The sequence below is a fragment of the Pygocentrus nattereri genome, chromosome 9 (genome assembly GCF_015220715.1).
Source record: "Pygocentrus nattereri isolate fPygNat1 chromosome 9, fPygNat1.pri, whole genome shotgun sequence".
In the NCBI taxonomy this organism is placed as follows: Eukaryota; Metazoa; Chordata; class Actinopteri; order Characiformes; family Serrasalmidae; genus Pygocentrus; species Pygocentrus nattereri.
The window spans coordinates 28,810,077-28,882,165 of NC_051219.1; the positions used below are offsets into that span (position 1 = coordinate 28,810,077).

At 37.5% G+C, this 72,089-nt stretch overlaps 2 protein-coding genes across 2 annotated transcripts; one reads left to right on the forward strand and one right to left on the reverse strand.

Moving 5' to 3' along the window:
- Window positions 1-7,284: 7,284 nt before the first annotated feature.
- Window positions 7,285-19,212, reverse strand: slc6a1a (solute carrier family 6 member 1a). Its single transcript, XM_017698281.2, has 15 exons — window positions 18,744-19,212; window positions 17,432-17,783; window positions 17,137-17,268; window positions 15,602-15,702; window positions 15,390-15,499; window positions 15,105-15,237; window positions 14,465-14,599; window positions 13,921-14,024; window positions 13,426-13,550; window positions 12,637-12,749; window positions 11,733-11,864; window positions 11,238-11,340; window positions 10,808-10,908; window positions 9,335-9,502; window positions 7,285-8,400 (listed from the first exon to the last, which is right to left on the reverse strand). The coding sequence occupies exons 2-15, from the start codon at window positions 17,670-17,672 to the stop codon at window positions 8,104-8,106; spliced, it is 1,995 nt and encodes a 664-aa protein (XP_017553770.1). The 5' UTR covers window positions 17,673-17,783; window positions 18,744-19,212; the 3' UTR covers window positions 7,285-8,103.
- Window positions 19,213-55,164: 35,952 nt separating this feature from the next.
- tnnc1a (troponin C type 1a (slow)) lies at window positions 55,165-65,026 on the forward strand. The gene is made up of 6 exons (XM_017698282.1): window positions 55,165-55,188; window positions 57,684-57,714; window positions 58,152-58,298; window positions 60,863-60,977; window positions 61,065-61,201; window positions 64,387-65,026. Exons 1-6 carry the CDS (start codon window positions 55,165-55,167, stop codon window positions 64,416-64,418), a joined length of 486 nt encoding a protein of 161 aa, XP_017553771.1. The 3' UTR covers window positions 64,419-65,026.
- The last annotated feature ends 7,063 nt before the right edge of the window (window positions 65,027-72,089 follow it).

Genomic DNA, 72,089 nt, shown 5'->3' on the forward strand with positions numbered 1-72,089 from the left:
ATATTGTCACGGTTGGCTCCTCCCAGTCCTGTCCATGTGCTCATGTTTTGGTTTTGTAACTCCGCCCCTGATTGTTATCACCTGTCCCTCATTGTTCCGTGTATTTAAGCCCTGTGTTTGCCCCTTCCGTTGGCCAGTCTTTGTATCTTTGTATCCCTGTATCGGTCTTTGTTTAAGGTTGTTTGCTGGTCGCTCTGGTTTTTGTCATGTCTACTTCCCGTTCCGTCCGCATCGGCTATATGAACCTGGACTGTTCTGACCACGACCCTGGATTTGCCCCTAATAAATCTCGCTTATCTCCGCGTATGCGTCCGCCTCCTCGCTCCCCCTTACACATATTCTAGTCATTCATGAGGAAATTCTGTATTTGAAAAGATCAAATAAAATAAATCTATTCAGTGTACAATATTAAGAAAAAAACATTTCATAGAGATAGAACACAGAAGCTATTAGTTTAGGTTGCCCTCAGTAAATATTACACGAGTCTAATTATTAGAAAGGCAGTCAGACAGCACTGTATGAAGTAATCTGCAACACGTGTATATTCAACTGCAAAAACATTAACATTATAAATTATTACAGCTGACTAATTTTTGATAATTAATTTAACCATCCCATGGCCTACTTCAAAAAAAAAAAAAAAAAAAAAAAAAAAAAAAAAAAATATATATATATATATATATATATATATATATGTATATATGACACATGATTATCATTAAAATCCTCAAATTAGGAAAAGTAAATGAAGTTTTATAAAATCACCACATCACACACTTTGCTAAACAAGAACATTACAATACTGATACATGTCTGTCCTGTGTACATTTCTTGGCAGAATGTCACAGTGTCCACTGCCCTGTAAAGAACTGGTGACCTGTCCAGGGTGTATTCTGCCTTCCACCCGATGGCAGCTTGGATAGGCTCCAGCACCCCCCACGACCCAAAAGGACAAGCGGCTTAGAAGATGTGTGTATTTGTGTCACAACGTCCACTGAAATACGAGGTCATGAAGTGACCTAAAAAGCTACTACTATCTATGAAAAAGAATTTTAGCTAATCCAAGTCACCCACAGTTTCTTGATATTAGAAATTCAAAAAAAATAAAAATACTGTCAATACTGTTTAAAAAAGTAGAAATGAGAAATTTTTAATTTCAAAAGAAAAAATAAATTTTTTAACAAAAATGTACATTTTAGTTGTCTGTTTTTTTTATTCAATTTTTAAAAAAATTATTTTTCCTGAGACTTTTAGGGAGAAAATTAAATGAATTAAAATTTAACATCATAATTCTGTGTTTTATAAATAAAAAAATACATTGTGGTCACATTCCAATTTTATTTTTAAGCAATTTAGTAAGAAATAAATTTAAACAGAGAAGAACATAGAACCCCATGTTAAAATGTAATTAATTCCAGTAACATTTTCTGCATTAAAAGCATATAAAAACGTAATGGCCACTTTAGTTATTCATCATTCAGGTAACCAAATATAGTTGACAGCTAGTATCAGTTAAACTAGACACACTCAGGCTTGACTGCTTCTAGCCTTGCTGTATCTAAACATCACTTAAATGGAACCTTTCCAGCCATATGAAATCACATTATATGACATTTTGATTGAGGTGTGAAACACTTTCATTGTGACAAATATGCAAATGTAAAGAGAGCATATACTTCTTCACAGCACTGTAATATAACACAAATGTCAGAATGATGTTTGTTGTTTTATGAAAAAACCTGGTTTGTACAAGTAGGATAAGCAAAGAGGGTCACATTCTTTTGTGCTAAATTTTTCAAGAGTGTAGGATGTAAGATAAGGCTTGTTTGACAGACCTTTCATGTTTTTCTAAGAGCTGACACTGATGTCTCCCTGCGGTCTGCCATCCCCCAAACCCAACCTAACCAGAACAGAAATCTTTGTTATGTCATAAAAAGAGGTGAGGAAAACAGGGGCCAACAGTCACACATGTCTGTCCTCAACATATAAGTGCATCTTAAATAGAAATGATGTTTATTTAATCAGATCTCCTACATAAAGCACAGCATACCATTTACAGTTCATATATATATATATATATATATATATATATATATATGTGTGTGTGTGTGTGTGTGTGTGTGTGTGTGTGTGTGTGTGTGTATATCGCTGTTGTCAGATCAAAACCTTGTATCTCCAAAATGGTAACTTTACAGGAGAAGGAAAAAGCCTACTTTACTTTTAATGTAAGTCAATAGAATCAGACTTTTTTATAGATATTATAGATTTTTAGATAGATAGATAGATAGATAGATAGATAGATAGATCAGCATTACTATGTACAGTGTTAATTAAAAAATACACAGACTGTTGCCGAGTGACATCTATATTACAGAATGCATCAACCTTACAGACTGAAACTACAACAGACCTTAACAATGTGCCTTTAAAGCCTGCTTCAGTGTTAAATAAATCACATGAATTGGTTAAAATGAACTTAATAAGACTGAGTGAATTGCAAAGTCAAATAATGGCTGTAATTAGGTTTGCTGGCAGAAGCTGTATTCATATTGTGATTGTGATTCATAGTGGGGTTATGCAAGGCAGTGACTGGGCCATTCCTGCAGCCCTAATGCCAGCACACACTTACACAATTACACTGTAATTGCTCACTCACAGCACATGAAGCGTGTGCCGTGTCACATACAAGCATGCGTTTGCGTTTGTTAGTCATATAGTGTGCCTGTTTTCGCTACTTAGATGTGATGCTGTCTCTCTCTTTCTCTCTCTCTCTTTCTCTCTCTCTCTCTCTCTCTTTCTTTCTCTCCCTCTATCTCCATCTCCTTTCTTTCTCCTTTCTTCCTTTTTTCTATTTCTCTCTTTCTCTCTGTTTCTCTCTCTCTTTCCTCTTTCTCTATCTCTACTTTTTCTCTCTTTCATCTTTTGTTTTTTCTTTTCTTTTCTCCCTCTTTTTTTCTCTCTATCTCTTTTCTTCTTTTCTCTCGCTGTTCTTTCTGTCCCTCTTTTTTCTGTTTTTTCCCTCTCTCTGTCCCCGTCTTCTCTCTCTGTACTTCTCCTCTCTTTTTTGTCCTTTTTTCTTTCACTTTCTTTCAACTCCTTCTCTCCCTCTTCTCGTTCCCCCACCCCCTTCTCTTTCTCTCTTTCTCCATCTCTCTGTCTGGTTACCAGCGGCAACCATACAGAGAGGTGAAGAGTGCAGGTGTGTCTGAAATACAAATCTTGTTGTGTGTGTGTGTGTATGTGCGTGCGTTTGTGTGTGTGTGTGTGCGTGTGTGTGAGTGTATAGTAATCTATTTTAAGACTCTTGCATTTCCAGAATTGTGTACGTGTGTGCATGTTTTTTCTGTTTTCAGAGATTCTGTTGTATTAACAGAAATAACAGCATTTTCTGTGAATAATAACAGAAAGGCTCTATTATGTTGTTTGGGGAAGAACATTAATGTAATATGAATAATACATATAAAATGTAATATGTATGTCACTCAAAGTCAAGGTTGCAGGAACGAGCTGAAGACAAGTATCATATGTACATGACAGCTGATGTCGCAATAACACAACTCCAACTTCAACACCATACAACACTTAAGCAAAATAAAGACTCCTGAACATTGTGTATAATGTGTTGCAATAACTGACTTAGCTCAGCTTTTTTATTATTTACTTGATGTATTGATTAATCTTTGTTTCAATCAGTCTGTAAAGCATTTCACAGCCCAGTTTGTTTAATGAATTGTATTCTGTATGTTTCTGCTTAATTCCAGTTTGTTTAGTCGTCACAGCTGTTTGTTTAGAGGCAACACAGGCACAGAATTTGATGTAATCCTGGTATCACTCTCTTACTCAGAATCTGATCAAGCAGCCTGCTTATCTTTCAGAAGTAATGAAATGTATTAATGTTCTGTTTATGAATGTGCTTATTTGTTATCACAAATAACAGCACAGGTAGAATGCTTCTCAACCAGATTTTGCTGTTGGAAAACCATTTATAAAATGTATAGGTCCAGTCCTAAAATCTGATTAGCTGAACCGCATTCAATGCCGTTGGAAAATCCACACAACTATGACTTAATGGAATAATCTTTGACTGTCATGCTGCTCCCATGGACCATTGGTGATGAAATAATTATTGATGAAATAAAAACCCATGTTTTGTTCAAACTGAGAGGCTGGCAACTATATTCTTAACTAAAACTAGGCTGGTCAGCTAGCTAACAGGCTAAAAGAAAGACAACAGCCAGAAACAACTCCATCATTAATATCACAGGCTTGAATTATATTACTTACAGTATGATTAACTGTAAAACAACAATATAAAAGTATTACAATGTCACTTGAATGGAATACATGCTTCAAATGTTTGTGTTTCAGTCAGAAGTCATGTCAAACCCAGGCTGAATCCCAAACGGCTCTGTACTCCCTAAATAGCTATGAAAGTTTAGAAATTCTAGTCTCTACAGCCAAATAGTGCATCGTTTATTGAGTAGGGATGTAACTGAGTCTGAAATTACTATTTCTTAGCTGGATTTTGCACTGTTGGGCTGCAGGATCCAGTATTTAAATTCCTATGTAGTGCACTATGTAGGGAGCAGGGAACAACCTGAGACTGAGCTCCAGCATGAGAAGAGGGGAGCTGCTGGATTGGTGCCACAATAAACTCTTAATGGTAATTTAGTGACCAAAAAGTACTTATTAAGCGAAGATTTTGCATCTAACAGTGCTGTGCTCATTGTAATATGACTAAAGCAAAAAAAATAAATTATGAAATGACCACAATATACAGCGATAGGCGACCAAATGTTCTGCTCAATCAACAGTCCATGGCTGCTTGGCAACGATACCACACTCTAAAGGAACTACATGCTTGCTTATGTCAATTTTTATGACTAATAACTGAAATAATTTTCTGAAAAATGCTGTATTTTATGATATTTTATGTTGGCTGACATTTTATAAAAGCAGGAAGCCACCTGAGACTGTGCCTTACTGCGATTGCATCACAGGGAAGGGAGTTTTCCACTTCACATTCTGCCTAAGAACAACCTTCCCGTGATTGTTGTAATGCACAGCCTTTTGTGGCTTACTGCTTTAATCAGCACCAATTATTATCATTATCAATATCTCTGCACCTCAATCACAACCTACAAGTGAATTCCTGCATATTACTCACTAAATATTTTTGCATTCAGAACATTAAGACAATTTGAGCCCATTACTGATCAATACACAGATAAACTACTAAACAACTGCCATTATGTACATTACTATTCTGGACACATCTAAATATTTCTCGTTTTTACAGCTTTCTATTGTCCTTCTAGTTATTTGAAAGCTGTGAACATAAATGAATACATTTAAGGATTTAACTGCAAAAAGTGGCTTTGTGTCACTGAAAACATTCAAAAGGTTTGAGCAGCAGACTCCTTCATGCTTATTCTAGTCAAAATGCCAATGATCATATCCATCAAACATAAAACTGAATATTTTCAATAATCTTTATTTGTACATTTTCTTAATAACATGACAATCGTGCTTTATCATATGACACCATTTAAATACATATCCTGTGTATATTATGTTGTAGGCAGTTTAACAGTTAAAAATATACAAAACAATATTATTTCTTACTAGACATAAATTCTATTTGTTATAATCATTTTTATAATCATTGTCACTTCTCATCATTTCCATGATATATGTGCTTCGGTTTCTGAGATCAAAATATTATTGCAGAAAACAGCAACTCTTTTTCAAATGTTTCAACATTGAGACAATAACTTCAAATGTAATACAGACATTCACAGTTACATGTTTTACACGACACAGTTTTACAACAAAGTTTCCAGAGAAAACTGTGGTAAAGTAAGTAACTTTTGTACAAATTTCACAGGACATAGCCGTTTCACATTTCATAGGTGCTTTTCTCCTCGGAGTAAACATGTTTCGAATGACCAAATACGTTTCACAGGTAGCTGCCATAGATCTGCAAACTATCGATTTATCGTCCTAAACACGCCGCGAGAATGCTCTGCGGACCCAAAATGGAAATTGTATAGAGCATATCTTGTAACAGTTTTTGAATTGAGATTGAAAGTCTTGTGCTTTAAATTTGTTACAGTACACAATTTGTTTACAGGCTAATTACTCTGAAATGTGCTTTTCCAAACAACATTTCGTATTGTAAACCAGGAGTGACAGACTGGGTTCCTTCCAGGTCACAGCTCTGCAGACTTTAGCATTCCTCTCTAAATTCACATGATTCAACTCATCAGCTAATAAGCAAGGCTGTAAGAGGAAAAACATAAATCTCTGTACAATCTTGTTTTGTGTTGGGCGCCTTGCATTTCATGTGCCCTGCATGACTGTGGTTTGTGCGTATGGCAAAAAAGTTCAACTTTAAACAGTCAAATACCCTACATCATGAGCTTTTTTTCTGTGCTGACCAATCTGATCAAAGGTAAGGCAGGCCTTCGGTGGCAGTTAGAAGGCGCAGATTAGTGGCTGCAGTTTTTCACAGTTTTTGACATAAACATAAAAGAAGTTTTTTAGTTTGCTTGTTGCTGCGAGGAGCACCACATTTGCTAGTACCAGTTAAACTTTCTGGCTGTACACATCAAACAGTAGCTCACTGACGGTTACAACATTGTTGTTGATTAGCAGCATTCAGAAAAAGAAAGTGTGTGCTAAACTAAATATTTTGTAGTCTACTGCTACTGGCTAATGATAATGCAGAGTAAGCATTTGTCTCAAGGGTGGCCTTCCCTTGACTCTTTAAATGGCCAAAACCCACAGGCAGGTCCAAAGTTTCACTAAACACTTCTATAACCTCAGAATAACTCAGCCAGTTTGCCTTGTAGTCCATGTATTTACTGAATACCGAGCCCTAGAATGTAAGCCTGGGATTTTAGCTGGTTAACTTATCTCTACGGAGCTGTGGCCTGGAGGAAACCAAGTCTCACACCCTTGTTGTAAACTGTCAGAATATAAAATATTAGCGGCGCTTTCTTTTTTTCTCCATTCTGATCACAGATATGGTCTAGCATTTTGGCACATGAATGAATTACACCTGCACAGTCATGCACTCTGTTTAGCATCAATCTGTTTGGTCCTCAGTCATTGAATTATGAGCTCAAACGCTCCTTTTCTCTCCTTTGCGGCAATCTGGAGATTCAGCTGTGCTTTGCCTTCCACTCATATTCCTGATAAGAAGCACAGAAGCGTAAACAGGACTGATATGACAGCACTGGTCGACAGGCGGATGCTGACACTAAAAAAAAAACCCTGTGATTTTGTTTTTCCTTTTTTTTTTCTTTTCAAGTTCCATACTGTTGTACCCTGTCCTCTGTAACCTATACACTGCATGGCATAGATACGTTTTTGCTTTAGTCTATAATTTTGGTCCTCGATCACAACATTAAGTGTACAAAACATCCTAAAAAGAATTCTAAAAATGATTTTCGATCACGTACAAGTAGTTTTCTCTTTTTTTTTCTTCCAGCAAAGAAAATAAAATAGTAACAGTCTCTCTAACAAAAATATCGAAACAACAGATAGTGGGTCACCCAAGGGCTCTCCTAATTCAGATTTCTTTGTGCTTTAAACTTGAAAGTAATAACACCCCACTTTCAAAGTAGCGGCATGGGGTTTGCTTGCCAGATGTTTGTTTTGGATTAGCAACCAATGACCCGATATATATGTAATCTCTTGCATTTTCTCTTTGATATTTTACGCCTTCTGTGTGCTTCTGAGCAACACAAACTCTTTTATACCTCACTGATATAGCTTATGCATCACTGCGCTGTGCTTTTAATTGAACTCACAGTATTAACACATTAGAGACAGATTCACTCGCATACAGTATAATGGATTTTTTTTCTTTTTTGGATTTTTTTTTCTCTTTTGACACCAACACGCTTTGCTTTTACATTTAGAACATCTACCCACGAGTGTGGTAGGTTTTATAAATGCGAAAGTCAAACTGTCACACATATATATTTTTGAAGATTGAATTAGATCATGTTTGGCCCCTGGAGGTAGATGATTCTATTATTGTATAAACATGGAAGTCCTCTGTATTGTTCATCTTTGATTGCTCTCAGCTAGGGTTTAGACGTTGGCGTCTGCATTGCCGGGGTTGGCCGGGACGGCGTTATCAACCTGCTGCTGCTGTGGTTGTGGTTGCTGTGGTTGCTGCGGTTGCTGCTGTTGGGGTTGTTGAGCTTGCTGCGGTTGCTGCGGTTGCTGCTGTACCTGCTGCTGCTGCGCTGGTTGTGCCGGTTGTGCTGGTTGCGCAGGTTGCGCAGGTTGCGCAGGTTGCGCAGGTTGCTGCTGCTGCTGCTGTTGTTCAGGTCCATTCTCCTGGGCCTTCACCACATTCGGAGGCTGCAGCATTATCCTGATCCGCTGCAAGAATACATTAGATGTCAGTGAGTGTGGATCATGTAACTCTCCCTAACTCACCCTAAGACTACCATTCTACAACCTGCCAATGAACTGAACCATTTTACTATTACCGTAAAAGGCCCATCATCTATTTGGATTGACTGGCACATTCAAAGAAATGTTCTGTGCAGAGCAGATTGTTAAGTTCCAACTGGAATTCTCTGGGATGTAGGGAAATATAAGCGTTTATACTTTGGAAGGCTACAGTGATACATTTGCTTGCTCACAGCAAAGAATAGTACAATGTTTAATCACTTTCCTCAGCTTCTACTCCAATAACTCTACTACAGACTGTCTGCAGAAACACCAATCCTTTTCACTTTAGGGTAAATGGGCAGGGCTAAACTGCTGCAGGCTAAATGGGAGATCAAATGCATTGCAAAAATGAAATTGTGGCACCCATCTTAAATCTAGTCGATATGTCAATTGTTCCTCATTATGAGACTGTTGTATTGCAAAAATGTGATTATTCAACTTACTTCTAGATGTTTTTACTTGATTTTTATCATTTTATCTACAGAAATCTTATTGTATTGGCAGGCAATTTCGCTTGTTTCAAGACATTATCTGAGACAATTTCATAAGATAAAATCTTTTTATATTATTATAAATAGATATAATGTTCTTGTCACATATTCTTAAAATCTCATAATGAGAGACTTGTGAACTGATTTCACTTGCCAAGATAGCAGTTTTTAGTTTAGTCTACCTATGAAGATTGTATGGACTGGATATTGAATTGTCAACAGTATCAATGGTACATCAGACTCTCTTACTTCAAAAGGAAATTTGGTTTTCCACTCTATATCATCTAGATTATCTGAACGAGATCTCAGTTTTACTGCTGTTGCACTGCACAGAGACTGGACTCAGAGGACAAATTGAGCATTGTTACCTCCTTATACGTTCCCTTCATGGTAAGGAACATGTAGACCATGTAGCCTGGAATGAGGATCATAGAGGACAAGGCCATGAGCCAGCCCACACCCTGTCCCCATGCTGGAAACACATAGTTGTTCATGGTGAGGGGAACCATTTGGACCGCGCTGAAGAGGAACACTCCCTGAAGGAGAGGAGACGACATCATGGATTTAGAATATGGTCGATAAGCTCATTTACACAATGCCTTTATGCAGCTCAGGAGCAAAAATGGCAGAATAGCTGGAAAAGATTGGAAAAAAATGAACTGCACTGAGAAGCCCCGGGTGCTTGCTGTGTTTATTTACGCTCTCTGCATTGAAACAGCAGTGGGTTAATGCAGTAGAAACAATCCTTCAAAAAAGGAGTGAATTCTAAGGCTTCGCCTCAAATTCGATCAGGGATGCCTCCAAAACAGGTAAATCTGATGCAATTTAAAAGCTAATTTGTAGGAATGCCCAGAAATCAATTCTATAAAAAGTGAAAGGTAAGGTTAGAGGCTAAGGGAAGAGTGTTAGATTAGATTTCAGTTCTCATTTACAACAGTGGAGTCCAGTTTTCAACATTTTGTCTCATTCTAAGCCTTTTAGCTGTGTTTACATGAACATTTTATACAGTTAACTGTTTAAAAGCTGATTAAATGGTCAAAAAAATCTCCAGCAGTTATTTTTAATGTCTTATTTATGATGAATATAAAACATGATACAGGCCTAAAAATTCACAATCACATTCACACTTGATTGGGTAAGTTAGCTAAACTTTGTAAAGGACCTGTACCACAATAAAAGCTGTTCAGATTGTTCACCTTTCATAAATGTAAGTTTGCATGAATGGAGTTCCCTCTGTTGTGCTCGTCATTTTTTTCATCCAGTAAGCAGTTGAACATTCACAAAAATGTTTTATTGTGTTTAAAATATTAACTGATTAATTTATTAAATGATTTTCATTCTATGAACAGAATAATGGTCACTTGGATAATAATAATAATAATGATAATAATAATAATAATAAAACATTTTATACAAAAACCTCTTACACTACCGGCATGGACCAGAAGAAAGTCCTCTTCTGACTGTGCATCAATCTAGAACTTTTGCTATTGTTATTGCTGTATATGTTGTAATATTACCAAAATGGACATGTTGGAAATAGATTATTGTCAAAGTGACTTTTAAAAACACATTTTGATTAACCATGGATGTTATGAATAGGTCTCTAACTAACTTATTTTTTAAATGCTCATGGACCTAGCTTGTAACTCACTTGCTCATGTTTGGCAGGCTGAGGGTCTCCACAAAGGGTCGCTATTACTTCTCAAATAGCTTGACACTATCTTTGTGCATTGGGTTTGTGCCTATATGTGTTTTTCTCAGCATATTCCTTCCCTCCAGAACAGTCCACGAGATTGTGATCAGGCATGTGCAACAAAAAAAGAAATAAAAATACTTACAGCCACAATCAAAGGAGTGAAGAAGACCCAGCAGAGTTTCCACCATATGCAGGGCTTGTATCCAATCATCTCCTGGATGTTATCATAGAACTTATTCACACCTAAATCAGCATGAAATCAGATAGGACACTTGAGCGGCCACATTTAGCTGTAAGCCAGAATGCCTGAAGACATTCTGACTGAAAAGTTGAGCTGTTACACAACAGATCTTAATCATTCTCTAGAACATATTTGCTTACATGCCTACTGCAGTTCCAATTCAGAAATGTAACTACTCTTCAGTACACATTTGTTGATAGATTTTATGGACTGTATGTTCTTTATCTCCTAATGTTAACGCATGATTACCAGTATGGCAATAACATGGGAAAGTTTTGTAGCTGACTGTTTACACAAGTAAAACCTTCCAAGTCCCTCATGTAATTATTACCATAGAACCAGGAGATAGAGATGCACTCAAAGAAAACCAGGAAAAGAAGACACATTCCACTGGCAGAGTAGTAATCGAAGAGTTTAAAGACGTAGAGGCCACCCTGAAAAAGTTAAGAAGACATGCCAATAAATATAGTACACTTTATACATCAGTTGTTTAGACAACATAGACTAGGACTTCATTGCACTCTCACAGTGGATTCTCCATTAAGAGTCCTGTTAATCTACACTCAAACCAAAGACTGATCTTTACTTGACCATTTTCTACACTTTTTCTAACAATTACAGTTTCACAGACTGTTTCTGTTGCCTTAAGCTTGTTATATTCAAATGACTTCTGTTCTGGCTGCCCTGTATTGTGCCTCATTCAATAAGCACTCTGGGATGAAACATTTAATTTATGTATACAATGTCTGCCCAATATACTACAAGTCTACCAAATTTGACACTTCAGTTTATATTCTTTCATGACATCAGATGGTCATTTGTTTACCTGTGTGATATTGGACAGGCCAATAATGTAGGACACAATGCACACACATGCAATGAAGATCTCCCGTCTTTTCCTCAGAACCCTCGGGAACTCATCCACCAGAGCAGTGATGAAGCCCTCCACAGTGCAAAACTGAAGACAATTTTGACAATGGTTAGAAAATTTCAAATAATTAGAGTACTCAATGGTCATCTAGTTACTCAATGGAAAAGTAATGCCCAGTGGGGAAACTGTCATGGCCTTTTATGCCACGAGAAAAGATCTGTGATGTCTGTATTTTTTGTTTTGTTTTATTTAATACAATCATCATGTATATTGTACTTAAACTCTGCAAGTATTATAGAAATACTCTAATTTCATTTTAAAATTTTGGTAAACAAAAGAGTAGATACAGACAAGTGAGCTCTCACACTAGCTAGGACTGGAGAAGCTGTACTGTAAACCTAAAGTGTCATTTTAACCACTTAAATAGGATATGACAGCGGAATCAACCAAGCATACTTCTGATTTTCCATGCCTTAGTATCATTGATAAAAATGCTGCTGATTAATTGACACTTTCTTTTCCTCACCTCAAGCCTTACAGAGAAGGAGATCTGGCATCGAGTGCATATTCTCAAAGCCCGCAAAGATAAAAATAGCATGAGAAGCATGGTATGCAAAAGTTGTACGAAGAAGTCAAAGAAATAAAAGCACCATCGAAAGCTCTGACAAGACCCAAGGCTCTGTAGTCTAATTGAGGTAATGCAAAGAGACAACATAAACCCTTGTCATGCGATGTCTGGCCACTAGGGGAGCCGGAGCAGCCGCATTCTGCAAACCTGCATGGCTGATCAGAGATCCGCTGTTTGTTTACACCTGTTTTCTAGGTCAGATCTTGAATTTGTAATGCTGAATATTCTCACCTGGCTGTCAATTCCCAGCATCAGCAGCATAGAGAAGAAGAGGATAGCCCACAGTGGTGAGATGGGTAACTGCGTCACTGCTTCTGGGTAAGCTAAGAAGGCCAGGCCGGGTCCTGAGGATGAAAATAATTGAAGTCTGAATAAAATGGCGAGACTTGCTAGTTTGCTGGTTAGAATTATTAATGACATTTTAACACAACAGGCCCTAATAAACAGCACTGTAATCGTTATCTAATACTTTGTTAAAGGCTGTTAATAGTGATGTAACAGTTGCATATGCATTAGTAAATGGTATCATTTGAATTGTTACCCATTTATTGAGACAGTTTGGTAATAATTGCTAGGGCTAGTGATTTTATTTAGATTTAGTACTCGTAAATTATAAATTGCATATCTTAAAATATTAAATATTTACTTATTTACATTTACAAACTTTTCATCATACTTATGAATGTATCGTGTGTTACTTTGAGATACAAAAATGTTTTCTTAATACTGAGATGATCATTATTAAATGATTAATAAATATGGTTTTAAACATGTATAGTCATTAATTGGACTCCTAATATAAAGTTGTAACTTTATAATTACATTACTTTATACTTTATTACACTGAAATAAAATAATTTTAATTCACAAATTGAATAAAACAAATTATTTAACTTTATTGTAAGATTTTATTAAGGTTTTCATCTCTGCTTCTAACGAAAGAGAAAATTACAGTGGTTACTGCTTACATTAGGTGATGTTTGGTTATGTAATGACAGCACTATAGAATTTATGCATTACCTGACGCAGCTACATCAGCTATGGGTCTCTTTGTCACATTAGCCATGAAGCCCACAATAGAAAAAATGACAAAACCAGCAAACATACTGGTCGTGGAGTTTATACAGCACACAATGATGGAGTCTCTGCACAAAAGAAGGACAAAGATGGACATTAGATGTTTCATAACTGACCTGATGTTCAGTACAAAAACAACTGAAGAATTAATTATGTAAGCAGTGGGTACCCAGATGAGAACTCAGTGGTTTAATTACATGGAAATTCAAGGCAAACATGGGTTTTGTTTATTCATATCCTCATACATTAGCCAGTTGATGGGTCTTTAATTACAGTCAACAATGCTGGGCACAATTAAGGCAAGTGTTAGTAGCTAGTGGCAAGAATTAAGTCAAAAGAGCCTGCAAAGGACTCAAAACTACTCAAACGTAATCTGTCAGTCTATAGTGACCAGATGCAGCTGTATTTGGGAATCTCAATTGATTAGATTGACTGTACCTGTAAACATTGTTATTGAAAGGGTTGTAGCTGCCAAGTGCAATCAGAGACCCCAGACCCAAACCATATGAGAAAAAAATCTGAGTAGCAGCATCCAGCCACACCTGAGGAGAGAAGAAATGAGGACAGAAGAGAAACAATGACAGTAGAAGAGAGTAGAAGAAAAGGGGAGAGATGAGATGATGGTAGCAGAGAGAAGGGAGGAAAAGGGGATGAAGAGAAGAGAAGAGAAGAAATTAGGACATAATAGAAGAGAAGAGAAGAGAAGAGAAGACAAGAAAGTAGAAGAGAAGAGAAGAAATTAGGACATAATAGAAGAGAAGAGAAGAGAAGAGAAGACAAGAAAGTAGAAGAGAAGAGAAGAAATTAGGACATAATAGAAGAGAAGAGAAGAGAAGAGAAGAGAAGAGAAGAGAAGAGAAGAGAAGAGAAGAGAAGAGAAGCAAATGCTTAGATGCATTCATCACATTTGTTTAACTGTTGGTTTGTTTGCTCTTTGTTTAGGTGATGATTTGTTTACTCTGTTTGTTTACTGTGAAATTACCTCTGACTCTTTGAGCTTCTCAAAATCAGGTGTGATATAGAACATGATTCCATCTGTCGCCCCAGGCAGAGTAACCCCACGGATGAACAGAATGAATAACATGAAGTAGGGGTAGGTGGCAGAGAAGTAAACAACCTAGAAAGCAAAATATATATATATATATATTTGTGTCAGGATGACTGTTTGTTCTATCACAGATGCTTTGAAGTGTGGAACTATATGACATATTGAATTTATTTAGCTCAAATGTGTACATCATTTCCACATGAAACATATGTACATATGTAATGTTACATCAACACAACTATTGTCAAAAGTAGGGCAAATTGTGTTCATATAATATGTCAATGTGCAATGATATCTAGGAGATATTTATATATGGTTTACCTATGGAATTTGATTGAGAGCTATCAGCATGTTTAATTTTTTAAAACTATTTCTGTACAGCATTTTAAGTGGTTGGCAACTAGATGATGATATGCACCTGTCAGTCAAATTAGGCAAGGAAAGTATCTATGCTGTCTTCAAATCAACCACATGCAGAAGAAACAAGACAGATAGTCTGGTAGACGTGGTATTAATTTATGTCATCATTACAACTCATTACAACAAATTCTTGAAAATCAGAGAAAGCTCTTACCTTTCCAGTCCAGCTAACACCTTTCCAGATGCAGAAGTACACAAGGACCCAAGCAATGGCAAGAGTTATTGCTAATGGAGCCCGGATCTGGCCAGGTTTCTCCAAACCATCAGTGATGTCATGTACGTTGCGCCTGATTTAATGTACAGCAACATCCATTCATCCAAGAGTCATCCAAAGAGATGTTTATTCAAGAAACATGCAATTTTCGTAATTTAAATGGTCTTTCAAACTATATAAAAACAAGCTCTTTGATATATAAAAGATTGTTTTGCAAGATCTTACTCCCAGAACTCCATCACTGCACTAGTGAGGTTGGTGGTGTCTGCAATGCTGTAGTTTGTAAAACATCTTTCCGTGTTCCATGGATTGTTGCATGATTTCCATGGAAGGTCCTGCAATAAGGGGATTAACATGCTGTTGTCTTTGCTTTTACCCATAAAAAACTGATGGTGGTTTCTGACAAGAATGGCACTTGTGGTGGACAGATTACTTACAGTTGTAAATGAGTTGTACAGATAGTACAAGGCCCAAGCAATGATCACAATGTAGTAAATGTTAAGCCAGAAGGAGAGAACTGCTGCAGCAAGTCCAACACCTGCAGTGAGAACATACATAATTACACAATGCAGCAAGGAATCCATTTATTGTCAACACTTTCTAATGTTGTATGACAGTATGAAGGCAGATGCATAGCCAAAAGCCCCAGGGTTGAATTAGCATCCACAGTGCTGAATGGACACCTAGCGCTTGTTTAGGTTCAGCTGTGTACAAACAGACTCTATAAGTGTTAATTCAGCTCTGGAGGTTTGGCTGCAGATTGCATATATTTTAATGCAGCCTATTGCTCATTCTATTGGACAAATCAGCTCTGTTGAGTTTCAAATTAAGCTATTGTGCAGTAGGTTTGAATGAATGTTGCTTCCTGTGACCTTATTTGGTAGTCTGCATGTCTTGGACTGGCTAGTGTGTAAAAGGTCAGTGTGGGAGGTGGGGCTAAATGCTGAGTTCAATGCTTGGAGGTACAATATCACTACACAACTCCTCAACCTAGACCTCTAGACTCTACACTCCTACAAATAAAGGTGCCTAAAAGGGTTATTTCCATGATGCCATAACAGAACCACTTTTGGTCCTCTAAAGAACCTTTGAATGCATGGTTCTTTGGTAAATGATTTTTGTAAATGAGTGATGCTATAGAAGAATGAGAGCTGTGAGAAAAATCTTCTTATAGGTTTAAAGGACCTCTATATAATGTAAAGGTTATTTTATACTTTTATATTATGTCAAGGGTCTTTAAGCCTTTAGAGAGGTTCTTTACATTCACACATCTCTCTTTTAACCATTGCTCTGTCAGGAACCAAAGAGGTTCTTCCACGGCTTCACTCAAAGAAAAATGTAACAGTCCCCAGTCGGTTCTGGGCTTGGACATATTGTTCTTCAAAGGATCCATAGGAAGTTTTTTAAGGGCACCAAAAATGGTTCTCCCTGTTTTTAAGAGAGGTTTTATTCCAAAATGGTTCTTTACACAAAGCCACAGAAGAAACACTTTTCTCAAAAGAACCTTTCAATATCTGCAAAAGAGATGTGTGAAAGTGAAGAACATTTCTGGAGTTTAACAAACCTCCTAATAATGTAAAAGTTCTAGGAAGAGCCACACGATTGGTATTGATTCTTTACATTACATGAAAGTTCTTTAAACCTTTAAAAGGTTCTTCAGACAAGTTCTAACGGTTCTTTAGCAAGCCAAAAGTGCTCTATGGCTTTGCTCGAATGCAGTGTTTGTTTTAAGTTAATGTTCCTAATAAGGTTCTACCTAAAAATCTTTCATTGAAAAAAACTTTATTTACATGAGCTTCAAAAAGGTTCTTCTCATCTGCATCTGCACTTCTCAAATAGCTAAATGATTCTTTAAAGACTCCACTGAAATGCTCCTTAGGGCTCCAAAAGTGGTTCTCCTATTGCATCCCTCCAAAGAACCCTTTTTGGCATCTTCTTTTTCGAGAGTGGCTATACCTGTAAGACACTGTACCTTTGAACATCGGAGCTAGCTTCCACACTCCGAGTCCGCCGATGGACGTGTACTGACCGAGGGCACATTCGAGCAGAAACAAGGGGACCCCGGCGAATATGAGGGTCAGAAAGTAAGGAATCAAGAAGGCCCCTGAAGTGGCACAAGACACAAGGCACGTGAACATGACGTCATGTCTAAGCACATCAATCAATTACTCTGTAACCATGAAAAGCTTGTTACATCACCATTCTTGGGAGGACCACCCTCAACACACTTTGTTCTTTTAGTGCCACCAGGCAGCCAGTGCACTTACCTCCTCCGTTCTTGCCGCACAGGTAAGGAAACCTCCACACGTTGCCCAGACCAATGGCGTAGCCAACACAGGACAGCAAGAAGTCAAACTTCCCCCCCCATGTCTCCCTGTCCGGCACAGGTTTCTTCTTCTTCTGCTGCTCCTCTTTGCTCTCTTCTGCTTTGGGTCTGTCGTTGGTGGTCACCTCGTTCAGCTCCGTAACTACCTGGCCGTCCGTGCTTTTGGTGCCATTGGTCGCCATCACTATGGGTTTATTAGCAGCTTGTGGTCGCGATGTTTTTTTTTTCTCTCGTGTTTTCTTTTAACCCCCGCTTGAACAGCAGCGCCAGGCAGCTCGTCAGTTGCCCTTAACCTGGAGACACGAAATCAAATTATTGCTCCTCATATCGAGCTCGTTTTCTCTCCTGGCGTTTTCAGCGCGAGTGGACGTCTCGTTTCACATGGAGGTCTCGTTGTTGATTCAGTGAACCGGTCAGTATTTCAGCGCTAGCCACTCATTTACGTGTCTGGCTTTCGTGCACGTTCGCTCGTTCGCATTCGTGGCGTAGCCTAAAAAATATATCCTGACCTGCGAGTCCACTGTGGTCAGAAACAAACAGCCAAAAGCTTTTCTTACTGGATAAATTGTTCATAAGTATGTGTCAATAATACTTATTACAAACATTCAAAGCCAATTAATCAATGCGAAATGAATAGAATTCTTATTACTTGCGGTTGCACTGTTTATTCTAACCGCCTATTTATTTCTTCTGTTTATTTCCCTTAAAGCTCATTTATTTCTCCTGTTTATTTACAAAATGAACGGAAATGGAAACACGCATTACATGTCAACGAGCGCATAACAGCGTGCCGTTTTGGAAACTTCACCAAAATAACTAAAACAATTCCTTCTCCAGACTCCCCAACACAACTACTGACTGTTTCAGTGGGATCCTGTTCAGAGTCATGCGATATAATGTGCTAAGCAATGATTATAACGCACGGGGAAGCGACCGAGCCACTGAGGACACCGTGCGCAAAGCTTTACGCACCAGGCTGTGCACTCTGTCCACCCTTTGTCTGTCACAAAGAGCGAGCAGAATGACCAGTTCGCGCAAACACTTTGAATAAACAAGCAAAATGATGCCAAAAGCTTATTTGCAAGCCCAAACAAATCGTATCATGTATCTGCCTGGTTATAGAATAGAAGCGTCACTAATAGACAATGTATTCCATTCATTGCATTTTTGGCACGTGCATGAAGGAGTTTGACTGAAATGCTTATTGAAGTGCATCGCTAAAGAGTAAATGAAGAAAAGGAATGCCTACTTACAGCAAATTCCAGAGCTCTTCCAAAGGGGTTTTGTTTGCGGCCGCGAGTCGTGCAACGAGGTATCCGTAGATTCCTCTCCAAGTTGTAAACTTCCAGTGTTACTTGGAACATAAATGTGTTTTATTTCCATTAAAAGACTTGAAACGAACCCCAAAACGGTCCTGGGGGGGCCGGAGTCCAGGTGCCTCGCTGCAGGGAGCTGTCCAGAGGCAGGCAGTGTTGAAATAAACGAGCTGTCCACAGGCAGGTAGTGCTGAAATACACAAGGAGCTGTCCGCAGGTAGGTAGTGCTGGAAGGAAGGAGCTGTCCACAGGCAGGCGGGGCGGAATCCACCAGAGAAGGAGCAGCTTCGCCTTGTGCTACTCTCTAACATCAACAAGCAGGAACGCAGAGGGGAGCACAATTCCCAACTCGCATCTACATAGCCTCAATGTCATCTGAAAGTCGATCCCTCCGCTTCTGTTTCTCTCTCTCTCTCTCTCTCTCGCTCTCTCTCTCTCTCTCTCTCTCTCTCTCTCTCTCTCTCTCTCTCTCTCTCTCCCTTGCTCCCCCCTCTTTCTTTCTCACTCTCTCCTTTCTCGTCTTTCTGGCACTCGACATGCACAGTAGCACGGTCAGTGTGCATATGGACTGTTCTACAGGTAAAGTTGATAACTGAGATGTTTTTTATGTGGATTTTATATAGGGTCAGTGTTTGGGTTTGTCCTGAATGAATCCTGAATGGACCTTACGGACAAGTCCCTGTGAAAAATTCCTCTGATATCTGAGACAAAATGACAAAACACCTTTTCAGCATTTGAGAGCATTACAGGATAATTTTGAGGATATTTTGGCTGCACAATTTTTAGAATTCGCACCAATTATTTCCAGACTTTTGACAGGCTTAACTTCTAGTGAAATTCTTCATGCAGCACACGATGACTCACACGCTTCACCCATTCATCTGTCCTCCTCAGTGTTTGTGGATTTGAAATAATGAAAAGAGAAAAAAGGAAAAGAGGAACCGCATTTTTTTTGTGTGTTATGCACCCTCTTCCCACCCCAAAGCAGACAATTTCACCCCTACAATTCCAGCCCACCTCAAACGACAATACATCTACGTGTTAAATGTGGAGACATATATATGATCTTAAGGATGTAAACTGTAGGGTAAAATAATGATTGCTAAGCTCATGTCCTCTAAGTGATGACATACAACTGGAGCATGAAAAACAATTATGACTGTGGGACTGAAATACTAATGAGGCCAAATAACAATCCAGTTTTGTGGATACAGCTTGATTGGATTGTGGTGGACAAAAGAAATGTGGCCTGCCCTTTGGATGCTGACCTATCTTTAGAGAAATATTTGGTAAGTAAATTCATTATTAGTCAATTAGTTCATCTATTTCTATTTTGATCACAATAGATTTGAGTGTGGTGAACAAGCAGGTCTCTCTCTCTCTCTCTCTCTCTCTCTCTCTCTCTCTCTCTATATATATATATATATATATATATATATATATATATATATATATACATCCATCCATCCATTTTCTAAGCTGCTTCTCCATCAGGGTCGCGTGGGGGGGGGGGAGGGAGGGGGCGTGCTGGAGCCTATCCCAGCGCTCATCGGGCGAAAGGCAGGATACACCCTGGACAGGTCGCCAGTCCATCGCAGAGCATATATATATATATATATATATATATCATAAATACTATTCTTGGCTTTGTGGTACAAAATTAAGAAAATCTTTATTTTTGTTTGTTGAAAAATGCCATAGAAGAACCACTTTTGCCCACTTTTGCTTCTCTAAATAATCTTGAATGGATGCTATATTTAAAAATGTAAGAAAGGATTCAGAGAAACAAAACTGCTTCTTCTTCTGTCTAAAAATAAAAGTGCCCTGAAGATTTCTTGGTTCCCTAAAGAACCAAGTTTGATTAACCTTTTTACAGGTTTAAAGAACCTTCACAATAGTTGGTTCTTTAGAAAACTCATTCAAAACCTAAATGGGTCCTCAATGGTTCTTAGATTGGATGTAAGGGTCTAGGACACACCTCTTATTGGTATATAGAACCTTTACAGTATGTGGAAGCTCTTTTAACTTTATAAAGACACTACACATCTGTACATCTCATTTACAAAAATGCTTCTTTGATGGAGGATTCCTTGTAAGGAATGGTTCTTGGTTAAGAAGAATGGGTGTAGGAAAAACCTCTATGCTTTAAACTATAAACAGGTTTCTTTGAACTTACACAGTTCGTTTAAAAAATATATTTTTTTTTAAAAGAGCTGTGCACCGAAAAGTTCTTAAGGGATCCAGTTGTGGTTCTTCTATGGCATCTGTCCCATTTTGACACCTTTTCTTATGCGTTTGCCATTTGATTTTTCCCTTATTTAACATTTTCCTTTCAAAGTGTCTATAACCCACCTATACTTTGCCAGTGGTTAAATGCTGCTGAAGCATTCAGTGCAGTGGAGACTGAAACAGCTCTTTGTAGGGATTTGGGTCACGCTAGTGTAGATATCACATCCTCTGTCATGCCTTGGCTCAGAGTAGTAGAGCTGAAATGGCAGCAGATGGCAAACCAATGAGGGGTGAACTAACCTACTAATGATACTACACAAAATTTAGCATCACAACTTCCATCTGGCTGGATCTCCCTCTGGTAATGGGTTGTGAAAACATGGCATATTCATGCACCTGCTGTGGACATGTAAAGTGCTTGTGAATTACTGGTGTCTGCCCTCCAACCCCTGCACTGTATCTGACATATCTGACATGCTGCTGTCTCCCCGCTGAGACCTGCTTCAGCTCTTTTACTCACTGATGATATTAAACAAATCCTATTAAACATAAAGCTTCCTAAATTGTTCATGGCTTGACTTTACAGAGCTTGGAAAACGCTTTCATTTATATGTAACTTTGATATTCTATGCATTTAAAGAAGGTGTCACTTAGTAGTCTTTGAGAGATGCCATAGAAAACCCAATTTTGGTTCCTGAAAGAACCATGCTGAAAAAGAAATTCGTGAGTATGAAGAGCCTTCACATAATGTGAAGATTGTTTTTCAATTTATGGTTCTTCCTAGAACCTTTATATTATGTGCAGGTTCTCGAAGCTTTAAAAATGTTCTTCACACTTACATATGTTATTTGCAACATTGGTTCTTAAAGGGTTCTATAAAGAACCAAAAAATGGTTCTTTTCATCTTTTGTGCACTTTGCATAGAACTCTTTAAGGTGTGTGTGGATGTTCTTTAAACTATCCTTTACACTCACACAGTTAATGTACAAAAATGTTCTTTGAAGATACATTCATTTAGAATCTTCAGGGAACCAAAGAAGTCTTTTAGCTGTCTTAAAGAACTTTTCTTTCTTTATATAAAACAAATAAAAAGCTAAATTGAAACAGCTCAACTTTTCAGAAAACCCAAGCTGGTTCTCCTTTACTCTAAAATTAGGTGCCACTGGGGTTCTTAGAGTGATGCAGTAGAATAACCAATTTTGTTTCTCTAAAGAATCAAGTTAAAAAACATTCACATTATGTGAGAGTTTTCCTAGAACCTTTACATTATGTGAATGTTCTCTAAGACTTTAAAAGGTTCTACAGCCTCACATTTCTCATTTACAAAGATAATTCTCTAAACAACCATGCATCAAAAAGTTCTTTAAGGAACCAAGGATGGTTCTACTCTGGGTTTGCACAAAGAACTCTATGGTGTGTGTGTGTGTGTGTGTGTGTGTGTGTGTGTGTGTAGGTCCTTTCAACTTTAAAAATGTTCTTTACACTCACAAATCTCATTTACAAAAAAACGGTTGTTCACTAAAGGCAATCACTAAAAGGTTCTTTAGAGCATTAATGAAAAACAGTTTAGGCCATTCTAAAGAACATTTCAGCTTAATTGAAACAGCTCAAACTGGTTCTCTTTAAAAAGGTGCTGTAAGGATTCTTTGAGTGAAGCAACAGAATAAAAATAATAATTTCTGGTGTTAAAATCGTTTTACAAGCTTGAAGAAGTTTTATATAATATAAAGATTCTACACCAATTGAAGGGTTCTCCAAGAACCTTTACATTATGTGGAGGGTCTTCAAGCTATTAAAACCATTCTTCACACTCACATATCTCAGTTATAAAAACAATTCTTTAAAGATTGAAAGGCTCTCTATGGGAGGTTCTGCTATGGCACCACTCCAAAGAGCTCCTTTATTTTTGTAAATCTACAGGATTGTTGGATTTTCCTCAAATGTAATAAATATAAATAATAATCTTTGTTGCTTTAACATCTTTTAGCACTGAAATGCAGTTGATATGAAGAACTGTTGAGCTTTTCTATGTTTTGTTCTTCTCTGAAAATATGGTTAGAGACTCAACGTCTGATCTTTTCCTCTGTGCTAGCTGAGGCCACAAATGAGCAGATTAGCCTGATTGCCTGTTAATATGCAAATGACAAACCAAGTAGGTCTCCTAATGCTTCCACACAGACTCGCATCAGAAAGAAAGCAGCATTTATTTTCACATTTACATTTCAAGAATCTAAGACTTTCACAAAAATATGTGAAAATTCAGGTTAATATGATCCAGCATGATTAGTTCAGTGAAGCTCAACAGCTACTACATATTGGAAGGTGAGTAGAACCACAAAACCTGTTTTACGTTCCATTTGCAGGTTATATAAGATGCATTTTTGGGGCGTTTTGAATGGGACGAGTTTGCTCAGCTGATTTGCTGCTATCCAATGTGCTGGCAGTGTATTTGGATAGAAGAGGCTGCTAATAGACTCTAAATGCCCTGCCATTAGCGAGTGCCTTCTTTAGGCGTGATAACAAATGGCTGCTGCTGGAAGGATTGAAATTACACAGCCAGCCAGCTGAGCAGTTCAAACGGAACGACCTTCGATATGAGGGAGCATTTGTTGAGAGCATGATCTGATTTTTTTTCCTGAAACTCGACCACCGGGGCATCAGATTGTGCAATCCATTTTCTCAGCAACCCCAATGTCCCATGGCCCTGATTTTGAACTAATGCAATATGCAAAACCAATCTGCCGTGGAGAATAATCAAGTTTTCTTGTGATTGCTGCTTACCAGTGCAAACCCACAGCCTCTGAAAAAGAAGACAAATGACTTCTACCTGCGACCTTCTCCTGATATTTCTTTAAAGGCGGAGCATTTTTTTTGTAATTGTAATTGTTATTTTAAAGTCTGGCCGACAGAGTAGAGCCTGTGTGTGCACGTTCTATTGTGTTGCAAGGAGAAAAAAATGTATACGCGTGCTAAACCTGTATGGGGGCAACAAAATCGTTTCAAATTTTGTTCAAGTGTTGCTAGGCAACTGCAAAATGGTCTCGCTGTCTCTCTCTCTCTCTTCTTATTGGTATCTCTGCTGGGATTGCTCGGCTGCTGCCATTGAAATATTTGATTAAGTTCTTTTGTTTTTTCCTCTTTGAGCCCGCCCGCCGCACTCACTCACACATTCATACGGACACATTTGCAAAACTAAGCTGCTGCAGGTATTTGATGAGAATGCCTTAAGATCATAGTGAGTCGTTTTGAGAGTGATGAGTTATCAGTGCAGTTGAAAATGATCTCACATATTCACCTGTGTAAGCAAAGCCTGCATGCAATCAAATTCAATTAAATGGGTATATATCTGCTACTCATGATTGTTTTAGTCATCATGGTAAAGCCACGCCTTATACTATGACCATATGTATATATATATATATAAATATGTAGAGAGAGAGAGAGAGAGAGAGAGAGAGAGAGACAGTCCCACCTTAAAAAAAAAAAAAAAAAAAATATATATATATATATATATATATATATATACACACACAAAACAAGATCTGTTAAAAACATTCAGGTGTTCATGAATGTTGAACAGGTGTTCAGGTTGTCTGTCCTAAACCATAGCCCATATTTTTTTCAAGTTGATAAAAAAATCTGTTTTTTAAGGATCTTTTTGATTAAGTGGAGATGAAATATTTAGATTTCCATGAGTCAAATTTTGAAATAAAAATATTCAAACATTCAAAAAAATACTGTCCTACATTTTCATCTCAATACAAAACACGAAGGGTTTTTGTCCATAGGTGGGGCCCTATTTTAGCTAAACCTCTGCATTTTAGACCAGGAAGTAAAACTGCATCCCTGTCCCTCATGGCAACATGGTGAGCAATTAGATCCCATTGTTTTTTTAGTTATTGAGTCCCAAAGCCTGAATATCAGTGTGGAACATTAAGAAATGTAACTAGCGAAACACATATTTTATGCAATTAAGTGTTATGTTTTGTGTTTCAATGGAAAATAGTATGTGTGTGTGTGTGTGTGTGTGTGTGTGTGTGTGTACTGTTCAAAGCTGTGTTTGCTTGTCATGTGCTGGCTAGTGTTTTTGAGTTCTGCTCAAAATGAGCTGAAATTGTAAAAACTGAAACAGCCACTACTGAAACACATTTTGGTAGTGTAATTGTTGTTTTGGAGGTGTCAAAATAGAATGTTCAATCATTTGTCTGAATAAAATAATCATAATTAAGGAATGGGGTCACTCAAAGCAGAATAAGTTTCATCTAAATGCGAATTATAATTTCAAATCTGTCTTTGAACCAATTATAAAATATATGTAGCCACATCTCACACAATCACACTATCAAATTTTACATTGTGAGAAATGTCATGATGCTCCAAAACTATTTGAAATAAAAGCTTGTTACATTAACTTGCATTAAAAATTAGAATGTTTTGCTTCTCCTGTACAGTTACTATTTTGGAGACACATTTTTGTTTTGGTCAGTATGTATATACCTATAGTCATATGGAAAGGTTTGGGCACCCCTGGTCAAACACTCTTCTGCACATTTTGATGCACAATTAATGTTCAATTGCTGAGTTTAACATACTGGGAAAAAAGCATAAATGTGGCCTGTGCAAAAGTGGCACATTTTTATGTTTTCTGATTTTCTTTTGAAAATTTGCAGAAAAAAGCTATACATAAGTGTGTTCTCTGTGGAAGATGTATTAACTTATTAACTTAAATTATTTTCACTTAGACAATCAACAAAACATCATTTGACCCAGAGTGTTCAAGCTTTTGCATGTGACTGTACACACATATGCATATTCCATATGCATATACTTTAAATTCAATTCAAAATTAAATCAGAAGCACTACATGTCTGTCCAACTGTATTTTTGGACACACATCTGCACATAATATACAATATATTATTGCACAGTGTACACATGGTGAAGAACAGATATGGGGGGGGGTCACTGCATTCTATCTACAATTCCATCTCATATATACATGCACATACACATATTCATATACTTTCAATTTAGCTGAATTTCTTGGCCACTGTATACATTCTGAATGTTGTAATTCATTTTAGGGCACACAGTGACGCACACAATATAGACATAATACATTTTTGCCCGTGATGACGAACATACATGGGGAGGTGTTGATCAGCAATGTGGAGCATGTGTGGTACATTTCACTGAACGGCTGCAATCCCTCCTCACCTCTCTGTCCTGCTAATCTCTTGCATTCATCCGCATTGCTATGGAAACGGACTTGCTCCTTGACTTGTGCCACATATCCCAATCTCCAGCCACCATGCCGATTAGGCAGAAAGAGCCGTCCACCGCAGAGGCTGGACGATTGAATGTCGCGTCCAATGTCCTTCTCTCTTTTCTGCTTGTTTGAAGGGGATGGAGGGTAATGAGCCATTTATTTTTGGCTCTCTTTGGCCAAAAGTGATTCTGACCACTTGATAGTGTGCGACTCCAGTGTAAACTGCAATTTTAACATGGGCTCAATTGCATGTAGTGTTCATGTATTTTCACTATGCAAATAAAACAACTCCTTTGGAAGAATGGTGTGTAAAGTTAGATTGCTATGCTGGAGGAAGGCATTCTGCAAACTATACCCATCAAGTCAAACCCTGGTTCTTCCAGTTCAATCATGATTGAAATTGATTTTCCATTGATTGTAAAGATCTGACCGTGTCAAGGTCATTTGACCTTTAATGTGCAAGAATTATATTCAGGAATACCCTGTTCTATAAAGCAATGCTGTTAAATAATTACTTTTGGTTTCCTGAAGAGCCATCAGCAGATGGTTTGTGGGAAAAATACATGTTGACTTGACTTGAACATAGAGTTACAGAAAAAACACAATTACTAATACCTAATATTATGCTGAGGTTCTTTAAACTTTAACAAAACTGGTTCTTCTGTGGGATCACTCCAAAGAATCCACTCCAAAGAATCCATTTTCATGTTTTGATGCCTGTTCATTCTTAATGAAAAGGTCCCTAAATTATTCCTACTATTTTTGCTTGTGATGTTATGACTTTGCTTCGTGTTTTCATGTTTGTCATGTGTATGCTTCTAGGAAAAACCTTTAATTAATATAAAACATGGTGCTTTGAACTTTAAAAATGTTCTTCACACTTACACACTTGCAAAAATGGTTCAATAAAGCACCTTCCATTGTTCTTTAGGGTACCAGAAGTGGCTCTACTACACCATCGCTTTGAAAGGCGTTTGCACTTAAAAATAAAAAAATAATGGTCCCTGGATTATTCTTGGCTTGGATATATGGTTCTAGGGAAAGCCTTCTTGATACAGAACCTTTACTCTTTTGCAAGATAGCTTACAAGAACAAATCTCAATTTTTGTAAATGAATGTGTGAGTATAAGGTTATTAAAATTATTGGTGCTTCCACATAATGTACAGGTTGAAGGAAGAACTTTTAATCTGGTGTAGTATCTTTACACTCACAAATCTCTTTTCAAATATGATTCTTTAAGGAACCAAAAGGGATTCTGCTTTAGTGATGCTCAAATAACCTTTGTGGTACCTTCTTATTAAAGTATGTATCTCATTGTACATTGAGATATAGAATAGGATCATTTAAAGAACCATTCAAAGACCCATTGAGAGAACCAACAGTGGTTCTTCTACAGCAGTGCTCCAAAAATAAATATAAGGGTCCTTAAATAGTTTTAATCTTGGAAGTATAGTTCTTAAAAACTTGTGAAACTGGTAAAGAACCTTTATTAAACCTTTATATTACCTTTATTTTGCATCTGCTTTTACCTTTATTTTGCATCTGCTTTCATAAATGCAGCTCCATAAAGAGCCTTTTATTAATCCTTCAAGTAAACCACTCTTAAAAACAATGGTTTAAATCTTAATGGTTTCTGTGGTTGGAAGTTGTATATTCTTAAAAAATAGCTCTTTAATGGCCCTTTAGTTACAACAATGGTTCTATGTAGAACCATGAACATTCAAAGAACCATTTGCATACTTAAAGAGTTCTTTGTATTGTGAAAAGGTTCTTCAGATTGCTAGAAAATGTGTTGTATATGGTTCTACATAGAACCTTTTGGAAAAGGGTTCTGTATAGCACCAAAAGGGTTCTGCTTCAGTTGATTTCAAGCTTGTAACATAAAATAGTGCTATCTAGAACCTTTTTTATAGACAACAAAGTATATCAATCTAAAGAACCATTTCATGATGCAAAGAACCCTTTAAGCCTGCAAATGGTTCTTTGAGTGTTCATGGTTCTATACACAACCACAGTCTTTACTAAAGAACCTTTAAAGAACCATCTTTTTAAAGAGTGTAGTTAATTGTTATAGACCTATACGCATGGTACCTATACACATTCAGACATCTCAATTTACAAAATGGTTCTTTAAAGAACCTTCTATCGATCTGTCAAAGAAGCCACCCTTAAAATCCTTAATTAGTTCTGGGCTTGGCGGTAAGGTTGTAGTTAACTGGTGCAGAACCTTTATGCTGCTTTTACACATTTGCATATTATGTTTGACTAAAATGGCTCTTTAAGTGAGCATCTATTGATTCATTGAGGAAAACAAAACTGGTCAGAACCTGTTTTTGGTACCGTTATTTTTAAGTGTGTGTGATATGCAGAAACCAGTGTGTTTGCTGTTAGCTAATCTAACAGTCAGAGTTTTGGGGACACGATGATGCTCAGACACAACACTGTGCCGAATGTATCTACACTGCTTTCATTTCCCTGCCTGCCTTGGGCTGCATCGCAAGAAAATGCTCGTCATGGTTTTAAAGGGTTTATCAGCTTCAAAGCTGGCCCAGGACGGCTGGCTGATCTATCATTCAGCACCATGCAATCCTCCCAGTCCCAAAAAGAATGGACTGAAGCATGTGGACACGTCTTCCAGCTAAGCCCCACCATTCGGCCCCCCCCCCACCCCTTTTTTGAACGTAAGCCTGAAAGAGGCGCATTTACATATGCGTTTGACGTCAGCAAATAAGCCCACTCCTACCCCTTTCCAACACCCACCCCCCATAAAAAGCAGTATCTTTCCCCCGGGTACAAATAATGGTTAATCATGACTGCCAGGGACGTAGTAAACACATTACACAATACGGTCATTTGTGCGGTACTCGCAGAAAGGAACAGGCCTGGATGTGATCATTTGTGGTGTGCATTAGTGAGTAGATGTTTGTGAGCTTGCTTATTAGTCACAGTTGGAAAATGGATGTATGAAGCGTAATGACATAATAGGTAGACTTCCTTTCAGCCGCTCATAATTACAAGGCAACACGCAATGGGGGCAGCAGGGGTGGGGCTAATACTCATATATATATATATATAAGTAATTTCAATTGATAGTGAATTCATATATTATCAACAAGCAAATGTTTTGTGATATAAAAAGAGGAAAGAAGACAAAAAATATATATATTAAAAAAGCCCCCCCCCCACCGACCTTGTTGCTGTCACCCTAAATCTTTTCACAAAAGTGCCACAAGCGTGCCTCGCATTTGAATTAGCTGGATGAGTGGAGGCTTTTTTGCCCACGGAGGAGCCGGCAGTGCTTTTGAACGTCAGATGACGCTTAATTAGGGATTCTTCTGCCATTATCTTACTGGGAATTTTGCCAAATGTCTATCAGCGGTTCCAGATGATTGGCTAATCAGTGGTGCTAGTGAAGCGCTGCAGCTGCCTGAGCAGAAAGGTGGGGAAGATTTTGGTCCTCTCCTCTCTGCCGCTCTGCTGGCATTTCACATTTTAAGCTGCCCTGTGTCCAGTCATGGAGGAATGGCACAGCTTCACATGCCCTGTGAAAATGCGACAGCGCACATTTCCTCATTTTGATGTGGTTCAAAAAGGATTGCGTGGAATTTTTGGAAATCCTGGCAAGCCTCACTCTGTTTTGAAGTTGGCTTGTGTCAAAACTGAGCCTGGTTATGCCAGGAAAGGCATGTCTGATGAGTCTGTGGTTATAGGCTATTTTAAGCCTGCAGTTCTCCCAAAACATACTGCTCTACTGACAAAAATGAATGTTCCTAAGTGGTTCTTGCTTTGGATGTAGGGTTAAATCCCAAGAAATGTGGAGTGTAGGTTCTTTAAATTTGAAAAGATTCTTTGCAGGTATGCTAATTTATCTTTTTATCCTTTACAAAACAAGAAATAACAACTGAATGGTTCTTTTATGCCACTGGATTTACAGTGAGTTTTTTGTTATCTTATGTCATGTAGTGCAGCATTACATTCCTCAGCCTCATCAATTTGACAGAATTCACAAATTTGCATCCTTTTTGTGTTTAGTCTGGCAAACTATCAATCTTCTCTCACTACAAAACCCAGCATGTATTGCACAAATACATCATGCAACCACTGGGGACCCAACCAGCAATAAAGAAATCCAGCGATCACTCACTTTGACGATAATAAATATAGACGTGATATTCATGTCCTCATGTATCTGCAGCTGTGTGCTTGCAGTTTTTCAAAAGCTCCTCCCACCTTCAAAATACATCATCAGAAGGCATTTTTTCTATTCTTTTAACCAGAGACTATGGTGGACTAACGTCAGCAGAGATGTTTAACAATGGTTAATTCTTTTCATTTTATCCTTTAAAAAAGCATTCATTTGTCTAAAAAAGAATCATTTTTAATCTGGCGTCCTGCTTCAATGTTTTTTTTAACAATCTTTTATGTGATACCTCCGCTACACAAGTGGTTACTCGCAGCACAATGAGAGGAAGGAAAGGCAAGAAGACGATTATTCAGTCTGGCTGTGAACTTTGGAACCCCAGTGAAATACCTTTCATTTTTGTTGTAGCAAGCTAGCAGAGTAAACTGATAAATTCATATCTGCAGTCAAGTACTAACCCTAACCCTAACTACAGATGGAGTAGTTTTCTTCCAGAAACCCAGTCTGAAGACAACAATTTGAATGTTATGGTTTTAAATATTAAGCATTTTAAAGTATTTTAGTGCTATGGCATATAAACAGCTTCGATCATCTTGTTTTTGGCTTTGAAATGGGAAATGCGTACAGTACAAATCACAGTGATTTCTGGGATGAATAAAGCTCTGCAATGACACTAAAGTTGATCCAGTTGTTGACTTGATCCCTTGCCACCCCAAGAGCTCATGTAAACCTCACTGAAGCTAATACAGTGATAGAATGAACAATTAAATATCAAAATTGAGATTTTTTTCATAATAAAAAAATAAAAACAAGAAACAGGAAGAAATAACTGAAGTTTGTTTGTAGTGTAGATTAATAACTTTTTATACATGATACCTTTTCACAAAACATACCAAATTTTATAGCATATTTAGTAAAATACATTAAATAATACCTAGCCTAAAAAACATTATTACTGATTCTTATATTGTATACTCCCATAAATGACGGTTCTTTAAGGATTGTTTAATAAAGAAAATAGTTCGATACAGAACCATGAACACTCACAGAGCCCTGATTGATGGCATGATTAAATGGTTCTTTGCATCGTTAAATGGTTCTTCAGATTGATGGAGAATGTGCTATAGATGCTAGATAGAACCTTTTTGAAAAGCATTCTATGTAGCACCAAAAAAGGTTCTTCTGTCATTATAGGCTTGACATCGTAACAACAGACGAACCCTTTTTGGTTTTCTAAAAAGGTTCTGATATGCAAATAATGTTCACTAATGATATAAAAATTCTGTTTCTAATTACCTCAGACAGAGGTTAACACCTTAACCTGAGACTGAGACAAGACCAAGCCCAAATGAAGTAGAGACCGAGCCAAGACAGAGACCTTCAATTTAGGCACTCGAGACTGGTATAGCGACCCGAGTACTAATACTGTAACATTATAGTGGCAGAACAGAGTATAAAACATGCAACCTGCCTTGCTATGTTTTTCAGCAGGTCTGAAACATCATCCAGGTATTAACATTGAACATAAAGATGCCCAAAATGGTGCGAAGAACCAACTTTACAATGGATGGTTCTTTAGAGAAGCATTTTTATGAGGTGTATGAGTGTTTAAAGTTTAGGGAACCCCCATGTTATTTAAAGGTTATTGGAAGGCCTCTTAGACCTTTTGTAAGTTCAGTCTTGGAAGTTGGTTGCATTTTCTGCTAATCACTATCCAAGTAATCCCAAATGCACTGAATGATGCTAAAGTCCACCAGCAGCATCTTACTTTGACAAGTGTTCTACTGCTTTTGTCTCAGTGAGGGCTTCTGTGTTGTCTTCTCACAATGGAAGGATGGACAGAAGTACCTGTGGATGCTTTCAGATGTTAAGCAGACTGATTTTCTTCTCTCTGTCACATACAAACGTTTTGGTGTCTGCCAGATCTTCCAGGTCATTGTTTGGAGTCACATTTATTCTGTAGTTTTTAATAATGTTTTGAGCTCCAGTTTTGGAAATTATTATTCTCATGTCTAATCTCCTTAATGACTATTACTAAGATGTAATTAATGAATGTGTGTCCCCTTGTGTGGGAGAGATAGAGAATGTGCAGTGCAACACCTTTAACTAGCAGCAGTAGATCCATCCGTTCACCAAGATGGAACAAATGAGTGAAGGGTGGTGAAGTCACTTCATTTAGTTGTGGGCAATGGCATCAGGAAACACTGACCTTTCGTGGTTTCCTGCGGGCCGAGCTGTGAGTCAGGCGAGGTTTGGATATTTACAGCGTCGCTCGTCATCGGCCTTGTCAGATTTCTGCACACTCGAATGAAGCGTCAGAGCCCGGAGCAGAACGCCAGTACCACACAACCACTGCTAGGTGATTTCATTGCTTTAAAAACAAGCTTGTATTTCTGCAGACTTGGTTTAGAGATTTAGTCCGTGAGTTTTTAAATGATTGCGGTTTAAATTAGTTTAAGTGTTTCCTTTGTGAAAAATTGTATTTTTGAGTGACCTCTATGGCTACGTCTTTCTTAATCAACGTTAAGTTTCTAGGTTTCAGCATGTCTTTGTCCTTCATCCTCCAGTATTTGTGTAAAGCGAATTCTATTCTATTATGTTTTGTGGATACATAATTGACCTTCAAGTTACACTCAACTAAATATCTATTAAACTGGCCATAATTTTCTTTAATTCTAATCCTAACTATAACCTTAACCCAAAACGTTAACCCAACCCTCACCCTGGGCCTAGCCCTAACGCTGTTAATGTTAATAAAAATAGGATGCAATGATTTGCAAATTATGTAAACCATATCTTTAAAGGAAAATAATACAAAGACAACAAATCAAATGTTCAGACTAAAAACTTTTGTATTGTTTTTTGAAAAATACATGCCCATTTTGAATTTGATGCCAATAATATATTCCAAAAAACAGGCACATGTTTACCACTGTGTTTCATCACCTCTTCTTTTAACAACACTCTGTAAGCATTTAAGAACTGAGGAGATAAACTGCTGTAGTTTTGAAAGTGAAATGTTATTGTTTGATAAAGGATTTCAGCTGCTCAACAGTTCAGGGTCTTCTTTGTTCTTCATTGTATTTTGCATTTCATAATGCGCCAAATGTTTTCAGTGGTGACAGGTCTGGACTGCAGGCAGGTCAATTTAGCAGCTGGACTCTATTAATATGGAGCAATCCTGTTGTAATACATGCAGAATGTGGTTTGACATTATGTTGCTGAAATAATCAAGCCCTTCCCTGAAAAAGATCTGAAAAAGAACTGAAAGGTTCTTTGGACTTTCTGAAGGAGTTCTTCTACAGCTTCCCTCCAAAGAACCCTTTTTGGAAGCTTGATTGTTTCTTGGGAAATTTAGTTTGAAGGGAAATTTTCACTGTTACTACATACTTCAATCACTGAGAAAATGTAAATTAAGTCAATGCATGATTTGATTCTTACCGTCTGAAACCTGCTGACTGAGATTTCTTTACAATATTGGTGATGAGAACTAGGGATTTTTCTGTCTACAAGACGTACAAAGCGAGTATAATTACTATCCAAAAATAACAGTGAACCTTTTGAAGTGGTTATCTTCCTTAGGGGACTACACAACCTCACCTCAACACCAATCATATAGAAATAAAAAAAAAGTTGTTGGACAATAAGGTTCCAAAATAACTAGAAAGGAAAGTTCTACAACAATTAGTGATTTTCTGAAATAATTACAACATAATCCATAGTACAACCCCAATTCCAATGAAGTTGGGATGTTGTGTAAAACATAAAAACAGAATGGGATGATTTGCAAATCCTTTTCAACCTATATTTAACCAGGATATTTAATGTTCAAACGGATAAACTTTATTGTTTTTTGCAAATATTCACTCATTTTGAATGTTGGAACATTCACTCTGGAATGTTCCAGAATTACTGGAATAGAATGCTGTAAAACAGCTCGAATGTAGTGTTCTAGAATAAGTAGAATAGAATCTTACACAATAGCTCAATACATTTTCTAATAAAATGGAATATTCTAGAACAATTATAATAGAATTTTCTAAAATAAAAGCAATGGATTTTGTAAAATACTAACTAAACTAGAATGCAAAATTTTAGAACAACTAGAAAAGAATGTTCTAGGAAAACTATAATATAATCTTCTAAACTAAGTACACCAGACTGGTATTGGACAACTACAATAGATTTTTTTAGAATGTTCTAAAACTGCTAGATTATGTCCTGGCTTGTAATTTTAAATGTGCAATGGGTGAATAAAGGGGAGAAAATGTTATTGAATGAAAAGCTGAAAGGGCTGAACTCATTCTAAGACATAAAGCTCTGTTTGGAACTTGCGGTGACCTGTATGCATAGCACTAGTGTAGACAGAGGCTGTTATGAAACAAGACTCACCCTCTGTGACAGGCCCGGGGTGGGTGGTGGCAGTGCATCCCTACAAGGCAGCCGTATACCCTCTGTCATCTGTGTGACGCAGTCTACTGCCATTACTCAGCAGCTCGCAGTCATAAAGGTGTAGAAACACTCTCTCACATGGCTTCCCATGATGAAAAACACAATACATTATATCTACTTGATTCAAATGTCCATGTGAATAAGATATCACATTTACAAACACTAGTACTATCTGCTCACATACAATATTGTGTCTTGGGAACACAGGGGAAATGCCTAAAAGCATTAAAAGTGCACTACACGATTTGGGAGAATGATTGTGGATATTTGAACTCAACAGCAAAATGAATACAACGCTCCCTTCGTTGCTCCTTTAGAAGCTCTGCCCCCCAAATTTGTGGACGCACTTTGCCACTAGGCTAGCAAACTTGTCTTTTTAGATCTTTGTGGCCACATAAAACCCTTCACAAACAAACATTGTATGGAGAAATACCATGACTTATAGAGCGAGCAGCAACGCAGCAAGTATTATGGTGTTATTGGTTATGGTGTGGGTGTTTTTCAGGAGTTGGGCTCGGCCCCTTAGTTCCAGTGAAAGGAACTCTTAATGCTTCAGCAGACCAAGAGATTTTGGACAATTTCATGCTCCCAGCTTTGTGGTAACAGTTTGGGAATGGACCCTTCCTGTTCCAACATGACTGTGGACCAGTGCACAAAGCAAGGTCTATAAAGACATGGATGAGTGAGTTTGGTGTGGAAGAACTTGACTGGCCTGACCTCAACCCGACAGAACAACTTTGGGATGAATTAGAGCAGAGACTGTAAGCCAGGCCTTCTTGTGTCTGACCTCACAAATGTGCTTCTTTAAGAATGGTCAAAAATTCCCATAAACACACTCCTAAACCTTGTGGAAAGCCTTCCCAGAAGATTTGAAGCTGTTATAGCTGCAAAGGGTGGGCTGACATCATAGTAAACCCTATGGATTAAGAATGGGATCTCAATTTCATATGCATGTAAAGGCAGATGAGTGAATACCTTTGCCAATATAGTGTACATTAGTGAGAAAGGGATCTGCTTGGTTCCTAAAGCCTTCTTTAAGATTAATTTCATCCTGTTCTGTTGGTTCAGCATCTGGGCTACTTTGTTCTCACTTTGGAGCTTTTGATTTTATTTTAGACCAAATTAATCCCAGTAAGAGAAGAAAAGACCCTATTAAAGTCCTATGCTGATAGATGCTGGATGTTTCTCTGGAGTTCTGTAAATCACTCAGTGCTGGAGGAAGTTTTGGAGCTGTTAGGATGCTTTCACTCAGGTTGCTTTTTGGTGGCTATGTTCATTATAACTTATTCTTAAATGTGCCAAAGGTGCCAAAACAGGTTTTTAAAAGTGATAGAAGAATGACTTTTGTTGCCATAAAGAATCTTTCAGAGGATGATTCTTCACTGAATCATTTTTGTAAAAGACATGTGAAGATGTGAAGAACCATTTTGTACACTCTTAAAAAGGATGGTTCTTTAAAGGTTCTTTAGTAAAGAAAATGGTTCTATATAGAACCACAAACTCTTAAAGAACCCTTTACATGATGAAAGGGTTCTTCAGATTGATAGAGAATGCGTTGGAGATGGTTCTATATAGAACCTTTTTGGAAATGGTTCTATATAGCACCAAATAGGCTAACTGCTATTGTTATGAAACAAGCTTGTAATAGTAGAAGAACACATTTTGGTGCTATATAGAACCATTTTCAAAAAGGTTCTTTATAGAATCCTCTGCAACACATTCTCAATCAATCTGAAGAACATTTGCATGATGCAATGAACCCTTAAATCATGCAAAGGGTTATTTGAGTGTTCATGGTTTTGTATAGAACCATATTTCTTTACTAAAGAACCTTTGAAGAACCATCTTTTTTAAGCGTGTAGTTTAAAGAACCCATAGAACCAAAGCAAAAACTATGCATTATTATTACTATTGAGAGCCGAGTTGACTTAGACTCCTAGTGACCATATGGACAGTGTATCTCCAGATTGTTCTGTCTTCCATTTGGGTTAGACTTTAGGCTTCTTTATGGTTTGTTCATGGTTCCTCTGATTGTCTCCATCCATCTTGTAGCTGGTCGTCCTCTTGCTTATTTACCTTCCTCTGTTCCAAGCGCAATCGTCTTTTCCAGTTAATTGGTTCTTCTCATAATATGTCTAAAATAAGAGCATTAGTTTGGTTGTCTGGGCTTCGAGTAAGAAGTAAGGCTTGATTCATGCAGGACCTACAGTGCAGAAGCCTGGATAATTCTAAGCTTTGTTTATAGAGATATATCATTACATTCAAAAGTCTTCAGGCTCCTTCACTCTTGTCCTGCAGAGTGCCTTTCTGTGTTGTACTTCTTGATTGTTGGAACTTTTGTCACTTGTAATCATTGATCCAAGTAGGCAAAAGCTTTCTACCACTTCATGTTGCCCAACAACCACTATTAACTTCTCCTAACCTTTGCTGAAAACCATTCAGAAACTCGTATTTTAATAATGATGAGTCATTTTTTTTTGTTTCATTAACAATACTTTTAGTAGAGTATGATTTTATGGCTGCGCTCCTCACCTCTATTAACTACATGGGTGGTTAATCTATTGGCTGCTTTTTGATGTTGATTGTGAGATTACATCACAGCAGAGACAAGGCAGTTTGTGATTTGGTAGAGCTGTAATACCCAGTGTCTACTACTGCACTCAAAATCTATAGTTTATAAAAATTAATGAGTAATCGCTCACAGTGTGATCAGCCCATTACATGTTATGACATGGAAAATAATTTATACTGCAGGCTACATTTTTGCGTGAGAGCCTAAGTGGACCATCCAAACTGTGCCAGAAATGTCAGTCATGGTATCAGTCAAGCTGCATCCAAGAGTGTCGAGTCTTTGTTCAGGCTGAGGGAAAGTGGAACTGGCAGGTTAAAGGAACAACCTGTCTAAAAAAGCTAATGAGGCTAAAAACGAATAAGCTAGCAGCCACAAATCAGCATGACACAATTTTGCATAATGCTAATGAGGCCCTACTAGCTTTCATTCATTATTAGCAACAGTAGCACACTTTATTGAAGGTAGGGGTTCTCATGAGAAGCCGAAGCACCAGAGTAAGCTTATCTATTTCTACCGTCCAGCTGCAGTATAACGAGACATTTGGGACTGTGCAATCTTTGCTGCGCCAGGTAGTTTCAGTCGACATAACAGTGTGCCGCGGAACCTGAATCTAAATGTCAGCATGTTCTGCATTTCCTAGACATTCAAAAACCATAATCTCAGCTGCTCAGTCCCAGACTGGACATCATTTTCTGGCGAGCTGAGGCCAAAAGCTAGCATTACGATGAAATTAGAAATGGTACCAGTATCCTATTAAAGCATGACGACGGTCAGAAATCTGACACTGTGCACGTAGCTAATTCTTGCTGATGCTAGCAGTGGAGAGGTTTTACAAACCTGATGCATTTATGGACATGATTTTTTCAGTTCAGATCGTCTCCTAAGGCTCTGCACTGCTATTCAGAAACACATGTACACAATTACATGAGCACAATATAAACACAAAGGACTTGAACTGTTGAAAACCTCATAGATATTCTTTCATGCAGGACAAAAAATAGCATATCTGAGAGGGACACCAAACAAAAGAGAGAGGGGAGGTTATGGACTTGGTGATGCGCTGGACTGGAAGAGTTCGCCTGCGGCTGAGATGGTGCGTGCATGTTGGGAGGGGGAGTTCTGGGTAGGCTGGTCAGGCTGGAGGTAATGTGGTTTCAGCTTCATTAAAGGTCCGGCATGCACTGGGGACAGTGGTTGGAACTGTGTTAGGACTAAAATGATTATCATGATTATTTTGCTCCTTGATTATTTATCATCCCTTATTCATTCATTCATGAACAATGGCTTTATTGCGCTTCATCTGAAATTAGAAAACATTTTTTTAGAAAACAACTTTTCTTGCACATTTCACAAATGTGGGGGTTGAGAGTCAAAATAAGACATGTCCTTAGTCATTGAGTGTGTCTTGTCAATACTGAATATTAACAGAATTAGACTCTGAATAAGCAAACAGATGAATAACAGTTTGCTGCCAACAGGTCTGCGTACATTATGGGGGACAGGGGCAGGACAATATGAACGTGAATTCATTTTCAGTTTTAGCCCACATACGAAGAGTGAACATGACATCATATTTCATAGGTTTTAAGGGTTTTCCCCAATGCCAAATCCACTTTCATTACCTTCTGAGCAGGGATTTGAATCCCACTATCCAGTTTGTAACAATATAACAGTTCCTTATTTCTATGTATGTTGGAGTTGCAGTTCTATTTGATTCTATTTTACAGTAACACAAAGAAACAAACACTCAGCAGACTCTTAGTAACATGTCATAAATATATGAGGGTTAGGATTAGCTTTAGGTTGAGGACGAGGTTAAGGTTAGGATTAAGATTAGGGCTGGGGTTAGGATTGGGTTTTGGTAAGGCTGAGTTAGGTTAGGTTTTGCGTAATGGAAGTAACATATTAATACATCTACTTAATATAAGTAATGTATCAACAGAACATCTTTAAGATATTTACTTCAGTGTATTCAGAGGTTTTACTACTGCTGCTTCATGTTGTTGATGTGGTACAGATAATCTGTTAAGACTTTATTAATTATCTGCAAAGGACCGCTCCAAATAAAGTGTTACCCATGGTGTCATTTGTTGCTTGCTGTTCACATTTAATGTGAATGCCTTCCTAAAGAAAACAACTGTGCTTTATCTGTGGGATTTCCAGTGCTGTGTTGACGTGCAAATGGAGTTACTTAGGAAAGGCAGTTGTCATTGCGCTAGAGGGGTCACTCTGAAGTGACCAACAAGCTCCAGTAGCGAGGCAAGGTTGCACTGATCTTGATAAATGTTCATATAACACAGAATTCTTATATACGCCGACCAAGAGGGCCCTTGTACAGTCTGAGGGTCAAGCCTCCCTTGAGGTCTGTCTGTGCACATGCCTGGCTACCAAAAAGAAAGGTTTTATGCCTACATAGAAAAGTAAATACTGTAAAACAATAACAATGACGTAATAGAGTTTTTATTTGTTTTCTCTAGAATCACAAAATGATTATTGCACCTGAATCATCAAAGGCCTATATACCAAATTCACATCAGCCAATTCACTAACTTCAGCTGATTGAAGAAATATCTGATGCAATTATATGTCATTATCTATGCTCCACCCATAAATGCATTATTCTATAGTGGCTGTTGCTGGGTTATACAAGCTTTCAGTGTGCATTAGGATGCATTATTCATTTCACATTTTTGTATACATGTGAAGGGAGGCACTGTTAGCAGTCTAGCTGCAGTTTTTTGTCTTGTGATCAAGCTAGCATTAGCATGGTGGTAAATGTGTTATTATTCCAACCTGTTTTTTCTACTAGAAACAACAGTAGAGTCCAGCTGACATAGGACTTTAACCTTTTTTTCAAAGTAGAAATTAAATGCAATTTCCAACCTGTTTTGAAGTTCAGCTTTCTTCAGTATGGTTAATGGAATGTAACGGATTGGTGTGGGATTTATGAAACTAGAAGTGAACTAGATTTTTGTCTTCGTTTGTAAGCAAGCATTTCAACGTTTATAAAAGTGTTTTGTTTAAAAATGGTCTGTGGTGTGAATTTACAGCAGGGGGTTCTCACTCCTCTCAACACAGAATCACATTTCACACTAAGAGCACAAACAGTGTAATAGGTAACCTGAGAGGGAAAAATATTTCATTCCTATGTGTCACTTAAAAACAACTGAGTCTATTTCCATTCCGTAATGGCTACTAGGAGGCCTGCAGTATGTGGCTACAATATGTTGTGTGGCGGCTATTAACAGTTACATGCTACAATTTTTCAGGTTGAATGGACTTTTGCTGATGTTCTCTAACGCTTGTCCAGCCTTGCAACAGTATCTACAAACTGGAAATTGCAATCTTGATTAAAATATGACTGTGTAGCCCCAAATGACTCGAGATAATAATGCAGGACGTCTGTGAGGGAAGCGTAGAGCCTAGTGCATCTCTTCTCCCCCAATATCAAGCACTATTTAAAAGCCTCCTCCCCTCCACTCCCCTACCTCCTTCTGAGAGCTAATCGCTCGGCTTGCTAGCTGCACAGAGAGAGATAAAACAGCCTTGAGCCACTCTTCTTTTAATCCTGCAGTCCAGAGGTTTTCTCGGCGAAGCAGGCTGATGGACTCATAGTAACCCCCCACAGAGAGAACAAGTACGTAGTGGCTGCATAGCAAAGACTGCTGTTCAGACAATAGCAGCAGCTTGAAGAAGTGGCATTGCATAAGACAGAGGTTCTATATACATCAATAAAGAAAGCTTCAGTTTAAATCATAATCTACCACCCTAAAACAATAATAAAGATAATAAAGACAAAGAAATCTAATCAGAGACACATTATATGTGCAAAAGTTAGACAGTGGTGTTTCTTCTGGAATCAAGGGTACTTCTGGAGTACACTAAATGTTCGAACATTGCTGTGAAGATCGGATTGCATTCAGCCACAAATGCATTAGTGAAGTCAGACACCGATGATGGATGATTAGTTCTGGATCACTACAACTTATCCCAAAGGTACTGGATGAAGCTCCATAACTCCAGAGAATGCAGTTCCACTGCTCCACGGCCCAGAGCTGGGGGCTTTATACCCCTCTAGCCAAAGCTTGGCATTGGACAGGGTGACCTTCATGTGCAGCTGCTCCAAAGTGTAACATTCTTCATCAGTGCTTTACTATGGAGATTATACAAGCTGTTAGTGCACAACTGAACACCTTTATCAGTAATGGGTGCACCATAAAGGGCTCATAGCATGGAAAAACATTTTTTTCTAGCTTTTCATTAAATAAAATTAAACTATTAAATTTCATATAGTCCATGTGTAGAAACCATTGTTAATGCATTGTTTTGATGATGTTAAAGCATGCAATATACAGTCATATGGACATCAAAAAATCAGTTTTGTTTTTTCAAGTGAAAATAAGTGAGCACATCCTCTGAGCAATCAGCACAGTTTAACATATTGGGAGAAAAATAAAACATAAATATAAAATGTGGCATAACTTATGCACAGAGCACATTTGAATTTTGTTTTAATTAAATTTAACAAATAAACAGCAATTGTGCATTAAAATGTGCTGAGACATGTTTTCTGTTAAATTCTCATTTAAACGAAACACAAATGAAACAAAGAAAACATGCAACTCTATTTCAATATATATATATATATATATATATATATATATATATATATATATATATATATATATATATATATATATATATATATACATACATACATACATATATACATATCTATATATATTATAATAGTATAATAATTGCTTATAATATTTGCTTATTCACAATACAGCAGTTTAGATCTGCCGATTCAAACCGAAGCTATAAGGAATGTTTCAGCCCAGGATAGTTTTTGAACAGTGTGCAATACAAGGCAGCCAATCAGAGCAGAGATGATTTACATATACACACAGTAACAGAAGTAGTTTTTAAATTGTAAGTGATGGAGTGTAGGAATGACTTACCATTGTTTTTGATACATTAAGTCAACCGTCATAGATGGACTTAATGTTTCTTAATTGTATAAATTAAAATACAAGGAAAATGTAGGATTTGGAACCTATAAAGTAGCCGAAGTCATTTATTACCAGGAGTGTCTGGACACTTTTGGTCATGTAGTGTTGCAATCAACTTTGAATGGCCTACAGACACTGTAGTTATGCTCCACTTGTGTAATAGGTTGCTTCTAGGTTATGTACTGATCCATATAGAGATTCTGACATAGCCTAAACCACAGATGAGATTTTTTTTTTTTGACATTTGCCTGTGCTATTTTAAAGCCCCGCTCACAGGAGGGGAAGAGGGTTTTTGAAAGAGCTTCAGCCATCGAAGAGAAGGCATAGAGAGAGAGAGAGAGACAGAGACAGAGAAGATGTGTGTAATTTTTGAGGACAAAATGGTGAGAGGAAATTGCTGTGCTCATCTCTCTCCATTCTCTTCCCGCTACTACGGAGCTGGAGAGTTTCTATGGCAACCTCTCCAAAATGATGTGTGCTGAATAGTGTCATGCGAGATGTGTTTATGATTACAGTCTGAGGGGAAAGGAAGGCTGGCGAGCGCTCCATCAGCCGGTGCTGTAAAAGGAAATTCGTAAGAAGTGTTCCAATAAAGCTGCTCTCTCCATATGTCCTTTTGATGGGGCTCTGTCGACATGCCAGCAGAAATTTGCGTCCTTTTGAGGAGGGGGGGAGAAAGGAGAAAGAAATCATTTGCATCTGCTGCCCCCTGCTGAGTGGAGAAATAAACAGTTAATAGATTTTTTTTCCCCTGTCATGGACATTCTCAATTTTGCATTCTGATCAGCTCTGCTATCTCAGTAGGGGTAAGCATGCTAATCAAGAGAAAGGAATAGAATACACAACCAATCGTAATTGAATTGGTGAAGATAGACGATTGCACTTGGTTTAACGGTGCAAGCACAATATAGCAAGCCAAACTAGGAATATATAACATATATAATGAATTTAACATATATAATCAATACTAATATGGGACCAACTGAAAATATCCAGCCAACAGTGTCCCATGGGCAGCATCCTATGACCACTGATGGATGAAGGACCAGAGGATGACCAACAGAAACTGCGCAGCAACAGAGGAACTACTGTCTCTGACTTTATATCTACATGGTAAACCAAGAAGGTGTGAGTGTCTAATAGAGTGGACAGTCTGATCCACTCATACCAGTACAACCCACACTAAAACACCACCACACACCTCAGTGTCACGGCAATGCTGAGAATGATTCACCAGCCAAATAGTGCCTGCTCTGTGGGGGACCTGTGAGGGTCCTGATCATTGAAGAACAGGGTAAAAGGGGGCTAATAAAGTATGCAGAGAAACAGATGGACTACAGTTTGTAATTCTAGAACAATAAAGTGCTCCTATATGGCAGGTGGAGCAGATGAAATGGGTAATAAATGTATATACAAGGAGGTGCTCACTGAAAGTATATTATAAACTCGCATTGGTATTTCAGGAATTCCAGAGGTGGACGAAGTACACAAATCATGTACTTGAGTTAAAGTAGAGATACCCAAGGTAAAATATTACTCCAGTAAAAGTAGAAGCTCCTTCCTTTAGACCTCAACTTGAGTAAAAGTACAAAAGTATTTGCCTTCAAATGTACTTAAGTATCAAAAGTAAAAGTACTAAATGATTAATTATGACTCTGATGTCCTGTTATTATAACAAGACTCGCTTCATGAACTTATTTTAGGTGAAAGTCCTCCAGCGTCTCTCTTGGTAAACCAGTCTTTTAATAGAACGTCATTAATTAGTGACGCTGACGTCTATTAAAATGATCATAAGCACAAAACACAGTTTCCATCAGGGAGAACCGAGTGGCTCTGAAATCACTTTTACAAACAAGCAAAGTTTCAGTTTAAGATTACTTTGTAACTTAGTTACAAGTTGAATAAAAACTTGCTTTAAACTCAGGATCACAAATAAATTTTCCTTTACTATATCGATCTGTAGGTCTTTGTTCATAAAAATAAACTAACCAAAACTAATTTACTATAAAATGAAGGTGTTTGTATGAATTCAGAAAAAAAGAAACATGCCAGTCACGACTGAATGTGTGTACATATTTCTATATTGTGGTCTATTTACAAAAAGTTAGGTTAGTTCATCATTTAGGTGACGTATGTGCTCCCAAATTTTTACACTGCTGCGCTGACGTTGAACCATGTGATTGCACTGGGTTGGTATGACCAACAGGTTAAAACAAGCTCAGAACAAAGTGACCGCTGTGCCCTGATTGGTGCTCTTGCTTTGCATTTTTTTTGTTTTGACATGTTACGTTTTTATACACACAAAAACCAAAAGGAAGGACAGATTTCTCAAAATGTAGTGGAGTAAAAAGTAAAATATTTGACTTTGAAATGTAGTGGAGTGAAAGTAAAAAGTCGCCCAAAGCGGAAATACTTGTGAAGTACAGATACACGAAAAAACTACTTAAGTACAGTAACTAATTACATTTACTTAGTTGCTGTCCAACACTGAGGAATTCACATCAATATTATATTTATTTGATATGTATGTAATGAACCAAAGTTACTTGTTCACTATTGATTGAACAGGAGTCAGAGACTGTGCTTTACGGAAGTAATTTCCAGCCAAGACACCCATAAAGTACAAATAATTCAATTTATCAGTAAAAAATTAGATACACTATAAGATATACACTTGTGTAAGGAAAAGGAAAATCAATAAACGACAAAAAATAAGGATGTATAAACTTGGAGATCCAAAAATGGTTAAAAAGTACAGAGTAACTGTACAAGACCTGCTAGACCACCAAAACTGTCCAAAAATCCACAGGTGATTTGATCCATTGTTGCACTGTGAGAAGACATCTCACAGATGTGGGCCTGAATAGATGTGTAGCTGTCAAAAAGCCCCACTTAGAAAAGGAACGAAACAAAAAAGAAAAAATCACACAATGAAGCTGCTGGTGTTCTCAGAACAATGGAGTGAAGGTTTTGGGATGACTTGGACTGCAAGAAGCAGAAAATGCAACCATCTTCTAAGACTGAACTTTGAGGGGTGTGGAAAAATATCCCTGCAGATTTCTTTGAAAAACTAAAGCGAGTGGAAGAAAATAGAAGCAGTACAAAAAGTAAAGAGTGAACACAGTAAATATTTTGTAGTATAATAACTGAACATTATCAAATTATTTTAGGCATTTTGCACTGTTGACCATGCATTATTTGGTTGGTGGTCAATGGACATGGTAGTGTCTCACTATATTACAACATTACCCCAACATTACATAACATTACCCAATTATATTACCACATTACCTCAACATTACATTACAACATTACCCCATTACATTACATTTCTCTATTACTTTACCCCAACGTTAAACTACAATATTATCCCATCACATTAGAACATCACCCCATTACATTGCTGCAACAACACTACCCCATTACATTACAATATAGTATTACTCCACTGCATTACATTGCCTATTATACCCTATTATATTACATTACTCCAGCATTAAATCACAAGACTAACCCAACATTACATCACATTACCACAACACTACTTTACAACATTGCATTACCCCAACACTGCCTGCAACACCAGCTTACTGGTTCATTGACTTTGCCTTTTATATATATGCCATGAAAGCCATACTAGTCTATTTCATGGTTATTATTTCACCTTTCTATTATGCCTTATGCATTTAAACATAACATAGACATTAAATCTCCCTTTCATGTAATCTTGCATATTTTGTGTTAATGTTAAAGAATCTGAAACAATGTCCTTTACCCATTTATATCTTTGTAAAAATCTCAGAGAATTCTAGCATCATTTTTTACCAGAATATACTATAAAATATATAGTACACCCCCAGCTGAACCCCTGCTTTCCTCACATTCACTTGCATTAGGTTTGTACGTTTTTTCTGGTGCTGATAAACTGTGTGCTTTGTCAAAATTAATATTCAGCGGGGCTGTTTTGCAATGCTTACAAGCTCTGCCAGGTCCCATTAGCATTCCATTAGAGCTCAGTGTGACTGTCACCCAGTCTGTGCTCTGCTATTTGGTCCCACAATGCTGCCAGCATCAGCCTCCTCCTGCCATCATTCAGGCTAATACCTGCTCAGCAAACACTGCCACAACACATACACTTTAACCCTTTAGCTCTAAGGGTCTGTGGGTGGGTTCACACTTCAATTCCAATTAAACCAATAAAACCCTTACAGTTACAGGCCTATTGTATTCTAACAACTATTATTCAGTAATTACATGGAGTACAATGCAGTGTTTTTCTTAATTTATAACAGGAATTTGAGCTCAGCAGCTAATCTTGACCAAATATTGGCCTATTTGCTGCACTAAAGTTCAAACAATATCTAAGACAAAATCTGAGCAAATAAAATTAAAATGTAGATGTAGATATAAGACCAACAAGGATAAAATAAAAGGCTCTGCTACAATAAATAAATTAATCAAATACTATACACATTCAAAAATCAGGCTATATATCATTGGGATCACTTTGACTGTGAAAAGCAGAAAATACAACCAATTTCTAAGACTGAACATGACAAAATATAACAGCAGAAATCTTCAGAAAAGAATGGAAGCTTTTTTTTTTTTGCCCACCACCACCCCTCTTCGGAGGGCCAATTTTTCTTTATGACTGGTATATACAAGGGGGAATAAAGGAGAAAAAGAGAAGAAAAAAAAGAAAACAGAAACCCTTGGAGAATGAATTGAGCTATAACTATTTATAATACCTGCCATATATATTTATTTGTGTGTGTGTGTGTTAGTAGTATATGACCAGAAACATTTGGGTAGAGGCACCACAGGTAGGTATAAAAGCCGATAGAAGTTAAGGTGGTTGTAGAATGTTAAGTGTTGACCATGTTTTTTTGTATTCATGAGAATATTTGTTTAGTTGAATAGTTGATAATATTTGTTTTTGATAGATGCTGAGATTTTTTCCATTGCTATGTGTTCTATTAGAAAGTTTTTCCATTGATTGATGGTGGTCTTTCTCCTTGTTTTCCAGTTTGTCAGAATAGTTTTTTTTAGCATTGGCTAGTGCCACCAAAGGTGTTCTGTTTTCTTTCTTGTTTAGATGGACTGATGATGTGTTACCTAACAGACAGAGTGATGGGGATGGGGAGATGGGTTGTTCTAACAATGGAGCTAGTTTATTTATAACAAGTTGCCAGAAGTACTTGACTGGTGTGCACTATCACAAGGCATGTTTGTAATTGTCAGGAGTGTTTATTGAACAGTGTCTACAGATTTCAGAGCCTATTATTCCCATTTTATAGAGCCTTTGCCCAGTGTAGTGTACTCTGTTAATTACCTTATATTGTATGAGGTGGAGGTTAGTATTGTTTGTCATGCTGAATGTGTTTTCCAGAATGTTTGTCCAGGGGTCGGTAGAGGGAGTAACCAAGAGATCTTCTTCCCACTTTTTCCTTGGTACATAAATTGTTTGGTCTACCTCAGATAGGAATTTATAAATTTTAGATAGTATATATTTTTTTGAGGAGAGGATGTTTAGGAATTCTAGTATATCGTTTTTGTCTTTAATTTTTGAGTTTGATATGGATCTAAGCTGTTGATATTCCAGAAAATGGTTACTCTCATTGTCGTATACGTGGGTTAAATGTGAAATGGATACAAAGTTTTTATTCTGTAGAATGTGATGTAAATGTGTAATACCTTTATCTTTCCATTTTTGTAAAGTTGTTTTTTTGGTGGCAGGAAAGTTGGGGTTGAGCCATATGGATGAGTGTTTGGACGGTGAAATTATAGTGGCAGTGATCTTGTGCAGTTTCCACCAAGCTGTCAGTAGTTTACTTTTGGTAATACAGTCATTTTGATTGTAGATATTCTGCCAATAAGGGACAGTGGAAAGTTCATCCAGCATTTTAGGTCATTGTTTATAGTTGAGAGAAATGGGTTAGTGAGTTTAGGCAGCTCTGACAGCTGGGAGGACATTTTGATGCCTAGATATGTGACCAATTGGGTGCTCAAGGGGATAGGAAGAGACTGTGCTGCTGTATCTGATAAGTTCATGTTGATTGATAGTATGGTAGATTTAGTCTAGTTAATAGAGTAATTGGAGATTTTGTAGTATTTTTCAGTAATGTATTGTTTGAGGTATTGATGTGGGGGGATTCTGCAAAAACGTTAAGATGTCGTCTGCATATAAACTGATTTTGTTTTCTACAGTTTGGGTTTGGATACTTTGTGTTTTGTTGTATAGCTGCTGCCAACGGTTCTATAAAAAATCAGAATAGGAGGGGTGAGAGGGGGCATCCTTGCCTAGTACCTCTGTGCAGTTTGAAATTTGGTGATATTAGGCCATTAGTATTACCTGTGGCCTTGGGTGCAGTGTAAAGAATTTTCATCCAATTAATAAATGATTCTTCAAACCCTATTTTGTACAATGTGGTGAACAGGAATTTCCAATTGACTTTATCAAAAGCTTTCTGCATCTAATGTGACTATTGCAGTTTCTGATTTGTGAATCAATGTGTGATGTATCAAGTTAAGTAGTCTGGTAAAATCTTGTTATGCTTTATTTCAGCAGTCATTCTATTGAATAGCGGGGCAAGTATTGTCCAGAAGTGTTTATAAAATTCTGCAGGGAAGTAAGAATGGAAGCCTTAATATAGAAAAATAGGGAACACATTGAATACTGAAAAATATATTAAATTTAGCTGTTGAGTTTTATGTGTAATTTCTGTTAAATATACACAGATAAGCTGAAACATTATGGCCACTTGCCTAATGTGCTGTGGGTCCTCCATGTGCTGCCAAAACAGCATTTTTGGTGCAATATAGAACCCTTTTTGCTAAAGACAGCGACCCAGAATGTGTTTTTACACGGATCTCTGATTTTCGTGCAGTACAGATTGTTAGACACATATATAAGCATTACATATTTGACCTGAATGTTCACATTTCTTACAGTCTTCTCTTTCGTGCAACATCTTAGCAGATAGATAAACAATGCACAGTGTATAGCCTTTTCCTATAGAAATGTAGTTATATTGTTCTTTGAGCTTGCACATCCTGCAGTGGAGTCAGTATGGTGTAGCACCGCGCTACATAGCAGCAGGCTGATCACAGAGGACAAGGCACCATCTGGGAGGCAACTGTTAGTGTCTCTGCATTGCTGACAGTAAGAAACTGACATATTGGGGACTTGGGAGGAAGGCTGGGCAACATCACTTTGTGTAGCTCTTTTTAAAGAGCCCATACCCTACATTTTTCTTCCATTCCACTTCTAACATTTGTTTGTCTTTAAGCACCAAAATAGTACATGACCATTTTTCAGGTAGAATTAAACAGGCTATTGTTGTTACAGTGCTTTTAAGACTGGCATATGTAAATGAAACACTTCTTATAACATCTGTGTTGGGTGGAGCTAAAATGCTGTTATCAAATAAATCCACACTTTCTGAAGTCAAAGGAACTCACACATCTAATTATCAGGCACCACTGCCATAAAAGTACAAAGATGTAAACACAATATTATATATTTTATTATATTATATATTGTGTATTGTAAATATATTTTTTTACATGCAAAAATAATTAAATAAAAAAAATAAAAGTAAATATTACTGATGATATTGTATATTAGGTCAGACTACAGCTCATAATCATGCAGTGATAAAAAAGAAAAGAATGTTTTAGCCTATTAAGCTGTTTTCAGTGCTTCTAGTTCTGGTTTATACTCCCTATTATATGATATTACTACCATCCTGGAGCTGTGACTGCCCACCTGTCCACTCAATGCTCACAGAATTGCAGACTGTCCAAACACTTTTTACTCTAACCACTTTTCTTCCTACAGTCTATTTGAGCAATTGATCATTTCTACTCTGTAAAGGGAAGATAGTGACCTCTACCATCCTTTGAGGGCAATTCCATCTCCCCTGGACTCTGGAACAACTTGAATTCGATCTAAATTATAGGCTATATCATTGCCTTAAAGACAGGGTCATTCATTCTGGTCCTGGAGGACTGGGGTCTGGCTATCTTTGGTGAACACACCTGCTAAACCTGGTACTTAACAGAAATGTTGAATCAGGTGAATCAGAGCAGAGAAATTATGAAACTGTGTTGGACCTGCCCACCAGAACTAGAGCTGGACACCCTTTAATCCTCTGGGGCCCACAGATGTGCTTGTGTGTAAAATTTAATGTTTCTATATGTGGTTCTCTGTCTTTGTGATGATACAGCACACAAATACAGTTCAAACATTTCCTGAATCTGTAGAGTCCCCCTTTCCGTTCCATCTTATCATGAGATCTTACATGACTCCCATCCAGAGTTATGAGCCTATAAATAGGGGTTTAGATATATGTCATCTGTTCTCACCATGTGTAATTGGTGGATTTGTGTGTCCATCCATGTTTTTGCATGAAACTGACTAATGGACACTGAGTAGATCATTAAGGACTGACCCATCACGTCCAAAACCCTTCATTCTTCATTCAGTCCACATTGGTGACACACCTGAAATAGTGTGTTAAGAGTTAACAGCTGCTGAAATTGCTGTAGCCGTTATTCAGTGCCAGAGACGGGGAGTCATTGACTTCTACTTAAGTTTCATGTTGACCTAACTTGCAACTTAAATAGAACTGCAGGTTTAAAACTTGAAAATGTGAAATTTCAGCCCAAGGATAAACAGGAACAAAACAGTTTCACCCTCTGAGGTCTAAGGGCATTTTCTTGAAAAAATCTGGTGTGCCATTGCCCCTCATAAGCACATTGTCTATCATAAACACAGCATTAGGCTAAATTTTACTGGTGCACCAAATCTGGACATTTATTTGTATGTTATTATATGATGATTAGGACAATATCGTACACTAGACTAGGTAAATTTTACTTCTATGTTCAAACTATTTAGTGGTGGAGATGCACAAGTCTACAATCTATTCAAGTAATGCATGACATTTTTAATGATGTGGTATCATATTTGTGGCTTTTTAGGATTAGGATTACCTGCCACAGTTCAAAACACGGTTTCGTTTGCAGTCCTGTTTGTGCTGTGTATTAGCCAAGTAAGCAACAGGTACAAACTCCAAAATACTTGATTGCAAGTTTCAAAACAATCTCATCTGAACACTGCAATCTGATTGTATTATGAAAGGGTGCTTCAGATTAATTAAATATGTTGAATTTGGTCTATATATAACGTTTTTCAAAAGGATTCTCTATAGAACCAAAAGAGATTCTTCTATCATTACAAGCTTGATATCGTAACAATAGAAGAACCCTTTCATAATGCAAAGAACCCTATAATAGTGTTTATGCTTCTCTATAGAACCATTTTCTGTACTAAAGAACCATTAAAGCAATAGAATTTTTAAGTGTGTAGCACTTTGGAGTTAACCTAACACTTGGTGTTACTTGGTGGACTATAAAACACTTTACAAGACAGTATAGTGGATAACACTATTGCCCCACAGACAGTTTTATCAGTAATGCTGTCACCATGGCAACAATTAAATGCAAATTCCCATCACTGGAACAACAATATGCAGCTGGGGGATGTATCCCTTTTGATAATAAAATACTGCAAGAAAAATCTACAAATTTTGAGAGGAACATGTGATAACTAGACATTGGGATATCTAGGGATTGCATTAGCATAACCTTAGAAATCTTTTCGAGTTATTGTCATTTTGCTTTAACACACTTTTGCTTTAAAAGGAATTTTATGTTTTATTTCTTTATTTATTTAAATTAGTTACATAATGAATGAGGTCAACACTCATTTTATAATCTGTATTGACCAAGAGGGTGCAGTTTCCTCATTGTTCTGTTTCTCCAATGTCAAACTATGACAAATGCATGGCATACATGCTGAGAATGGTTTACACAGCAGTAATCAAATTGTGATTGTCCAATTTGACTTACAAATCAAAATGTGGTGGGGACTGAAACTTCAGACTTCACAGTTCAAACAGAATATTTGTTTCAGCTGTGAATAAGAAATAATTGCTATCAAATTATTACATGCTTTTGTGAATTTCCAGCAATAACAGTGACTTCTGAGGGTTAAGGAGAAACGAAGTTTTAAAAACAGAAGTAGCCATTTTTGGCCTCTGCATAAAGGAGACCTGACAGGAGTCTTGAGGAAGATTTAACCCAACCTGACAGCAGCCTGAAAAGATTTTCTGCTCTCAGGTTCAAAATAAGTCATTTCGCTAACTGTCTGCAAACTTTTGTAATATATTGATTTTTCAAAAAAGTTACATGAAGTGCACCTCTATCAACAAACAAATCAAATTACCTAGCGCAAACTGTGCCAGAACAAGCTGGATCTGGATTTGATCCAGCACCTATTTTAGCAGATCTGGCATCTTGTTCACATGTTAAATATGCTCATCTGTAGAGAGGTATTAAGAAAAATCTTAATAGTATTTTCTACAAACAACTCAATATATATAGAAGCACTGTGTGTTGTCAACTACTGTTTGGGTGTGCATGGTAATAAAAACAACAAGGAAGCTGTTTATCATTCGCAAATGTGCCATCACTGGTGTAATTACTTATCCATCGAAATAGCATAGTGATGCTGCACAAACCATTGGCATGTGTCACTGGTTGATTAACCTCACGCTACTACCAAATTGTTTGTATAGTTTAAGTTTACTCTCAGTGCTGAAGAGCCTTGTTTATACAGTCATTAAGTCTGACTGTTTTCACCTTGTTTGCTTGAGCATAAATGTCTGATGTCATAAATGTCATAAATGTCATAAATGTCACTCTTTCTTTATGAAGTATTGCCCCTGTTTTGTCAATGCGTACCGACCTGTTTCCTTGTTTTGTTACATATCCTGTTATAATTTTACTTTGTCTCTCATTGTCGATTTTCAGATTTACCCCATTGGCTAAGATTATCTGTTTATTGACTCTGTGTTTTCGACCCTTGCTTGATTTGTCTACTTTGGTTTCTGCCTTGTCCTATGTATCATGTTTTGCTGCCCTGGTTTTTGACCTGGCCTGGTTCAAGTGCTATTCTTTTGGATGATCCTCATTTCAGTAAGTAGGAATTATGCTATACCTTTAAAGAGCGAAAGCTGTACAAATTGTGATCTGCATAGTTTTCCTTTTGAATAACAATTTCTTTGGCTGTGACTTAACCAAAGAATATTTTTGTTAACCCCTAAATGGCCAGGGCCCACCAGCAGGCCTAAAGTTTTATTACACTATAGGAGTCTATAGCCTAAGAATAATTCAACCAGTTTGCAGTCTGGGATTTCAAGGGGTTGAATAAATAAATAAATAGTCAATGTTTTCTTGGTGTTAATATTGTTTGAACATTATCTCTAATCAAATGACATGACAGTGGGAAAAATAGACAATGTGAATTTATTTGTTTAATTTATGGTGAGTTTTCGGTTGTTTGGGTTAGGAACGTCTCAGCTAAGCAAGCAATCTATTGAGTTATATTCACATTTCACATTCAGAAGGAATTGATGTAGAATTAATTAGATTTACTGTGCAGTGATCTTGCTTGTCATTGTCAAACAAACCTCTGTATTTCCAAACTAGAAAAGAAATGTTGTAAGCTGCTGTAAAGAAATTTACAATAGTAATTATCACACAATGTAAAGTGGGGCTGGTGTTTTTAAAATACAAATATTTGTTCCAACAGCAGTTATGTAATTATGTAATAATAAGTAATTGCTCTTACTGTAAAATAATAAAAATGGGTAGGTCTCATTTATTGGTATATCCTGTGTGTAAATGTATCACTGTTTTATCTTGTTGTAAATGTATACAAGTTTGTAACATGTATATTTAATGTGTGACACTTTTCTCTGCCCTTCACTTTTGGGACCTAATTTCTTGTTGGAGTGGTTGCTGTTAGGTTATTAAATGTGTTTTAAAGCCCATAGTGTATGTGTGTGTGTGTATGTGTAAGAATTTTCTACAGTGTTTTTGTCTGTGTCCCTTATTGCCGCTGTTATAAAACTGGATGCATTGGATGCAGCTGCTATATTTGGTTGTGGTTTGATGCCATTGGCTCTGTATCACATCTGGGTTCTTCTGTCACTTGTTATATTTCAGTCCAACAACACCCTGAAGTTTCATATAGCTTGTGCTGTCCTGTCAAGCAGTTTCAACTGAATTCTCTTCTAAATTATGAAATTGTGTGTGTGTGTGTGTGTGTGTAAGTATATATTTATATATACGACAAACCCAATAACCGCCATCATATAAATTCAGTACATGATTTTTTCGTGTCATAATAACAAATTATAAACCAAAAGTTTAAGGGGTTAATATGATCACACTTGACATTTCATGCCTAAAGTGTTCCCGCTTTAGCTGCTGGTTGACCTTTCTGACCCCCCTTGTGGTTGCAAAGGCCTGTTCTACTGGAATGTTGAGTGAGTACAGTGGCCGCTCATCAGAGATTAGGCCGCTGTGCCACCCCTTCTCATTCCATTCCAGAGTGGTCTCCCTCCAGATCCACGCTGGGCTTTTATCTGAGCCCGAGTGACCGTGATGGATGGATGCAGTGAGCACGGACAGGCCCACATATGAGGGCAGAGAGGGAGCGGCCTGTCCTGGCTTGCTGCTATAAAGCTCCAGGGGGCCATGCCCTGATCTCCACTGAATCCCTGACGTTCCAGCACTCATCTGCCACACAGCTCACAGCTCGGGCACCATGAATGACATCTACAAAGCTGCGGTGAGTGTTTATATGCTAGAGCGCTGCCGGCATCACGACCTTTGAGGTTTTAATGGTGTAGACACTGAAAGGTTCTGCTCTGTATGAAAATTCTCTTTGAAGAATCTCCTGGGCTTAGTCTGTTTGGAGGAACCAGTATTACTGTTAGAAAAAGTGTTTCTTTGAGGCATCTTTAGTTGAGGCAGTGGTTATGAAACTGAGACAACTCAAGTGACTGTTTGGATGCATAAATGGTTATTTGCATGGTTTAAGGGTTCTCTGTTCTTAATCTTGGAAAACCTGTCATATATGGTTCTTTAAAGAACTATTTAAAAAACAATGACAATTCAAAAAAGTATGAATACTTAACTCTGGTTCATTGCATGATTAAGTTGTTCTTCTCTATAATGGAAAGTCTGTATTATGTCTTTTATATAGGTTATGGTCCTATATCCTATGATAGGCCTATAAAGTCTTGTTTCATGTTATTTTCCACAAGTAAACAAATTCTTAACCTCCCAACTATTAAAAGCCTCTAAGAAGGTCTGCATTTTTACAAAATTTTTGGAACCAGTGCTTTTTCCACTGGTAATTAGTACAGCACTGAAGGCTCCAGTTCTGTGTTTTTGGTACCTCATCAAGACTGGACGTAATGTTTTCCTTTGCCTTTGGTAACACTTACAGCTAAAGCCAACCATAATTTAATAAATTCTTTGCTCTTCTAGGTGGCGATAAAGTAATCCAGAACTATTACATCATCAAGAATGATAAAATAAAGTATGACATATACTCTTGTTAAGTGAACACTAATGCTAGTCTCTACAAAATGAGAATCTCATGTTTTTACACTCAACAGAGAAATATATAAACTCACAATATTCCTGTCAGCACAAGCATTGTTAAGCTAAGCTAATTAGTAAGAAAGATAGCTAATGTGTCAGTTCAAGACAGTTCAAGTTCAAGTCAGTTTTTTTTTTCAAGAGAAAAAAAAAAGCTTTGCTTGACTCCACACAAGTGTAAGTATAAATGTAGACATTTTTGTCAATGTGTGGCTGGAATAGTCTGGTATATAGTTGCATGTCAGCCTAGAGGTTTGGCTAACTAGCATGTGAGTTAGCCAATTAGCAATATTAGATGCTTTAGAGTGGCATAAAATGACCAAAAAGACAATTTAATTTTTCGTTGTGTTTCCGGCTGTCGCTTAAGCAGGTGGAAAATGAGCCAGAGCTAGTACCATAATTTCTGTTGGTTCATTTGGGTCAGATCTTGTAATGGAAAAATGCTTTAAGACTACTGGCATTACAACAACTGTACTGAGATTATAGACAATAATATGACCACTCAACACAACTGTGACTTCATTCAAGGCCATTCTATGTCCTAATGCTTAAGTAAAAGATAGAACTGTCTTTAAATACATTCACTCTTGACCAGTATCAGAGCTGAAAAGAGGCACTTGATAAGGCCTGTGGTTCTGTGCTGTGACTTCATGCCTACACATGGAGTGGCCACAGCTTTTCCCAGGCTAATTTTGGCAAGTTCTTCACTTTCCCCTGGATGTGTTTACATGACGGAAAGCAGCAGAGCTTAAGATAAAACACCCACAGCCAAAATTCCTTCACTATCTATGCTTATGAGGGTGCCTCGTGCTATCTCCCACTGATCTCTCCCTGAAAAACATATGGGCGTGTGTTAGAGCGTGGAACAGCAGAACACTTTGGACTGGCATATTTATGAGTCAGCATCAGCTGTATAGTTTGTGCCGGATGCGAGTAGGCCTATAGATGATAACTCTTACTTAAGCAGCTGTCACACTCCCTCATTCGCGGTAGCTTTTTCAGGATTACTGCACCATTGTTTGGGCCCATCCGCAGCTCTGCTAATTTAAAGCACTTTGTATTGTCTCCTTTATCTGTGGTTTCTTAACCCGCACGCTGCTTTATTTTTAACTCATGCCCTGATCAGAGCAGAGCTCTGTCCCTGCGGATGAAATATGGGTTTGAGGAGGGGGAAATAAAAACAAGTGTGCCTCTGACTGACAATGAGACAGCTTCCCTACTGATTTGCATTGGAGAATGTAGGTGGAATAGCAGTAGATCTTTGAGGGGAAGGAAATGGGGGCAGAACTTCATGCTTTAGATGCTTTGTGAGGGGGTTTGTATTCATGCATTTTCAGGACAGAAGTGTCCAGGCTTTGTAGGAAAACCAGAGAAAACAGGGCTTAACACAGAACCAAAAAAAAAACACGGAAAGGAAGCTTTATGTTTCATTTTTAATGCTGATTACAACCACTGGTTACAGAGTTGTTGTGAAAGCTGCACTATTTCAAAAATGTTTGTTAAAACTAAAAGTAGTATCACTGTGTCAGGTGAAAAACACAAAATATGGTGTGTGTGTGCTGCTGTGAGTCACCCCATAAAGGCTGAAATTATCATTTAAATGTCAGAGATGGGTCAGATTTCACAGGGTTTTTTTGGACCATATATATATGTTCTGCTTTATCTTTACTTCTACAGGTAGAGCAGCTCACAGATGAGCAGAAAAGTGGTAAGTAGAATGAGCATCTCCTACTGTCTGTTCAGAAAGAGCAGTTCTGACAAGAACTATATTGGTATCATCAAACTCAGACACTTTCATGAACCTGTCAAAAGCCTAAAAGAATCTGTACTATTACAAATGTTATTATACTTATAAGATTGAATGTAAGCAATAGCTCAGTGAAAAATTACACCATTACCTCAAATCAGTCAGGACAGTGTTTGCTAATGTAACTTATAAGTTAGGAAACATATAGCTTAAATATAGGTTATAGTTGTCACTTATCACTGCACAAACTGCATTGAAAGAGTAAAAAAAAGAGTAAAAGAGTAAAAGCCCTGATCATGGTCTCTTCACTAAACAACTGTGCTTTAAAAACTGTAGCAGGGAGAGGTCTCACACTGAGCTGTATTCAATAAATGGTCAACGGCTGTCCTGTGCTACAGAGTTTCGGGCGGCCTTCGACATCTTTGTTCAGGATGCTGAGGACGGCTGCATCAGCACAAAAGAGCTGGGTAAGGTGATGAGGATGCTAGGACAGAACCCCACTCCAGAAGAGCTGCAGGAGATGATCGATGAAGTGGATGAGGATGGTAAATACAGGCCAATTGACCCCTAGACCACTCACTATAGGCCCTTAATTACTGACCACATACCTTCCTTAATTAGAGTACTCACTTATAAATCCAGACCAGTGGCTTGAACAATATTTTTACAATAGCCAACATTCCAACCTGGCTTCTTCAGACTGCAAAGAGCATTTTATCATTAATTGATGTAGACATAATAGTCTAACATTTTAAACATTTGCTGTGGTCTGTCAGGAGTAGGCCTATTTCAGTTTTCTTGATCCTATTGCTCATATTTACAAGCATACATCAGTGATGATGTATTTATCTGGTACCAAGAAAGAAGTTATGTAAGTGGCCAATTAAATTTTTAATTAATATAAGTAAATTAAATATTTTCCCCCATAACTCTACTATTAGATTAACTAAGACAATGGTGTGTGCGTGTGCATGTGTGTGTGTGTGTGTGTTTGTGTGTGTGTGTGTGTGTGTTTGTGTGTGTGTGTGTGTGTGTGTGTGTGTGTGTGGTTGTGTGGTGAAACCTACACAGACAAATCCAGTTTGCTTTCAGTATTGTAAATCATAGACATTTTGGTCAAAATGCATTCCATCTATCCGAGGTGGACATTGCTATTTTATTATTTTATGGTTAGTGTGATGAAAGCTTATTAGCTTAATATCTATTTGTTTTATCTAACATTGCATTTTGAAAGTTTGTAGCACTCTGCTATAAATATTTGCCAGACATATTCAGACATAAAATTGAACATAGGGTTTTAATAAGCCTACATCACTAACATTTATAAACATACATCCTTGATGGTTTTGAAAAGGATATAATTCAAAATAAAGTTATGATTATGCTGGGCTACTTGTATGCTGGCTTTGTTTACTATGACCATTGGTTAAGGGTGCTGTTACTAACCATGCTTACTTACAGTCTGTTTTTAACTATGCTAAAGCTTTAGCTTTAAGGTTAAAGCAGTCATGGGCTGGAAGTTAGGGAACCAGCCTAGTGACCGGAAGGTCGCCGGTTCGATCCCCAGAGCCGACAGCACATGACTGAGTTGTCCTTGAGCAAGACACCTAACCCCCAACTGCTCCCCAGGCGCTGCGGATTGGGCTGCCCACCACTCTGGGCAAGTGTGCTCACTGCCCCCTAGTATGTGTGTGTGCTCACTAGAGTGTATGTGGTGTTTCACTTCACGGATGGGTTAAATGCGGAGGTGAAATTTCCCTGTTGTGGGACTAATAAGGGTCTCTTAATCAAAGCAAAGTTCTGTTCCATAATTTGTTTTGATAAAAATATAATTAATAAGGCAACATTGGGCTTAATAATGATTACACAAGCCACCTACACATCTGGGCTACTAAGGAAAACATAAACTTTGTTTTCAGGACCTACTGTTTATGAGCAATTAACAGTCAATAAAATCTATGGTAAATTTATGCAAGACACAAAAAATCAATCCAATTCTATGCTGTTAGACTAGCCTTCTATGAGTTATGTGAGATGAGCTACATGAAAATATACAAAAATATACAATAAAAAGTATTCTTCACAAAAAAGAGGAAAATATGTCAAATGTGACAAATTTGTAACTAGAACAGCAAACATCATCATGATGAAACTGACATATGTTTTATGGATATGACGTCTGTAGAACATTTTTGATGAATGTTTTTATAAACATTTTATAAACAATAACTGCAAAATGAACACTTTTGAATGTTTTAAATGGGGGATATGGGCTTCTCTCAGTGTTTAAGAGATTCAGTTTTTTAAACTATTTTAAAACTAGCTCTGCCATATGAAGGCCTTATGTTAGTTCTCACTGTGTTGTTTAAATATTACAGCCACCAGGAAAGTGAATAAAATAATATAAATTCTGTGACTTATATATACAACTTAGTTATCAAAGACACTTTGTTGAAAAATTACTTCCATGGTACAGTAGCAGTCTTCAAGGTGAATATTGAGAACCACTGTCTGTCTGATTGCTGTGAAAATTCGCAGATGATGTTTCTACGGGGATACGAGCTGGCCAAAAGCCCTGCTACTCAAACCTGTTCAACTGCATAAAATATCCATGTCACATTTCATTCACCTTTAGGTTGTGTCCCACTCACCTTTATTATTTTTGAGCAATATTCAGTGGGTATGCTGAGCATATACTGAGGGCACCAAAATGGCTGCATTCACATATATGCAAAAGTTTGGGTGCCCCTGATCAACGTTGATTTTCTAAGTGCAAATAAGTTAACACATACTCTACAGAAAACAAATTTAAATATGTTATTTTCTGCAAAAGCGCACAATTTCTATTTAATTTCTGAGTTTAACATACTAGTGTACAAGACTAATTTGTCTTCAGGCTTACCATTCTCTACTCAGTCTAGGCCCATCTGTGTGAAAATGAAACCTACTGCATTTAAAGGAGCATCTTCAGATATAGAAAAATGTAAAAGAAAACTGCAGATGAAACATTAAATCAGAGAGATACTGATATACTAGATTCATGCTGCATGTTTTCACTGGCTGCACCTTTAAAGGGAATTGTAAAAGCATGTTGGGTTTGTTTCTGCAGGCAGCGGTACGGTGGACTTTGAGGAGTTCTTGGTGATGATGGTGAGGTGTATGAAGGATGACAGCAAGGGGAAATCAGAGGAAGAACTGGCTGAACTCTTCCGCATGTTTGATAAGTATGCCTGACTTGTATAAACACTGAGTGAACAGCTTTGGTAGCAGTTCCTGCAGGTTTGACATAGCTGATGTTTGCATGTGAGCAGGAATGCGGACGGTTATATTGACCTGGATGAGCTGAAGTTGATGTTGGAGGCCACGGGGGAGACCATCACTGAGGACGACATCGATGAACTGATGAAGGATGGCGACAAAAACAATGATGGCAAAATTGACTATGACGGTGAGGGTCGATTCTCGAGGTCAAAAACTGGAATAATGAGATCAGCTGTGTTTGTGTGTGCCTGTGGGTTTGTGTGTGATGATAGGGTTTGTAATCTTCTATGAATTACACTCCATGAAGTGCTAGGTATATTCTAGCATCTTTCAACATAAACTCTCTCTGTCAAATATGCATCAATTACCACAGATAATAATTTTGGCTCATTTCTTTGTATTGAGAAAAGAGCAGAAAATGTCATCTCACGTATACATGCTACCAGGTTTTCTTTCACTACACTAAATATGTATGAGGCTTCCTTCATTATTGAATGCATAAACACTTTTTAGATGTTGATGTTTAATCCCAGGGGTTGCTAAAGTGTTGCTGTGCCCTTGCAATGATATCCCAGGTGGTTGCTAAGGGGTTACTAGGCCATGCAATGTAATCCCAGGTTATTGCTTAGGTGTTGCTAGGCCATTGCTATGATGTCCCAGGTGATTACTAAGGTGCCACTAGGCCACTAGGCCACTGCTATAATATCCCTTGTTATTGCTTAGGTCAGGGGTCAGCAACATGCAACCTTGGAGCTGTATGTGGCTCTTTTACTGCCTTATTGTTGCTGCACAGCAGAATCAGATTTTTAAGCAAAAGAAAATCATCCTCTATTGCAGTAAAATAAAGCTCTGCTGATTATTCTAACACAGCTTTAACAATAAACTTAAATGTTGGAGTTATATACAACTTAAACGCTGGAGTTTATTATGTATAACTGTTAATTCACCAACCTAAAGTTGGTATGCAGACTGCTGGTCATCACAGCCATGCAGACAACTTCACTTAGCTAGTGCTTAACAGAAAGACAAAGAAAAAGCTTTAAGATGAACACATTATTTATAGCCGAATGGATGAATATTTGCGTTTTATGATCTTTTTTTTTTTTCTGATATGTGTAATTTGCAACAAGAAAGTGGCAAACACTAAAACATTGCAAAGGGAAGTGAGTTTCTTGTTTGAATTGCTCTGTTCTACCTTAAATGCTGCAGCAGCTACATTCAGCATTTAAGGTTAAATGGGAAAATTCAAACAAGAAGCTGGCAAATGAAAAGCTGACTTCAGCCACATGAAAAAAGTCAAATGTTGAGAGACATTTTACAAGAATCTGTTCTCCTTTTAAGGAAATGTCTGTCTGTAATATTGATGAGAGGCAGTGTGAGAGATGTCCTTTGTCCCAAATGGAAAAAAAAATATACGAACATTTTGCCATTCATTTCCTATGGGGTAAAAAATGTGTGTGAACAAAAGTCCAACTGAAATATAAATAGTTTTTATAAAAGTCATTGAGCAGTTCAAATCTGTGAATAAATATTAGAAGTGCAGCTGTGTAACGGCAACATGTATACTGTAACAATGAATGCTTTAGTATGAGAGAATGCTAGTAAAAAAAAGTTCCATTTACTTTTGCTTTCCCTAAGATTAACTGGTATTAATGGCAATCAGAGCCTGTGAAAACACCGCCCTTATCACTGCACTGGTAACAAATTCTTCTCTCTGGAAACTTAGTTAGGTTTACAAACCCCTCGACTAAAGAATTCAATAAAGTGTTCTGCCTTAATGTCACTCAAGGAATTCACTAAATGCCAGTTGGCTTCTACAGTAAATACACTTTATTTCAGTTTTTTTTTTTTTTTGGATGTTTTTTTTGGTGGAAATCTGTCAATATTATTGCTCATGATAATCGTCTGTAAACTATACAGTATCTAACAAAAGTGAGTACACTCCTCACATTTCTGCAAATATTTTATTATATCTTTTCATTCATCTTGGAGGTGTGTTTGGGGTCATTATTGTGTTGGAAAACTGCCATGTGGCACATTTTCCGAAGGGAGGGGATCATGCTCTGCTTCAAAATGTCACAGTGTATGTTGGAATTCATGTTTCCCTCAATGAATCGCAGCTCCCCAGTGCTAGCAGCACTCATGCAGCTCCAGACCATGCTACTACCACCACCATGCTTGACTATAGGCAAAAGACTGTTGTCTTGGTACTCTTCACCAGGGCGCCACCACACATACTGGACACCATCTGAGCCAAACAAATTTATTTTGGTCTCATCAGACCACAGGACATGGTTCCAGTAATCCATGTTCTTGTTTTCAGCAAACTGTTCCCAGGCTGTCTTGTGCGTCATCTTCAGAAGAGGCTTCCTTCTGGGATGACGGCTATGCAGACCGAGTTAATACATTGTGTGGTATATGGTCTGAGCACTGACAGACTGACATCCCACTTCTTCAACCTCTGCAACAATGCTGGCAGCACTCATGCATCTATTTATTTAAGTGAACCTCTGGATGTGATGCTGAACATGTGGGCTCAACTTCTTTGAGCGACCCTGGCAAGGCCTGTTCCGAGTGGAACCTGTCCTGGAAAACCGCTGCATGACCTTGGCTCCTGTGCTATAGCTCAGTTTCAGTGTTTTTGCAATCTTCTTATAGCCTAGGCCATCTTTGTGGAGAGCAACAATTCTATTTCTCACATCCTCAGAAAGTTCTTTACCATGGTGCCATGTTTAATATCCAGTGGCCAGTATGAGCAAATTATACCCAAAACACCAAATTTAATAGCCCTGCTCCACATTCACACCTGGAACCTTGTAACTCTAATGAGTCACATGACACAAGGGATGGACAACAACACAACTGGGCACAATGTTCACTGTGATGTGTACTTATTTAGATATTAATGGCTGTGTGTTGAGTTATTTTCAGAGGACAGTAAATCTATACTGCTATACAAACTGTACACTGCTGATATTAAGTTATATCCAAGTTTCATTTCTACAGTGTTGTCCCATGAAAAGAAATAATAAAATATTTGCAGAAATGTGAGGGGTGTACTCACTTTTGTGAGATACTGTAGATGTGTCAAATACAGATTAGGTTGAAAAATGTTGGTGTATTCCTTTGAAGCCCCAATCAGAACAACATAGTAACTCAAAATCAAGAAAAACTATTAGAAAACAGCTGCAGTTAATATGCATATTGTTTATTGTTGGAATAAAATATGACTATAATTTGCAAAATGAGGTTGTAGTTGTTAGATATCAATGGGCAGTTAGTACAACTGGCAATGTAATTTGTAACCAGTATGATGTGATAGTGATGAAATTTCTGTGCTAATTCATTTCTTATTTTACCTTTTGGTTTCAGAGTTCTTGGAGTTCATGAAAGGTGTGGAATAAGTGTTAAAAATCAAAGAAGACTTTGCTTACCTTTCGACTCAACTGCTTCGCACTCAGATTCAAAGGAACGCCAAAGAAAAGAGCTTTGTGGTTTATTTATCTCAAACATGTCAATGAGGATTTCAACAATAATGCAATGTGTATGATTGAAAATGCCTGTTTTTTTATATAAAAGCCTTCTATTTGTGAATGTATGTTTGTAATGTTTGTAACCAGAGTCTAAAGACTGAATGTCTGTAAAGATTATTGTAGCGTGAGCTGAATTGTTTTTATCTGGTAGATGCTAAACAGTGTAGAAAACATTTTACCTCAGGAGGAGTTGGGGCCTTTAGATATGCTGCCTTAATCTGGAATCTCTCAGAGATAACATCCAAGATGGCCTATTTTAAAATCAAAGCTTTGTAATCCTTAAAGTTTGCCTTAACAAATCAATGCTATATGTTAAGCATTTCTCTTTTCTTAGAGGCTAACTCTAGATTTCTGCTAAGTGGAGAAATAAAACAGGTAATAATTGTGCGAGAACACAGAAGACAGTGCTTTGTGCCTGAGTTGCCTGTTTTGCTTTGCTGAATTAGGTCTCCAGAAATTATTAAATTTGATTCAAGTTTTGTCTTGTGCTGAGATGGAAATGTATTCAGGGTTTTATCCAGGGAGATGAGATCTGTTCTCGAAAACTGCACATTTTGTCATTCTGTCTAATTTTCCACAAGAGGTTTCTGGGGAACACTCACGTATGAATAACAGATTTAATATTTATTATGAGCGTATTTCAGAGCAAGCCTGCCAAGCTAAGTGTACACAAAGCTCAGTCAAGTAACCTGACACCTTCTTTTATGATTCAACTCAATTTCTGTTGGTTTATTGTCCTCTGTTTGCATTGCTATTTCTGCTTTGAGCTAAATATTTCGCAATGGTCTCAGGCAGCCATGAAAATGGTTTCAAACTATATACAGTACTTTGCAAAAGTTGGAGCCCAGCCCATCACCTATATTTACAGTCAATACAGCCTTCATTTTTCAACATGACAAATATTTCATAGCAGTTTCACCAACTAAACAATCACATTTTGCAGTGTCTAGTTTGTCTATTCTTTATCTTTATTACAGCTGCCATTCTTTTCAGGAGTCTCTTCTTGAGTTTTTCAAAGAAATCTGCAGGGATGTTTTTACGCACCTCAAAAGTTCAGTCTTGGAAGTTGGTTACACATTCATTGGCATTGAGATCTGTACAGAGCCCTGCTGATGATGTCCAATATAAATAAAGACAATGCATGGCCATGGCTTAGTAAGGTGTGGGAACAAGATAATTAAGTCATGGCCATGATTTAGTAAGGCATGGCAATGAGATAATTAAACCTTGACCGCACCTTAATAAGGCATGATCTTGTTCCCAGGCCTTACTAAGTCATGGCCACAACTTAGTTAGCTCAGTCCCACACCTTACTAAGTTGTAGTCATGCATCAGGATATCAAACCACTGTGTTAGTACGTTGTGGCCACGCCTTACTTTTATTTGTATGGGATGTCACCAGCAGAGCCTCACAGGACTGGACTCTGAGGTGGTTTGAAAATTTGATTTCTTTTTTGTAATCTATTTCCTTTTTTTAGTGAAGCTTCTGGGCAGCTACACATCTTTTCAGACCCATAGCGCTAGGCTGTCTTCTCACAGTGGAAGGATGGACAGAAACACCTGTGCATGTTTTCAGATCTGAAGCAGCTTGATTTTCTCCTCTCTCTCAAAGATGAAAGCTTTAAGTGCTGTTAATCTGATGGCGATAGTTTTGGGGGTCTGTCAGGTCTTGCACGTTTCTTCCATTGTCTCTGTAGCCTTTAATAACTTTTGAACTCCAAGATTTTTTTTTGTTTTCTTGACTTTCAGCTTCCTTATACAAGTGGATTATCTTATATGTAACTTCCTCAGAAATATCTTCTGAAAAATTAATAGCTTACACTCAATGGCTGTTTTGACTAGAATATGAAAAGAAATACATGAGGGTCTCTGACTTTTGCACAGTACAGTATTTTGGAACTAAGTATGTTTTTGCCAGTAAAACACTATATAGCATTAAAAAAACTTACACATAGTCATTAATAGAGTAAAATGTAACATGAATTTCTTGTTATTAATAAAGTTATTCATATAATAGAAACATAGTTACAAGAACATCAGGTTTGGTTCCCTGACTTCTCACTAAACTTCAGCCATTGCATATCAACACTGTCCAAAGAAAACCATGTGTCTCCATTTTTGTACAAAATTTCAACACCCCAGCTGTTTGTTACATTGTCTGAAAATTTCATGATGAATGGACCAATAGAAATGCTCTAAAATCACTTGGAATAAAATCTCTTTACATTAACTTACATTGAACGACAAGAGTGTTTTTGCCCTCTCCTGTAAAGTTACTATTTTGGAGATATCTGTTTTTCTTTGGACAAAGATGATATATTTGTTCAATTCCTTGGTATATTTGTTCAAAAACTTGGTATCGGATGGCAACTGTAAATGCTGAGTTTCCTCGAGGAGAGAGGAGAGTTAGGTTCCACTAACACGTTTACAACAACGTCAGTTTTTTGAACAAATGCATGTTCCTTGCCCAGATAAATAGCTTTACACATACATTTCTCAGTTGCAGTAGACTTTTGCACAGTACTGTACATAGAATAACGCCTGTTCCAAAGGATGTAGCTGTAGCAGGCATGTGTGTAGTTGTATGATTAAAAGCCTGTATCTGGTTACACAATGTATTGAGACAGGAGCTATTTATGGCTAATCCTCACAGTGCCCATGTTTGAAGAGCTAATCTGATGACAGAAGTCACCGTCAAACGGGGTCACGAAGAAAGATGAGCGGAGTTTGTTGCTTCGCCTTGGATTATGTAGGCCGCACATGCCCACGTACAAATAACCTTCTGAAAGTAAAGTCTGAACTAATCAGACTCATTGCCTTCGCATCTGTATCTCACCATCATGCATGCCACAGCCATTTATGTCAAAATACTTTAGGCCCAACCAGATCCATGAGGACGAGGGCGACGTAATTCCTATCAAGGACAAACAACTGACATTTATCTCATGTACGCCCCTCTTTCGCTGCTGTTGAGGATTATGCACTTAATTACCTCACTGGAAATGTGTAGATTGATCTAAAATCCAAATATAACATAAGTAAACAAGTGCCATGTGAACACTGCATGAAATCGGGCCTGTTGTTGCAATACTGTAATTATCGTAATAGCGTATAGGGGGCAGAAGTGGACAAATCACAGGATACAACTTTAAATCTACATGAGCACATACCACATCTTTATTAAAGTATAAATGTCAGAGACCACATAGAAGCCTTGGCAGCTAAATATAATATCATTTTTTTTATTATTTAGTGTGTCCACACTTCACCTTTTTTGAAGCCTCTATTAGTTTGAGTAGACTTTCCTTCAGATTTATTAAAAAATCTGTAGGGATGTTTTTCCACACCTCCAAAGCTCAGTCTTAGAAGTTGGTGGGGCTCTAGAGTGGAAAGGATGAACAGAAACACCTGTGGATTTCCACAGACCTTAAGCAAGCTTGTGCTCTCTTAAAGATTAAATATTTAAGTGCTGTTTACCTGATGGGGACAGTAGCCCACTAGGTCTTGCAGGTGGTTGCCAGGGGTCATTTTTTCAATATTTTTTGAACTCCAGTTTTGGCAACTCCTTTCCACTTATTTTCCTGTGACTTTCCTTCCTTTCGTTGCTGTCCAATCAAAAACATGTAACTCCATTTTTTGCGATTTTTACTTTTCTATATCATTTGAGCTCAGCAGCTGTCCTTTACATTGTGTGTAATTATATATGTTCCAAAATTGCTTAGAGTAAAATCACATTTTACATAAACTTACACTGAAAGTAAAGAAGGTTTTTGCCCTCTCCTGAAAAGTTAGACTGATTGGACAGCAATGATATGCAAGTGGATTTTCTTATATCTAATTTGTCTTGTATCTAAATCAAATGAATAAGTGCAGCAAATATTATGTCATGTTCTGAATTTTATTGGACATACAAAGGAAATTCATCATTTTGCTGCCTAACTTTGCCCAATCTGGGAGCAATACAGTGGCTGCCTGCAAAGCAGCGCCAGCTGGGGCAGTGGAGGGTGAAGTGTCTTGTTCAAGGGCACCACCAGGTATACCTAGTCAGTCGTGGATGCATTAATATTATTGTCTGTTGTAATGAACCGTGTACTATAGATATGGCACACATAGATTAGATTGAGCAATGCTGAAGTATTCCTTTAGTTCAGTAAAGTCTCAACAAGAACTAAACTAGCACACTGTCTTACTTCTCTGAGCTAAAAATGGACTTGAATTGGCCAAATATCATTTATAAAGTGTGTGTGTATTCACAAAGCTTTATTGCTTCAGTGAATAAGAGATTGATGAGACAGGAGGCTAATAAGGCATCAGCTTTTCTGTTCAACGTCTGTTCAGAGTCTTTTGATAGCAACAAATGTCAACATGCACACTGTTCTAACAAACAGAAGCTTTTATTGTTACTGCTGCAAATCCAAATCTGGAACAAAACATTTGGCCTTCTGTATGTTCCAAACATGGAAGATGCTGTCTAGTGATAATGTAATGAGAACATTTCACATCAGTGTGTCTAGTACATATGCATGTATGAGTATGTGTTGAACATATACTGTAGTATACATTCACTTCTGTGTGTGCATAAGAGAGAGGGAGCAAAACAAAAAGGGTAGGAAAAGAGGGGCGGAGAGTCAGTTATGTAAGCCTCACTGGATGAGTCATTTTGCTCGTCATTAAGACACACTGCAGCCTGATTTTTTCCTCTTTTCTCAAAGAGCCTTGAGTAATCTCAGACTGAGGCAGGGTCCGCTACGTGTGACCTGATTTTGCAAATGCCCCTCATGCTCAGCAAACGACCTTGGACTCTTCTAGATCCCAGTGAAGAGGTTGAGAAAACATGGACAATATAATATAATATAATATAATATAATATAATATAATATAATATAATATAATATAATATAATATAATATAATAATTAATACTAATTCATTGCAGTTTAATTAGAGTTTGATGTAGTATGTAAACATTGTTTAAGTTCTGCATGATTGCACAAGGTTAAAGGTGGCTTCTTCTTCATCAATGCCTCAAAATTTTCTATTACTCCTGAAATGATGCAGCAGACGTTCCAGCAGTAATGACAGAAATGCTTCCTATTACATGTGAATGTACCATCAAAATGAGTTTAAAGCTATTACTTTTTGAGGTAAACATCTTATACAATGTCACTTTAAGTTGAATCAGAACATTTATTTGTGAGGCTAACTTACACTGAAAGAGATAATTTACCGCAGTGCTTTGCTTGGTTATGAAGAACATGAGTTGCTGGGATAAACTGGTGTTATGCACAATGTCAGTATATTTTGTGGAATTGCCGGCCACACCTGGCACAAAACAGTGTCCTTTCATACACTATTGAAACATTCCTCTACTTTCTACTGCTACTACGTTCAGACTTACTACTAGCTTATCAAGTAAGCTGGAAATTTTTCCTGTAGCCCAACACATCCCAACATGAGCCTGACTTGAGGGCAGTGTTGTACGTGTAAAATCCCAAACCCATCCCAAAATCTGTTGTTTTTTGGCCTTGGGTTAGGTTACAGACCTCTACTGATCAACTGAGCTGCAAAAACCCATTTCCAAGTCTTTGTCTTGTTATGTCATGAAAACCACCATATATATATATATATATATATATATATATATATATATATGTGTGTGTGTATATATGCCTATTTAGCCTACAGCAGTTTAGCTCTTCCCTTTTACGTGGATATTATAAGGAGTGTTTCATCCTTTCAACATTTACATATGTACATCACTTTCAGAGGCACAAGAACGAAACAGCCTGTTTAATTCTAAAATAAAATGGTCATGTAAAAATTATTTATGATGTTTTTGTTACAAAAACCCACACAAATTTCTCATTTTGACCTAAAAGGAAAAAATAAAATAAAAATACAAGAAAAATGTAGGATATGGGCCATTTAAGCAAATGACAACATTACAAATCTCAGAATGTAAATAAAAAGAAACCCATTAATATACTATCCTGAACAAAGCATTCAAACATTATGGTTTATTTAAAAAAACAAACAAACAATGAATTAAACAAAGTACCAAATATATTTTTAGTTAATTAAAAGACCCGACATATCAGTGTAATCATAAATGATAGAAGAAAAGTCTCAACATAGTACGTGCTAGCCTGAGATCAAAAGGAATTCTACAAAGAGCTCACAGATAACCACAATAACTATGGAAGAAATCCTAACTGTGCTCTTTGATCAGTTCAATCGGAACCCCGGGTCTTATCAGTCTAAATATGTTCTAGTTCCTCAGCTGTGTGGCTATCTCTGACCTGGCCTATGTTTACTCAGAGAAAAGACAGACGCTGCCACAGGCCATGACATCCTGATTAGCGTCCCTCTGTCATGCACCTCATTGATTGACCTACAGCGTGTGCAGCCGATTACTCAGTCACGTGACAGCACTAAAACTGATCTATTCAGCCTCAGTAACCAAAGGTCTGGTGCGAGTATCATCTAGACATATTATGTTCTCTTATGTATAAGTGACTTTAAAGGCCTTTTCAACCTCTCTGCCACATCTGCCACATAATAATTTTGATTTGTATTCTTCTATCTATTAAAAAACAAAAGCAGTAGATAGAGATTAAATGGCTCATCACCTACATTTTTCTTGGATTTTATTTTTATCCCACTAGGCCACTTATAAAATGAGGGAAGTTTGATTTACCAAAAACAGTCGCAGTTCATTTCTAAGTGACTTTTTTCCCAACCTCTCTTTATTCCTCAGAATTAAACAGGCTGTACCTTCAAGACACATTAGTAATTAGCTCAGTTTTACTTGTATGGTGTCTCATTCAAAAGACAGTCCAAGCTTAAACACTCCCTATAACTTCAGTGCGAATGGGCGGGGCTAACCTGCTGTAAACTAAATAGATGGATATATGTAAATGAGTGTGTTCTTGTGAAATCACAGAAACAGTTAAAATCAGGCTGTTTTTGTAGGTTAGTTTCTAAATATGGGCTGTATGGACTGGGAAGTGAATGGTATGTTTAGAAATCTCAGCAGTTAGAGTATATATGACAACCTCATTTTGAAAAAATGTAAATAATAACAATATGCAATGATGTGCAATCACTGCATCCACAAATGCAAGTACTACATATTCTACCATCTGGATGACGTCTTTATCAGAGAAGACCCTGCTTATTTCAGCAAGACAGTGCCAAAGCACATTCTGCATGCATTACAGATCTGACCTGCCTCAGTCCAAACCTGTCACCCAGTGATAACATTTCGCGTATTATAAAATAAAAAATACATCAACGGTGACCCCGAACTGGTGAGCAGCTGAAATCCTATGTCAAACGAGAATGAAAAAACCTTTCACTTTCAAAAAGATAGCAGTTTGTCTGCTCAGTTCTCCAACACTTACATAGTATTATTAGAAGAAGAGGTGATGAAACACATTGGTAAAAATGTCCCTGTCCCAACTTTTTTGTAACGTGTTGTCAGCATCAAATTCAAAATGGGCAAATATTTTTTTAAAAAGAATACAATTTCTTAGTTTCAACA

Bases quoted from the DNA above. Each gene is read 5' to 3' on its own strand.
- slc6a1a (XM_017698281.2), bottom strand. From the start codon at position 17,672: ATGGCGACCAATGGCACCAAAAGCACGGACGGCCAGGTAGTTACGGAG. The intron at 15,500-15,601 runs GTAAGTAATCTG...CCCTTATTGCAG, and splicing joins TGTACAACTCATTTACAACT to GACCTTCCATGGAAATCATG. The intron at 10,909-11,237 runs GTAATAATTACA...ATGCTGATTTAG, and splicing joins CTCTATCTCCTGGTTCTATG to GTGTGAATAAGTTCTATGAT.
- tnnc1a (XM_017698282.1), top strand. From the start codon at position 55,165: ATGAATGACATCTACAAAGCTGCG. The intron at 57,715-58,151 runs GTAAGTAGAATG...CCTGTGCTACAG, and splicing joins CACAGATGAGCAGAAAAGTG to AGTTTCGGGCGGCCTTCGAC. The intron at 61,202-64,386 runs GTGAGGGTCGAT...TTTTGGTTTCAG, and splicing joins TGGCAAAATTGACTATGACG to AGTTCTTGGAGTTCATGAAA.